The following is a 60,948-nucleotide window of genomic DNA, read 5'->3' on the forward strand; positions in this document are numbered from 1 at the left end:
GTACTTTTTTCCCTCCTCCTTCTGCTTTCCAATCCCCAGCTAGCACCCCCTGCTGGCAGAGCCTAATACCGTTCCGCTCGACAAGGAGATAGGGGTTTACCAGTCCCAGCCCAGCATGCCAAAGCCAAATATAAAAGCAGCACTGAGACACAACAGCATTGTAATAGTAACAGAAGGAAGAAGAGATACAAACTGATACTTAATCAAGTGACTGTTCCGCACATCAACAGTGTGAATGTCCAAGCATGTGTGAGTATATGGGTAGAAAAAGTAGCTCTGATTATGAACCTCATATTTGACAGCAGCTTCCCATTTCTAATAATAGTATCTAATATTTACTAAGAGGTTGCCAGGTACAAGGCAAGTGCTAAACTGTTCACATCAGTGATCTAATTTAGCACTCACAAAAACCTAAGGAGGTCGATACCAAAAGAATTCTAATTTTGCAGATGTGAAAATTAAGGTGTAGAGAGGTTAAGTCGCTTTCTCATGAAGATCAGAAAGTAGCAGTTTCAAGACCTTGTTCCACAAAGCTCATGTGGTTAGTCCCTGTATCCCCTCTTATCCAATGGGCACCAGCACCGCAAAATCTACCCTCTCCTCTCCCCTCCCCTGACATTGTCAGGAGCTCTGGCAGGAAAGCAGGTAACAGATTCCTCAGTTCTCTTCTCTTAGATGCACGTACAACTCCAACCCTCTGGTTCATGAAAACACAGGATTAAAGCCTGTGCAGCCTTGAAGCACACACACTGTCACAAAACCAGAGGAACAGCAGAAAAGAGTGCTCACATCCCAGTATAATAGCGCCAGCACGGACAGTATAATTATGAGGTCAACACACACGTATTGACATGGAAAGGTAATAATAGCTAATATTTAATGAGAGTTTCCCATGTTCTGGGCACTGCATCATGGGCTTTTTTGCATGGACATATTTAATTCTCACAACTAGATGTAGCAGATTCCATCATTAACATGTCATTTTACAGATGAGGAAATTGAGGTACTGGAGAGGTTATATAACTTACCCAAGGCCCGTACAGCTAGTAATTGATAGAGTCAGTATTTGAAACGAGGCAGTCGAGCTTCAGAGGACATGATGTTGACCCCACACTATTCTGACTCCAGTAGAGTGTAAAAATGACATGACAAGCTATTCAGCCAAAAAGAAAACAGATTACAGACTAGTGTGTCTAGTATTTTGCCATATCTGTTCCATGTCTGTTTTATGTATTTATGTGTGTATATATATATATATATGAATTTTATATATAATATATTTTAAAAATTTTAGTCCATACGGGAAAGTGTGGAAGGGTTTATAATAATATATGAACAGTGATTACCTTGGAATGGTAGTTTGACTTTTTTGCCTTCTTATTTTTAAATAACTGTATGTTCTGGTTTTCCTACAATAAACATATTCTCTGTTGGAATAAACTTGCAATTTTCTTTAGGAAACGAGCGTCATTTCAGGGAAAACAATCTGGCAGTGTGAACAGCTTCCTAATATTTTGGGTGGATAAGGAAAGGAAACTTGGGCTCCCACCAGACTTGTATAAAAGGGAAGATTCCAAAGCATCTGCTTCATCCTGGCAAGGCAATCATATGCCCCCTGACAATCATCCCATACCTTAATAAGCCCAGGAGTCACGTCCATGCATTGTTTCCAGCATGTTCCCTTCTCCACTGCACTATAGGGAGGGCTTGCAAATGTATGGAGCATGGGCACGATTATTCCGCTTTGAAACTCCAGCTTCCTAGATCCTAATCAAGATGACTTGGTCCCTCTGAACATCCGACATTTGCACGCAGGATAGCATTGTTGTGGTAGCTGTGATGTTATCCCTTTGCATCAAGAGTATTCTCTCCCATTTCCCCAAGCCATGTGTTGCCTTGGAAACATCATGATTCTTATAGAGATCTAAGCAAAGGGAAATAATAAAAATAATAAAATCTTACAGTTGAAGTCTATCTTTCATGCCACCAAGGCGCGTTGCTAAACCCATCCTCTAGATAAAAAGACAGACAGGCAGAATGGATCATACCATGTGTCATCCCGATAATTAACAATTAGAGAAAACACATTGATCTCTGTTCTCTGGATAATTCAGGTCAAAGTAGTTTTCCACCTGAATTAAGCAGATTGTCAAGGCCAGAAACTTTATGAATAGGAAGATTGAGTCCCATATCTAAAGATGCTGGCCTGAGAGAGGTCTCTGAGATGGGAGACAACAAAGCCTCTTGCCAGCCTGGCACCAGCTCACGTGGGAGAAAGGTCTGAAGCCATGCGGAGAATCTTTCCTTATAGAGCAGTGGTTGGCAAACTTTTCTGCGAAGGCCCAACTGGTAAAAACATTCCGTGTTTTAGGCCCTCTGGTGTGATTCACCAACTTAACTCTATTGTAGGGTGCAAATAGCCATAGAAAATATGGCAAGGAATGAGCACAGCCACGTTCAATAAAATGGATTTACAAAAACAGATGGTGGGTTAGATATGACCCAGGAGCCATAATTTTGCAGACCCTTGTTCTAGAATATAGACTGAGGATCTTCAAGGTGTGCCTGTAATAGTTAAGGATCTCAGAAGAAGTAGGAAGTTGGCAAAGTTATTCTCATTCATTTATTCAATGGATGTGTATTATATTCCTTTAGTGAGCCAGGCTCCAGATTAAGTACTGCAAGTCAGAAGTGGGAAAGCAAATAAAGTCCCTAGAGTTTGCAGTTGATGGAGGAAGACATACTAAGTCAGTAAATAAGCAAATGAGAAAATTCCTAGTATTGATGAGTTATATGGATATAATAAATAAAACAAATAGTGAGAGAGGGAAGAGCCCAATTTACCTAGAGTGGTCAGAGAAGGCCTCCTAAGGAAGGTGCTGTCTAGCTCACCTTTGTCTGCAGAGAAGGAGGTCACATGCAAAGACCTGGACAAAGAACAGGCCATCAATGTAATAAACAAGGAGAGTATTGTTTGGGATGAGGCTAACAGGTGGGCAAGGGTCATAGCAGACATAGTGTTCTGAGGCCTTCTGAGCCATAGGGCCTGAACTTGACCTCGCCTTGCCATTGTCCAGGAGTCCTGGCTCTTGCTGAAACCTCACCTGGACACTCACAGCTTCTGGGCCTCGCTCAGGTCCACTGCATTTGTAGTGGGCTCGGAGGTATTCTAAAACTAGTACGAGCAGGCTCTCCTGCCAAAGAAAACACACCTATTTTCATTGGCACCAGTAAAAGACTGATTAAAGCAACATAAATATCATGCAGTAGTAAGATTTTCGGCACCTGATCAAGTGACTTCTTAGCTTCCCCTTTTCTTAAAATCAGTGTTCAGACCAGGAAGAATAAGGCGGTGACTGCTGAGTGTGTCAGGGCACATTCACAGATGAGGAAAAAAAAAAAAAGCAAAATCTACTTACCTCCTTTAGCTCTATCAAGGACAAAAATCTTCACACTAGAAAGCATAGACTATATGCTTAGGAAGGCACTTGAACACAAAGTAAAGAGAGCTAGTAAGACAGGTCTTCGGCTGTTTTAAATGAGCGGGAGGCACCAAGCCCACACCAATGAACCCAGGGTAGAGAGGCATGTCCTGTCCCAGGGTTATAATATACTGGGATCTGTAAGACCAGGAGAAAAGCCAGAAAAGGCAGTGTTATTCTTTTGAGAAGGTGTAAAGAGGCATATTCCAAAAGCATAACCCATGACTTGAATATCCTTCCCTACAAAAATCCTATAAGGGATAATTAAATAATAACATTTCATGAGTGAGAGGAAAGTGGTGAGCATTACACCTAGAGAGGTTTCCTGGAAACAAATCTCACAGGATCACCCTCATTTCTTTTCTTTGATGTGATGGTTACATCCATCCAATGTTCATTATATAACAATTAAGTTCTCACGCATGGGCTGTAGCATGAACAAGACAGACACAGTGCCTAACCCATCAGTGGAGTCTTTAGGAATATGCCACTGGTCTTTCTTCTGGATCCTAGCTTATGCAACCTTTTTATCTATTAGTTGGATGAAGATCTGGGACACATGACACAGTAGAATCCAAAATGGGTTAAATCTAATGAAAAATGAATAAATATTCAACGTTGTACAAGTTCATTCTGAAAGTACAGAGTGTAGACTTCTGGTTAAAAATGATCCATTGATTATAAACATTTATCTGCTTTCCCTCCCAGGCAAAGAGAATGGGAAAGGGGGCTTCAGCAGACAAGAGATTTCATTAAATTTTTGAAAGGGGAGAAGTTATTGAAAGAGTATTGAATGATGGAGCAGAGCAGAGAAAGACACAAATTAATTTGCAGAGTAGGCTAAGGGCAAAGATCCCCAGTTCGCCTCACAGAACCCTAGAGAAGCTCTAGACTTGATTATAACTGCCTTGGAGGGGCGCCTGGGTGGCTCAGTCGGTTAAGCCTCTGCCTTCCACTCAGGTCATGATGCCAGGGTCCTGGGATGGAGCCTACCTGGGCTCCCTGCTCAGTGGGGAATCTGCTTCCCCTGTCTCCCCACCCACCAGCCCTGACCCTCCACTCCCCACTCCTGCACTCACTCATGCTCTCTTTCTCTCTCTCTCACAAAAATAAATAAATCTTTTTTAAAAATAAGAAGTGAAGCTGCCATGGAGAAGGCAGGGGCAGTGCAAAACTACAGACCTACTGTATCTGAACACTGAAATCCCTCATCCTTCTTTCCCACTGGATGTGTCTTCCCCCAAGAAAGACATCAGGAAATTCTTCTCTGGGAAATCCAAACAGTCCCAAGGAAAAAAATTTCCCAGTCCCAGCCTCCCACCCAATTGCCCACATGAGGTCTGTAAACTGACAAACCCCTATAACCATACTCATACACAGAGCTGTCCATCAGCTTTGTAATGTCTTACAATTAGATAGGAATGGACAGCCAACATCTTTGACAATGTGAAGAGAGGCTGAGGTCAATGAATAGAGAAAAGGAAACTGAAGGAAACAGATTTCATGCAGGAAACAAAGACGTAGCAAAAAAAAAAAAAAATCTGGTCAGTATCCTCAAAATAAGTGATTATTACATACCCCCCCCAAGAAAGCAAAACAACCAAGAAGAGAATATTATGAAAAAGAGGCAACCAAAAGGTAAGAGTGAGTTTTTGAAATTAAAACAATGATAGTATAGAAGTGCTGGCCAGTCAGTAGAGTGTGTGACTCTTGATCTCGGGGTTGGAGGGTTGATTCCCATGTTGGAGGTAGAGATTACTTAAAAATAAAATCTATAGTATACATAAACGATAAATTATAGCCTAAATAAATAAATGAAAGCATTGGAAAATAAAGTTGAAGATTCTTCTAGGAAGTAAAACAAAAAGAACAGACTGAAAATAGGGGGACAAATAAAAAATTCAACATACGAAGCAGGGGGACCAATATCCTAAAAAGAACTCCAGAAAAAGAAAACAGAGTAAAAGGAGGGGGAAAAAATTAATATGAATGAATGAATGAATCTCCAGGTTAAAGGACCCATAGCAGGCCCGGCGCAATAAGTGAAAAGAGGCCGTCACTAAGACTTCTCATAGTGAAATTCTGAACCTTAGAGATAAGGAGGAAACCCTAAAAGCTTCAGAGAGAAAAACTCACTGCTTAGAAAATACCAAGGTCATGGGACACCTTAATGGCTCAGTCCATTGAGCATCTGCCTTCCGCTCAGGTCATGATCCCAGGGTCTTGGGATTGCATCTTGCATTGGGCTCCTTGCTTGGCAGGGAGTGAGTTCCCCTCACTGCCTGCTGCTCCCCCTGCTTGTTCTCGCTCTCTCTCTCTCTCTCTCTCTCTCTCTCTCTCATAAATATTAAAGAAAAAAAGAAAAGACAAGACAAGACTGAGATCAGACTGACAAAGGACTTCTCAAGAACAATACAGTAACCTAGAACAATGCTTCTCAAAGTATTAGGTGGAGATTTTACTGTTTTCTCTGTCATTGATTGCTACTTTCATAAAACAGAGTAGAAATAACTTCTACTCAAAAAATTCCAAATTAAAAGCCAAATTAAAGCGTTATCATCAGAGATGCCTGGGTGGCTCAATTAGGTGTCTGCCTTTGACTCAGGTCATGATCCCGGGGTCCTGGGATGGAGCCCCGCATTCGGTTCCCTGCTCAGCGAGAAGCCTGCTTCTCCCTCTTGCTCTGACTCTCCCCTCTGCTCCTGCGTGCTCTCTCTCTCTCTCTCTCTCAAATAAATACAGTCTTGAAAAAATATTAAAAAATAAAACTGATCATCAACTTCAAAAGACATGAAATGCTGTGGTTAAATTTCTGTATTTAGCTCATCACAGATGAATGGCAAACAGTTTGCAGACTGACACCGGTCCGTGGCCACACTTTGAGTAGCAGTGTGGGACAAGAAATGCCTTCAAGATTGTAGCTCTCAACCCAGAATTATATACCCAAACTATAACTATGAGAAAGCAGAACAATGGAATGTTGAGGCTAGAAAAAAAATAAAGACAATTTATCCTCTTGGATCCTTCTGTATAAAGCTACTAAGAAGTGTTCAAGCAAAATGAAGGAGTAAATGCAGAAAGTGTAAGACAAGTCCAGGGGAGGGGGTCGAAGGATGGGGTCCTACCCATGCCCACCTGGACCGCTGGGATCAGTGACACCCACCCTGCACCCCACCCTGCACCCCCCCTTCCCAAGCCACTCTCTTCCCTGTCTCTTGGCAAGCATCTCCTTTAGCCTGCCGAGTTTAAGTCCTTGAACCTGTGAGGGGCTGAAGTATTCATACACATATCAGAGAGAAACTATGACAACCAAGCAAGAAAAGTGCCAGGAAAAGCAAGGACCTCGACTTCACCTGTGCCTTTTTGACCTGTGAGTGTCCACAGTGATTCCCACGGGCTGCCGCCCTCTCACTACCACCCAGACTCAAACCCAGAGGTGGCTTCTCCTGGAGACGGTCAGAGGGGCCGGTTCTTGGTGCCTGCTCTCTCCTAATGTCTGCTGGGGTTTATTTCACCCTCTTCCTTCCACTCTGGCGGTCCTGGGAAATAATTAAAAAAATCAAAAATATTTGCATTCCATCCGAGTTAACACCACATCTTCTGTAATTATCCCTGCTGCTGAAATCATTTTCTCATGTGCTTTTTGAGCAAAAAGGGAGGGGCAAGGGAAGCAAATTAATTCCTTGGCAACAAAAATCTAATTAATCAAAAACAGGTCTGAGAGAATCAGAGCTTCTTCCGCCCATGAAAGCAGCAGCCATAAGGGGAGCAGGAACACTTAGCTTAGTAGTAAGAAAAAAAAAAAGTAGGCAGATTTTGTGAATGTGCAAATGAGAGGCAAGGCAGCATGAGAGGTAAAGCAGGGAGTTGGAGTCAGTTTGAGTTGGGCTGGAATCCCAGCTCTGCTGTTTCGTGCTGCATCACCTTGAGCAAGTTACCTAGTCCCGTGGAGCCTCAGTTCTCCCATCTGTAAAGTGGGGATAACAACACTGTCTCATGAAGGCAGTGGGGAAACTGAGATGATGTCTATAAAACCCTCACACAAAGCTGTCATCATCAAGACAGCATGGTACTGGCACAAAAACAGACACATAGATCAATGGAACAGAAAAGAGAACCCAGAAATAGACCCTCAACTCCATGGTCAACTAAAGAATGTCCAATGAAAACAGACAGCCTCTTCAACAAATGGTGTTGGGAAAATTGGACAGCCACGTGCAGAAAAATGAAATTGGACCATTTCCTTATACTACACACAAAAATAGACTCAAAATGGATGAAGGACCTCAATGTGAGAAAGGAATCCATCAAAATCCTTGAGGAGAACACAGGCAGCAACCTCTTCGACCTCAGCCACAGCAACTTCTTCCTAGGAACATCGCCAAAAACAAGGGAAGCAAAGGCAAAAATGAACTATTGGGATTTCATCAAGATCAAAAGCTTTTGCACAGCAAAGGAAACAGTTAACAAAACTAAAAGACAACTGACAGAATGGGAGAAGATATTTGCAAACAACATATCAGATTAAGGGCTAGTATCCAAAATTTATAAAGAACTTATCAAACTCAACACTCAAAAAACAAATAATCCAATCAAGAAATGGGCAGAGGACATGAACAGACATTTCCGCAAAGAAGACATCCAGATGGCCAACAGACACGTGAAAAAAAAATCCTCCACATCACTCGGCATCAGGGAAATACAAATCAAAACCACAATGAGATATCACCTCACACTAGGCAGAATGGCTAAAATAAACAAGTCAGGAAATGACAGATGCTGGTGAGGATTCGGAGAAAAGGGAACCCTGCTACACTGTTGGTGGGAATGCAAGCTGGTGCAACCACTCTGGAAAACAGCATGGAGGTTCCTCAAAAAGTTGAAAATAGAGCTACCCTATGACCCAGCAATTGCACTACTGGGTATTTATCCTAAAGATACAAACGAAGTGATCCAAAGGAGCACATGCACCTGGATGTTTATAGCAGCAGTGTCCACAATAGCCAAACTATGGAAAGAACCTAGATATCCATCAACAGATGAATGAATAAAGAAGATGTGGTATATATACACAATGGAATACTATGCAGCCATCAAAAGAAATTAAATCCTGCCATTTGCGACAACATGGATGGAACTAGAGGGTATTATGCTTGGCAAAATAAGTCAATCAGAGAAAGACAACTATCATATGATCTCCCTGACATGAGAAAGTGGAGATGCAACGTGGGGGGTTGGGGGGTAACAAAAGAATAAATGAAACAAGATGGGATCAGGAGGGAAACAAACCGTAAGATACTCTTAATCTCACAAAACCAACTGAAGGTTGCTGAGGGGAGGGGGGTAGGGAGAGGGTGGTTGGGTTATGGACATTGGGGAGGGTATGTGCTATGGTGAGTGCTGTGAAGTGTGTAAACCTGGCGATTCACAGACCTGTACCCCTGGGGCTAATAATACATTATATGATTATAAAAAAATTAAAAATTTTTTTTACAAACCCTCGCAATGTTTGTCACACAGAAAACACTAAGTGTCAGTGATGAATTATTAGCAACCTCAAGCACCAACCCTGTTATATAAATTGCAAACTTTCAGGAGACATTTTTTTCAGCTTTTTCAAAAGCTGTTTTTAAAGAGCTTCAACTAAAGGTATTATATTTTCCAGAAGACATACTAAAGAAATAATAAGAGAAGTATGAAGACATTTAGTTGTAGGAATGCCCATCAAGCTGTTCATTCTAATAGAAAAAAGAAAACTGTCTAAATGCCCTGAGATGGGAGTTAGTAAAATAAATCATGGTACACCCATAAAATGAAAAATCAATCTTCAAAGTGGGTATCAAAAGAGAACGCTGATGGATGGAGATGTGGGGGTTAGGGTGTAGGAAGGTGTAGGAAGCCAGTTACCAGTTTGTAAAGTATAAACCACATTTATTTACTTCAACACATTTTCCACCTGTGTGTGTATATGTACAGAAAAGAATTTCTGAAAGGATGACCAAGGCTTTGTTGTTTTGTTTTTGTTTTGAGTATTTGCTCTCTTCTTTAAACCATCTGTATTTTTTAGGGGCGCCTGGATGGCTCAGTGGGTTAAGCCGCTGCCTTTGGCTCGGGTCATGGTCTCAGGGTCCTGGGATCGAGTCCCACATCGGGCTCTCTGCTCGGCGGGGAGCCTGCTTCCTCCTCTCTCTCTCTCTGCCTACTTGTGATCTCTCTCTCTGTTGAATAAATAATAATAAAAAAAAACCATCTGTATTTTTTAAAATTCTTTTATTGTGAGCATACTCTGTGATTTCAAAAAAATTTGAACTTTTACTTTTTATAGAGAACCATAGATTTCCTTATTCTACCCTCAACTGTAGAGCTCTCTGGACATGACCCTTGGATGAATTAAAGGCCGCCTGTACAAACTCAGTGTCACCAAGGACGACAACCTCCTTCTCCCCTCTGGTCCTCGCCAACCTGTGCCCTGTGCTCTGTTGAGGAACGAGCAGGCCTTTTCCTGCCCTCTTCCCATGAAAACACACACCCATTCTTGCCTGGGAGAAAAATAGCTGTGACATCCATCACTCAGAGCCACTACTGCAGTCTCGGGGGCAGCAACGGGAGAAACATAAGGCCATATATACCACCGGCCCTCAGATGTCCCAAGACAAGCCTCAAGACTTGGGTCTCAGGTTCCCTGTCATCTCCTTGTACAGTCTGTGGAAAGCTCAAGGGGGAAAAAAAAATCCCCAGGCTTTGAGCATGGCTGGGCAAGGCAGAAAGGCGATGTTGTCCTAAGAGTTGAAGGCTCTGCTGAAAGTTCCATGACATGCATCCAAGGCTTTCAAGAGCTTTCCCCCAGAAATCCCCGCAAGGTATGAAGCAGATGCCCGTGATGCAATGGCACCCTAGAACCTCTGACAGAAGAAACAAACCTTGAGGGAAAACAATGAAATAAAACATTTTGGCTGCAGACGTTAAAGAGAAAACAGTAAAAGGAAAATTGGAAGAATAAACCCTCAAAACAGCTTGACTTGGATTTTTTTATTTATTCACCCAATTCAACAAACATGATGTGGTGTCTCCATTTGTTGGGTCCAAGCATTACAAAGATTGGGACAAAGTCTCCCTGGTGAGCCCCCCATCTCCTGGATGCATTCCTTCAGGGTCCATTATGTGGCTGGTTGCATTGTCCAAAAGTAGCCAGCCAGAGCAGTGTGTCTGGTCATATGTTTCCTTTCCAAACCTTGATACCCCTCCATCCAAATGGGGAGCCGATTTTCCCTTGGCAGGGGTTCACACAGTCCCCTGTGACGGCCTTGACAAGTACGACCCAGCAGATGTGATACTGCTCCTTTTGGAGGAGAACTCATAAAAGCAGATATGATGTCTGCTTGGTTCTCTCTCTTCTTTCTGGACCCTCAAATGTGGGGGCCGCCATATTGGAAGGAAGCCCAAGTTCGTCCACGTAGAGAGCAAGAGAGCAAGAGCAAGAGAGAGGAGAGGATCAGAGAATTCAGAGCTCTTACAAAGGAAGAGCCCAGAAATAGACCCTGTCCACATGGAGAGGAACTAAGGCCCCCAGCTTCAAGGCAGCCTCAATGGGCAGAGTGGGGCAAGTGAGCCTTCCAAAGAGCACAGTCTCCAGGCTTCGAGTCCTCCAGCTGAAACTCTAGACACCGTAAATTGGAAGCAAGCCCTCCGTGCTGTGCCCTCTCTGCATTTATACATGAGCCCAAAAGACGGTTGTCTTATGCCACTAAATTTTGTGAAACGTGTTCCTCAGTCATAGGGACTGGAATACCTTGTTTTCTTGAACAGAGCTTGGGTTTCCAGAGCTGGGCTGGCCCATTTTTAAATCCCAGCCCTGCCATGTCCCAGTTAAGGGATGCAGGCAAAGTCACTTAAAGCCCCTCTGTAATATGGGAATAATACCAAGACCACTAGCGAGAGCAGAGACTGTGGAGAGAGACCCAAGGAGTAGAGGAAGGGGAGTTTGAAAGTCTCCAATCACAAAGGTTAGAAGTGGCATTGAAACAAATGAGGCCAAGAGTCTAGAAGGAAAGGAGAGGTTGCTCAGGGAATAGAGAGCAAGCAAGGAAGAGCTAGACGGTTGTCTGGGAGAGGAGCTCAAAACACCAGAGTGGGCCTGTGGCCACGAAAGGAATAGGAGCAGGGAGATAAAACCACAGGGCTGCCGATTTTCACTCAGCAGCAAATATTTTTCACACCCAAAGATGGGATAGAGTAATGGAGAAGATGGGCGTTTCCGTCAGCTGGGGTATTTGACCCAAGGCAGGATGCCCTTGGAACAGACCTGCAGAGTACGCTGAATCTTCACCAAGGGCACTGGATCCAAGGAATTTTAGAGTCCGGCTCACCCTGAGACACCAACTGTCACCACGCCAGCCTGTCACTCTTTAGTATGGGGCCCTTTATTCATGCTCAGCACCACCTTGTCACCAGTCGATATATTCTTTCCGCACTTATATCTATTCTTTTCTTTTCTATTCTATTCTATTCTACTATGTTAACAGTTTATCATCCTCTCTCTCTACTACATATCAAATTGTCCCAGAGTTCAGAGGCTTGCAAACAACGTTTACTATCTCACAGTTTCTGCAGGTCAGGAATCCGGGGAGGGCTGGAGCCTCCAGCTTTGAGATTCACAGGCTGCAGTCACGGTGTCGGGCAGGCCAGGTGACCCTCAAGGTCAAGCTTGGCGGGTCGGCAAACCGGCTCACTCGCAGAGTCGTTGGCAGCATCCAGTTCCTCCCGGCGGGGAACTGAGGCTCCAGTTTCTCAGAAGCCGTCAGTCAGAGGCCACCCTTGGTTCCCTGCCAGGTAGGTGTCTCCATAGAGCGTCTCACAGCCCAGCTGCTTGCTTCAGCTGAGGGAGGGAGGGGGAGAGAAAGAGCCAACAAGACCAAAGTCGCGGTCTTTGTAACAGAATCAGAAGTAACCCCCCTCCATCACTGTGGCTATATTCCCTGTCTTAGAAGTGACTCACTGGGTCCAGCCCACACTCAGGAGTGGGGATTTATACAGAGCTGTGACTTCCCAGAGTCACGGCTGCCATCCCCCTTCATCCAAACCCCGCAAAGGTCCATGACAGCGGGAACCTCGCCCGCCTTTTTCACCTCCATATGCTGGCACCTGAGACATAGATGTTCGATGCACATTTTTAACGGAGTGAACAAGGTGAACCATAAGCCCCAAGAGCTCCAGGTGCTGCCCTGTAGAATACATGCTCGTTGAATGGGTGAACAAATGCGTGGATGAATGAGCTAAATGTCCCTCAGCAAACATTTGACCCAGTCCCCAAATCACAATTAAAAAATAGATTTCGAAGACTGAGTGGCTTAGTAGGACCCATGAATAAAGAGGGGTTTTCAGGCGGAATTACGCATAGATCCGTTTCCAAACCGTGTGTCCACGAGGCCATCTTGAAGATGCGTAAATAACATAGGAATCCCTCCAGAAGACATGCGGCAAGAAGGCTACTGCCTCCAGGGAGGAGGATGGCAAGCAGACCTTTATCCTCTTGCCAGGTCATGGCAGGGGCTCTGGAGAATTTACATTTGCATAATTGTTTCCCCCTGACTGGCTCCCCTCCCTGCTAAGTCTGATGTCCTGGAGACGCCTTTCCAAGTGACAAGTGTATTGTCAACGCAGAGCAGATCCATGCACCAGGCTTCCTGACTGGCAGGCCCATCAAATCACAGAGGAGGCCCCAAATGGGGAACCTGGGGGACCAGACCTGCAAGAGGAGGCGGGTGAGAACATGTTCTCCCCGCCCCCCACCCTTACCCCTACTATGGCTGTTAATTGAGAAGGGGAGCCTCAATAAATTATATTGAAAACAGATAAACAACTCAAGCTGTGTTTATTAAAGAAATAGCAAATGGCACAGTGCCAGCATGAATGAGCTTTGCTGTAATCAGTGTATTTATTTCACCAAAAAGAAGCCTGTCTGGGCTTCTTTTAAGCCTGATAAATTCATTATGCTAAGTTTCAGCCTCCATAGAACTGAGGCTTTTCTATATGTTAATTCATTTTAGTAAATAATTATTCTGTTTGGCTGAGGGAATGCATGTCTCTATAATTTAATAATTGGGAGGGTTATTACATGTGATTAATAGGAATCATAAGCAAATACTGAGAGTATAATAAAGAAGGTCAGTGGGGAGGAAAGTGGGAAAGATGCTCCCTCCCCCACCCTTCTCCCCTGGCGGAGTTAGGGATTCAGTACTTGGAGGAGAGATTGCCTTCTTATCCATCCAAGAGCCATTTCCAATACATGCTACATTTCTCTTTGGAGCTTTGCAGTGTGTTTCCATGTGTCTGTATGTCAGAGGTGAGAAAGGAGGAGAGAGAAGACCTGGAGAGAGAAACAGGGCCGTAAGTGGCTGGAATCTCCAGACCAGAGCCTCCCAGATGCCCAAGGGAGCCCCACCCTGTCCCTTCAAGGCTAACCAGAGACGTTTTCAACAAACCTCAGTGAAATGAGAACAACCGACACTATGTGATGGCTTTTACAATTTTTTTCAAAATTCTGGAATCAGAATTTTTAAAATGTCCTTTTGTGAAATAAGAATGACCAGTAACCTCTTTCTCTTTCTTCTTACTTGGAAAAATGAAAATCTGGCAATTTTGGACCTCTTCCCGCCAATGGGTTTTGGCATTTTTAGTTCAGAAATGTACCAGTCTGGTGAAACCCCGAAGTCTTAGAACCTCTGCTTTAGGCCACTTTAGAGTCCTCTGGCCTCCAGAGTGAGACCATCCTGGGATGAGAGTCCCATATCTGATTTTCCTGGGCTATTTCCTCATTTATTAAATGGAGAAATTGATTCACCTACATAGAAGTCCAGCAATTGAAACATATTAATTGGGCATCTATGTGACAAGTGCTCTTCTTAGCACTGATGATAAAGCACCTGATGTCTTTTAGCAAATAAGGGTTTAGTTGAAGAACTGTTACCCCCATCAATGTAGAGATTTGTACATGACCAAGGTAACAAGTGCAATGTGCGGCTCTTAGTAAGGGATTAATAGTGCTTGTTGACCATACGAATGACTGAACTACATTCATAGTTGTTACAAGATCATAGATACCAAGGTTCTTTACATATTTCAATATTGTTGTGTTGTTCTTATTCTGCGGAAAAAAAAAAAAAAAGCAATGGATCTTCCGGGACCAGCCAGGCCAGTTGGGAAGTCCTAAGGAATCGATGGGTACTAGGAGACGCATGAGCAAGCTCCCCATGATCCTTCCAGACACAGCTACTGTGCTGCCCTGTCCGTTGTCTCCTCACAACTGCTTCTGCTGACCTACACACAAGACCTGCTCTCCAACCCCTGCTGTCCTGATCTTGACCCCAGCCTCTCTCAGTCCTGATCTTCCCCAGCCCTGCCCTCCTGTGCCTGCTCTGGCTGATGGGTCCACATCCAGCCTCAGGGAGCTTCCGCCCCTGCCCCCACTGCTGCTTCCCAGACTGAGACATGATGGTCCCGGCGGTTTCTGGGGCTGAGGCTGCCACTTGCCAAACATGTCTCCTCTCTCCAGGGGACCAGTGAACCTCATAAGGTACAAGTCCTACTGCCTCGTAGGTACCGGCGAGCTAGGCCCAGATCAGTGTTCCTGGAACGTGGCGCACCTGAAGCCATGGAGAGGCCAGAGCTTCAAAATGTATTAATTCCTTCAAGAAATAAGTTGAACTTGCACCTAGTGTATGCCAGTCATTGTACAAGATGCTGAGCAGACAGCAATGAACAAACAGGCAAAAGTCCCTGGCCCTGTGAGGCTTAATTTTTGGCAAACAGATGCAAATATATGTGATAAAATTCTAGAGAACGATCAATGTTACAAAGAAAAATAAAGCAGGACAATGGGATAAGGGGAAAGAAAGGGCCTCTTTGAGGAGGTGACATTTGAGGTGGATTGCATAACATCCAGGAGAAAGGCCTCTGGGGCAGAGAGAACAGCAAGTGCAAAGGCCCTGAGGCCTAATACTGGAATGTTTTAGAAATGGCCAAGAAGGTTAATATAATAAGAACTGGAAGGGTTATAGACTGAGAGAAGAGAAGATAATGGGCAGCCACGTCCTATGGCACTTAAAGACAATTGTGAGGACTCTGGATTTACTCTAAGCATTTAAGAAACTACTAAGAAACTTTCTGATAAATGGAAAGTAAGGGGAGGCCCAAGATGAGGTCTGGCCTGGCTAACTGCATAGTCATTAAAAAGGGTACCTGCCTTCAGAGAATTCCTTCAAGCCTTTTAGTCCTCCTATACCCTCCAGCCCTACCTGATACCCCTCATAATACTACCAGCCCCCATACCAGATCTTTTGTCATCTCTCATCCCCATTACTCATTTTGGTCCCTGGCTCATCAACAAACAATCCTGACGGTGGGGATGGCCACCATGTGCTGAGAATCAGGACATGCCCAGGGTTGGTGGCCCAGATGAACACTACAGGCTAGATGAACACTACCAGAAGATTAGCCTGCTCTGATAGACTGTACCAGACATGGGATCAGAGGTGTCGGGTCCAGTCCAGCTTTGCCATTTAGTAGCTGTGTGATCTTGCACAAGTTACCTAACCTCTCTGGTCTTTGTCTTTAAATGACAATTATAATAACTGCTCTGCTAACCTCCTGTGGTGGCAAGAACCCAGTGCTTCAAGTAAACTGTTGAGCAATGTACCCTTGTCAGCTGTGCCTGCAAGCCGATTATCAGCATTCAACCCTGAGCCTGCCTATAGGCTCGGGCCCTCATGGCTAAATGGCTTTCAAACACCATCCTCCCTGACTTCCCCGGGTCCCGGGCCCCAGAGCCATCTCATCTCCATTCCGTCCTTCAAATAAAACATTTCATTGTTCCTCGGCTCTCTAGGAAATAGTGACCCTTGAGATCGCGAAGGGCCCAGAAAACACATTTGGCACAGGCAGGGCATGGCTTCATGTCTGACACACACAGTGCTGGGCCAGGATCCCCTCCGGAGACCTCCCTCAACAGCCTCCCCTACAGACACTCACACACGCACAAGTCAAGAGAGCCGTGGATCACACTCCTGTCGGGGATGATGGGAGATCCTTGGTTTGCTCGTTCACTCAGTCTGGTGGTCAGGCAGGCAGTCACCAAGCATGTGTTCTGGGCCACACTCCATGCTAGGCCCCGAGGCCCCACAGTGAACTAGGCAGGCCTGGCCCTGGCCTGAGGGGAGCTTAGGCCAAGCTGTGGTCAGTCTACCAGCACCCAGGGAGCTACAAGGGACTGCATCCATCCAAGGGTTCAGGGTGGGGGGTTCCTCTGAGGAAATGCCTGTGTTACCTCTCTCAAAACCGTGCTGACCACTTTGTGGAGCGGTCCTCGGGGCAAACAGCCTTTATCCAGAGAAGTGGCTGCCATGCAGCCCGGCGGAGACCGTGGATTCTGTCCTGGCTCCAACATGCCAGGTCCGTTTATAACTTTGGACACATCCCTTCTGCTCTCTGGGCCACCGGGTGCCCCGTCTGTCATAGGAAGGGCTACAGCCACCAAAATTGCTCACAAACTTCAGTTGTCCTGCAACCCTCCTTGTCATTTCTGTCCCATACACCCCTGCCACCTCCAATCCACTCACGTTTATGAACGGTGACTTAGACCATGCTTAGTACGCACTGGGAAATGCTGTAAGAGCTTTATATGTATTCACTCATTTAACGGTCTAGATACCCTTCTGAGGTGGCTGCTGTTTTACAGATAAGGACACAGAGCATAGCAAAGTGTTTGCCTGTCTCATCATGGCTCCTAAAGGTGGGGCTGGGAATGCCACTTGGGCAATACGGCTTCGGAGCTCATTCTCTTCACGCTTGTAGTATGCTACTTACTGCTCTTAATATCTTTCTTTCAACTGATCCACTTTTTAATGTCAGTTTCTTTTTTTTTTAAAGACTTGCAATCATGTCCATCAAGTGAAGAAGTATGTGACTTGTCATAAATAGAAGAGACCCGTTAAAAATGCATGACTACTCCATTGCGAACTCTCCATGCAACTCATCAGATCAGCTCTCAGACCACCAGGGGACACTTGAGGACACCTGGAGAGGACATGCTGAGGGCTTTTCCAGTCCGGTTACACCGTGACTTTCTGTCACTTCCAGGCACCTGCAGGCTTCCAGGGGAGGAAAGCCTCACAGCTCTCTGACCCCACCCCACCCCACCCCAACCCCAGGATTGCCACTCCTTGCACACCTCAAGGACTTCCAGGGGATTCAGCTCCTGCCAGCCTGGGGCTCCCATGACTCACCCACCTCCTCCCTTGTGGGTAAAACTTCCACACTGGGGCTAATGATGCCCCCAGCTGAGGCTCCTTGGTCCTTTGCTTTTTCCAAAGACAACCCACTGGAGGCGTGTTCCACCTCCTGCCAGAGTAAATAGATGATTTTCCATTGCCCTGGGTCCAGCGGGACCTCCTGGGGAACATCAGCAACAATTGTGGGGGGCTGGGGGGGAGCCTAGATGCCCAGGCCCCTTCCTGAGGGGGATTTGCAGGGTAACAGGCGTTAATCACACCTCTGCTGCTCCAGCACTTTCCAGACCAGCATGTCTCCCACCGCTCATCCCCCTCCCCCCGCACCAGTTTCTTTATAAAACCACACGTTTTCCTACACTGACCATGGAAGGGAAAAGCAGAAAATTGACGGCCCAGGACAAAATGCCTCCCCTCACCTTGAATACTTTTCTTTAACTCAGAATACAACTTCACTTAGAGAAGATGGATCGCTTAGGAGAGCCCAGTCCTGCAAATACTCACAGGGCCCAGCTTGCCCATCACTCCAGGGCAGAGCTGAGTCACAGAGAGAAGAGAAATGAACTTGGAACCACTGCCACCCCCACTAAAGTTTGAGTCCTCTCTCTACCACCCTGGCAGGTGGGAGTGTGTACTTGGGCTAGTCATTTAACTACCCTCTTTTGGGCCCCACCTCGTCATCTTCAAAACAGGGATAATATCTGGGGGTCTGCCCAGCTCAAGGGGCCATGTGGGGACAGAATGAGAGGTGGCTCTGAATGTGTGGTACAAGCAAGGAAACCCAGTGTGGATGTGGGAGTATGACATGACGAGGTGTTAGCCACCGTCAGCTGCTGACAGGAAACCTAGTGCCAGGGCAGGGGGTGTTGGTTTGAGATGTGTCCTCTGAAAATGAAAGTACAGTCCTCCCCACCTCCGTGGCTATAGGAATTTGTCAAATGAGGCATCGTTTAACCCATAAGACAACCAGACTCGGAGAGCAGGATGCTAATGAAATGGAGTCTTAACCACTTTCAGGGTTGAAACCACTTTCAACCTCCTTCTTTTGTTCTAGAATGAAATGAAGATTTGATTCCCATTGAATCTAGTTTACCAAGTAATATTTGGCTTGGGCAAGAGGGAACAAATTTAGTTCAGTTGGAAATTCCAAGAGATGGCAGATACTTGGGTTAGGTTTAGGTTCCAAGCAGGAGGGCTGTTTGCCCTCATTTGAGTTTTGAGTCTGTTACAACGTGGGTTCCCCGGCCTTTCATAACAGGGTCTGGCTGGGCAAATGACATTCATCACCCTGTGCTTTTCTAGTATGTTTGTGAGTCAGAAGCCGTCTGATAGATGGCATCAGATTTGGCTATCCCCACTAAGAGAATAAGCTGTCCCAGCTGCTTACCCAGACAGAGGAATTCTGTCTTTATTCATTCATTCACTCATGCATTCATTCAACAAACATGTATTAAACTCCTCCTGTGCCATGCCCTCTCCAGAATGCTAGGGGAAAATAAAGATAGGACTTAGTCTCTGACCTCAAGAAGCCCATAGTCAGGTGAGAAACGAGCTTGCAGGGAAATACATTACAATGTTGCGTGTCAAGAGCTAGCATCCAGAACACAGAACACAGGAAGAAGACAAGAACGAATGATTAAAGCAGCAGTGCGGGCCAGGGCTCCTGGATAAGGTGGACCCTGAAAGATGAATAGAAATTCACCAGCTGCATGACATTACTGCATTCTGATTTGTATTTATTTTCATGGATGTGTTTATTTCTGCACAAGAGTACACACACACACACACACACACACACACACTCCACTACCTCGATCCTCAGCACCATGAAGGCAGGGAGCTGGTCTTGTTCATGGCTGCATCCCCAGCACCTAGACAATGAGTGGCACGTTTTAGTTAAGTGAATAATACGTAAGAGGTATTCTAATCAAAGAGCAGAGCATTTTCCAAAGGGACATTAAGAGGAACCAAGTTAAAAAGGAGAGAGAAGACAATTTTCCACTGATGGTGGAAAAGAAAACTGGGGTTGGCTCAGGATTATTCAGGATTACAGTTACTCAAACACTCCACCATGGGCAGCTATTTGCAAAGAAGGGAGTGAACCAACAAGGACTAGGTGGATATGACTGTGGCCTTCAAAGTGGCTGTATATTTTTCAGAAGGGTTCAGGGACCCCACACTACCCACCCACCCACAAACTCCATTTCTGCACGAAATTTGCCTGGAAATAGGCAGGTAGAGGAGGGTGACACCAGCGGGGGGCAAGAGCATTAACCAGTGAGCAAAAGAACGATTGCTGGTCCCTAATCATCCTTCCTCCCCTGACAAGCCAAAGCCCTGTGTGGGCCAAGGTGACAGCCACAGAGCTAAGGTGGTCTCTCTCGCCTAGGTACTGCTTGGAATGGCAGCAACATGAGCCCCAAGAAGTTCACTTCCAGTTCTGCAGGCTGAGGACTGGCGGCCTCCCAACAAAGGAACAGCTAGGACTTGGAGGGAAAGCAGAGTCTAGACTTGAATGCCCCGTTTATTTATCATTTACAACCGAGCCAGAAAGGTCTTCAGGGCGTTTTGTCCACAAGTGCCAACAGCAAACTAACGCCTGACCTTGCCCAAAAGTGCAGATCAAGACAGGAGGACGTGTTACCGCCCCCCCCCCACCCCCACACACGAGTTTGGCTTGCAGGGATCAGAGGGGAGGGAAAGGAAGGAACTTCATTCTTCAAGAGGAGAGGCGCGCAGAGGCCCCCACGTCGGCTGTCGGGTGGCCCGATTGCTCAGTACAAAGCCCAAGTCCCCAGGAAGCCTCCCTTCCCGCGGCGCCCTCAGGAGAAGGAAAAATGCTGGCGAAAAGGAGCACATTGCAAGGGAGAAGGAAGCCCCCGGCGCTATTCACAAAGGCAGGCAAGAGCCTCCAGCCAGAAGACAAGCCTGTGCGGCAAGGACAGAGGGCTGAAAGTCACCTGCGCTGCGGACGTTAAAGGAGGGGTGATGCTCGGAGGAGGTGAAGCCTCGGGCGGCAGCATTGGGATGGAGTTATCTCACCCACCGCCAAGATATGCCTACTGAGGGAATGAGGTCACCCACCCCACCCCACCCCGCACACGCCGCTTCCTTTCACGGGGTCGCACACCTCCACCTGGCAGGGGCTGGATGGCCCTGGAAACCACCTGCTCACCTTATCCCAGGGACCTTGGTGATGCAGGAGGAGGAGCCCCGCGCTGGGAGTCCTGAGCTCTTCTGGAAGCTGCAGTTTCCACCTCCATAAAGCCTGTCCCATGAGTGTTGTGAACTCACATGGCAGGGGTGAGGTCGCCCAGAGACGGCAGGCCTTTGCCTGTATTTTCAGCAGGTGAAGGCACCGGGCTTCCCCAGGGTGAAGAGATTTAAGCCCAAGAAATCAGCAAGTGGAAAGCCAAGCTAAAATTCCTGTGTGAAAGAACAAAAATTCAACTGGGTAAATCTGAAGATTTAATTGGCTTTATTAAGCCATTTGCAAAGCAGGTAGCATCTTCCCATCTAGCAAGAGGGAGCTCCAGAAGAGCTGAATACAAAGGGAGACTTTTTTTTTTTTTTTAATAGGAATAAGGGTAGAACAAGGAGTTACAAAAAAAAAAAAAAAGCAAGGATCTTTTCAGGCAAGTTCAGCTTCCCTTGGGGTTCTTATTAGGAGGATGACCTCATCTTCTTTTGGAGGATGGAGAGGGCCCATTGGGACAGATTACCTCATTGAGGCTCATCAGAAAATTCCTGACTGACCAGCTAAAACTACGTTCCAGGGGGGAGATTGTGAACTATGATTAGGTTAGGTATTAAGTCATGGGTTTGTGACTTGGCCTAAGTGACCCCATTTCAGGCCTGAGATTTTAACACCAAACTGCTCGTTCAGTGCTCTTTCTCCAAAGCCACGCCTACCCACAGGTAAAGAGTTTTAATTATTTTGTGGGTCCACATCTTGTCTCCTCAGTAAGTTTCCCTGGGATGAGGATTATGTACTCTACATAGTTCCTGATACTTCACAACAGCAGCCAACATCTATGGCGTCATTACAGGCACTGGGCTTTATTCTAAGTGATTTTCCTGTCTGAACTGCTTTTATCCACACATGAGATCTACAGGGTTAATTATTATGATCTCTGTCATTACAGAGGAGGAGGCAGCAGTGCGCAGGTTAAGAAATCAGCCCACGGTCATCCAACCAGTGGGTTGGTGATATTTCCTGACGAATCAAGGCAGTCTGACTGGAAGGCTCGGCTCAACCACCAAAAGCAGAAACACGGGTGTCACAAAGAGTTGGCAGTTACCCAGGGACGTGTGTGAGTGCCAGGGACTGGGACAATGGTGGTTTCCCTTGACCTGAAGAAAATCTTGTGATAAAATGATTTGCCATGTGCAGGCCTGGTGCTGGCTTCCTGCCATCAGGAGGACCAGGAGGCACCTCCATCTTTCCTTCCTCTCACAAAGGACACGAGGAGATTTGTACTGAAATGTGACCATGACCAAGAGATGTCAACAAGTAAGGAGAAAACTTCAGCCTCACCAGGAGTAAAAACAAAAACAAACAAACAAACCAAATTAGAATTAGGTACTCTTTCATCCATCAAATTAGAAAGTATTTTTCTATTTTTTTCTTTTTTTTTTAGACTTTATTTCTTTGTAGAGAGAGAGAGTGAGCACAAGACTGTGGGGTGAGGATGGGGTGGGCAGAGGCAGAGGGAGAAGCAGGCACTCCCCATGCAGCAGGGACCCTGATGCGGGACTCGATCCCAGGACCCCAGATCACGACCTGGCCGAAGGCAGCTGCTTTACCAATGGAGCCACCCAGGTGCCCCAGAAAATATTTTTTTAAGTGATCAAACCTAATGCTGCCAGATGTGGAGTAACACATGCTTTCTCATACTCTGCTAGTAACAGTGCACATAGGTTGTACTTCTCTGGGAAATTACATTTCATAAAGTCACTACAAACGCTGCATTAGCAAATACTGAACCCTTGTTCCTGGGGGAAGGACAAGGTTAGACTACTGTGAGCCTCTCATCCAAGCAGTTTGGTCCACCAATCAATACCTGCCTCGTTTTACATGTTTCTATTTAAAGACACCTTACTCAATATACTGTATGCCGACCAACTAACTCCTGAACTCATAGCCAACAGCACTGTAGCCCAGGCCTGAGCAAAGCTTATTGAACACAAGAATTTTCTCCATAAGGCACATCACAGACTTCTTGTGCTTAGAAACACCAGCCAGCACTTTTGCACTGTGGTTGGAAGACATGTTGTGTTGTTGTTGTGTTGCTTGCTTCTCCTCTGCTCACCAGAAGACACATTTTCAGGACTACTCACTTCGATTGAGATCAGTGGAAGATTGGGGGGTGGGGGGGAGCTTCTCCTTTTTCTCTAAAACTTTAAACAAAATTTCATTGAAGTATAATTGGCAAATAACATTGTATTAGTTTCAGGTGTACCCATTTCAAAATTTATATACATTGCAAAATGATCACCATTGTATACACTGCATGCTAAGTCAAAGTAACCTCCATCACCACGCAGAGTTACAATTTTTTTTTCTCATGATGAGAACTTTTTAGATCTACCCTCTTAGCCCCTCTCAAATATAAGATATGGTATTCCTCACTATATTCACTGTGAAGGTAGTTTTAAAATAGAAACTATTGTGCTTTCTATTTGAAAACTATTTCTCTTGTTAACTCTAATTTTAAAAATTTTAGAAAAAAAAATAACAAAAAACCATTAGGAAAATGGCAGAGAAATGCTTCAACTTTTTGATTAGTCATGTAGCTACTCTTGTTCCCACCTAATGCTAGGCATTCTTAAGGCCTATCCTCCAAGAGCTTTTGTATAAAGGGGATAAACTATGGGCACTGTCCAGGTGTTGCCCCCTCCAAGAGTTCCGGGTTTTGGGGAAGCACAAGGTGAGGGGAGTAAGGGGGAATGAAGCTGCTGAGGTTAGTCCATCAGATTCACTGGTGCCACTGAACCCCTCATCTTTAAAACTACTGGAAATAAATGAAGGATTTTAAACTGAGTCAATTACGTGATCATATTCATCCCTTAGAAATATCATTCAGAAATCACAAAGGAAGATTAGTGAGAGAAGACTGATGGTTGAGAAATCAATTTTTAATATTTGCATCCTTTTGAAGAAGTGCTATTTCAATAGAAGATATTCTCTGTTCTCTAATTATAGTGTGTAAAACGAATATAAGGTTTTTTTCTTTCAACCTTTGACACCCTTTGCCCATTTCTCCCACCCCCAGACTCTAGCAACCACCACTCTGTTCTGAGGCTGTGAGCTTGGTTTGGGGTTGTTTGTTTGTTTGTTTGTTTTTTGGTTTTTGGGGTTTTTCTCCTGATTCCATATCTAAGGGATCATATAGCATTTGTCTCCCTCTGTCTGACTTATTCACATGGTGTAGTACCCTTGAGCTCCATCCACATTGTAGCCCATGGCAGGATTTCATTCTTTTTATGGCTGGATAATATTCCATTTATATATACACAATTTCTTTATCCATTTGTCTATCAATAGACAGTTTGTTTCCATATCTTGGCTATTGTAAATACTGTTGCAATAAACATTGGGGTACACATATCTTTTTGAGTTGTTTTCATTTTTCTTTGAATAAATACCTAGAAGGGGAATTTCTGCATCAAGGGTACTTCTATTTTTATCTTGAGGAACTTCCATACTCTTTTCCATGGCAGTTGCTACAGTTTGCATTCCCAACAGCGCAGGAGGGTTGCCCTTCCTCCACACCCTCACCAACACTTGTTATTTCTTGTCTTTTTGGTTCTACCCATTATGGCAGGTGTACGGTAGTATCTGATTTTAGTTTTGATTTGCATTTTCCTGATGATGGGTGGTGTTGATCATCTTTTTCTGTACCTGTTGTCCATCTGTAGGTCTTTTTTGGAAAGATGCCTATTCAGATCCTCCAAGAGGATCTGAATATTTAAGGAGATCGTTCAGTGGTTTTTTTGTTTGTTTGTTTTTTGCTTTTGAGTTGGAATTCTTTTTATTTTGGATATTACCCCTTTATCAGATATATGATTTGCAAATACCTTCTCCCATTCAGGAGGTTGCTTTCCCATTTCATTGATGCTTTCCTTTGCTGTGTAGAAGCAAAGCAACATTTGTTAGATTCAAAAAACCTTCACCAAGACCAATGTCAATGAGCTTACCACCTGTGTTTTCTTCTAAGAGTTTTATGGGTTCAGGTCTTACATTCAGGTCTTTATCCATTTTGAGTTCATTATCGTGTATGGTGTAAGAAAGTGGTCTAGTTTCATTCTTCTGCATGTGGTTGTCCAGTTTTCCCAACACCACTTACTGAAGACACAGTTTAAGCAGGAAAATCACCAAAAAAGCACAAAAATGCAAAATGCAAAACATGGAGTCCTGAGTAGACTATAACAGGATACTTGCTCATGGTGTAACTGAAACAACAAGGCAGGGCATTACCTTGTTCCACCTCACTGGGAATAGGCATGATGGCCAACTGCACCACACAGGCACCCCATTTTTTAAAAAATTTTCATTGAAACTCAATTTAATTAACATTATCGTGTATTACTAATTTTAGGGGTAGGATTTAGTGATCCATCAGTTGCATAAAAGACCCAGTGCTCATTATATCAAGTGCCCTCCTTAATGCCCATCACCCAGTTACCCCATCCCCCTCTTAGCTCCCCTCCAGCAACCCTCAGTTTGTTTCCTAGAGTTAACAGTCTCTTGTGATTTGCCTCTGTTTTTGTCTTATTTTTCCTTCCCTTCCACTATGTTCATCTGTTTTGTTTCTTAAATTCCACATGAGTGAAATCATGTGGTATTTGTCTTTCTCTGAATGACTTATTTCACTTAACATAATACCCTCTAGTTCCATCCACATCATAGCAAATGGCAAGGTTTCACTCTTTTTGATGGCTGAGTAAGGCAACCTCTCTGACCTCGGCTGCAGCAACTTCTTGCTAGACATGTCTGCAAAGACAAGGGAAACAAAAGCAAAAATGAGCTATTGGGACTTTATCAGGATAAAAAGCTTTTGCACAGCAAACAATCAACACAACTAAAAGGCAACCTACAGAATGGGAGAAGATATTCACAAATGACGTATCAGATAAAGGGTTAGTACCCAAAATCTATGAAGAACTTACCAAACTCAACACCCAAAATACAAAAAATCCAGACAAGAAATGGGCAGAAGACATGAACAGACATTTCTGCAAAGACGACATCCAGATGGCTAACAGACACATGAAAAAGTGCTCAACCTCACTCAGCATCAGGGAAATACAAATGAAATCCGCAATGAGATACCACCTCACACTAGGCAGAATGGCTAAAATTAGAAAGTCAGGAAATAACAGATGCTGGCGAGGATGAGGAGAAAGGGGAACCCCCCTATACTGTTGGTGGGAATGCAAGCTGGTGCAACCACTCTGGAAAACAGCATGGAGGTTCCTCAAAGAGTTGAAAATAGAGCTACCCTATGACCCAGAAATTACACTACTAGGTCTTTATCCAAAGGATACAAACATAGTGATTGGAAGGGGCACATGCACACCAGTGTTTATAGCAGCAATGTCCACAAGAGCTAAACTATGGAAAGAACCTAGATGTCCTCGACAGATGAATGGATAAAGAAGATGGGTTATGCCCATTTCATTGATGAAGGCACCAAGACATAGGGAAATTTTACAATGTAATTAAGGTCAACCAGGTAGAAAGAGATTGAGCCTCATTAAATCCCAGATTTTTCTGATTCTATAGCTCCTATGCCAATGCTTCTCAATCTACCTGGTGGGGAAAGGCCAGTGGGTGATAACAGAAAAACAAAATGGGAAAAAAATTATAAAATACCATATGTGCTTAGATGTCATGCCAATATCAGAATTTTCAAACACTTGCAGCATTTGTACTTGTCTCACACAGCCTGGCAGAAACACTTCTGTCTAGACCGGACTCTAGAATAGCTCTGCATTATCCCCCAAAAAGAGTTGGGTATTCCTGACTTTCTAGGTGGTCTGGGGACTGGCGTTGAGGCTCCATGAGAAAAGTTCATAATCTCTTTCACCCGCAGGGAACTTGATAATTTCACAAATCAACTTTCCATTGATTTGACCCCTTAAAGTTCTGGGAGGTGGGGGTTCGTTTTCTAACCCCCTCCTCCACCCCCACCTTGTCTTCAGATAAGAAAACCTACTTTTCCCTATGGCCAGGACACCCCTTCCCTGGGGTCCTCACTAGGCTGACTCCTCATCAGCCTTGGGGTCTCTACTCAGCATCACTTCCTCAGAATGGCCCTTCCTGACCACCTCATCTCGATAGCACCTCTGACCCTTCTGCTCACCATGCCGTTTCACTCCATCACCATCAAAAATTGTCTCTTTGTCTGTTTACCAGTTTTTCTCTTCCCTTTTTATAAGACCAAGTCCAGAAGGGCACAAACCTCTCAGTTCATCGGCTTTCTCCCCAGTACCTGGCAGAGTCAGGCTCCCTGAAGGATTTGTTGAATGAATGCAGTAAGAGCACAGAACCACAGAGTGGTAAAAGATAGCTTACCTCGGGTCAAAATCAAGTACATGCAGGAGCTGGAAATCAAATCCAGTCAGCGATTCCCCAGATAATGTTTATGTGTCTCCTTCTCTGAGTCAGGCATCAAGCTGGGCCCTAGGGGGCTGGTGGTGGGAGAGAGAGGTCAGCTCCCATCCTGCTGGGGGCTTACAGATCCAGTGCCAAACCGAGGGGCTCCTCTCTGCCTTTCTGCCTCTTTCTGGTCTCTTCCATTTGTATGTAATCTTCTGCCTACGATGAACAGTTTCTCACAAACAACTGTGTTATCTTGTAAGTAGGGATTATTATTACAACTCTTTCTAGGGTTGCCAGTTAAAACACAGTTCTATTTGAATTGCAAATGAACAATGAGCAATTCTTCAGGATCTGTGTGTCCCATGCAAATACCCAGGACATATTTATATTGAGAAATTATTCGTCGTTATCTGAAATTTAAATTTAACTAGATGCTCTGAGTTTTTTCTTTCTTTTTTTCTTTTTAGTCTGGTAATGCTACACATTTATAGACAAGGAGACTGGGGCTCAGTGAGAGCACGCTGACTTAAAAAGTTTGTCCCTGGGGCACACCACCAGTAGGAGAGTCACCACCAGCCTGTCCGAAATTGGCTGACTCCTCATTCTCTCTCAAATACCCTGTGCTTCTGTGGCCAAGCCAGCTCCTGCTGTCCAAATCCACGTACTCTGAAGATCAGCTTGAAGTTGAAATACCTCCTTCACCTCCAGTAAAAAAAGCAGTTTTCATGTCTATATTTTATTATTTTTAGTGAATCTTTTCTGATTATAGAAACATACCTGTAATACATTCACACGATGGAATACTACACCTCAGTGAAAAAGAATGGGTTTCTGCTACACACAACCACCCAATCAGTGAGTTTGGGGGTATTTATACATATCGACTTAAACAAATGATATTGAACAGGAGTCCAGATAGGGAGGAGATCCTGTCTAACTCCATAAAAATGAAGTCCCAAAATAGGCAAAACCAACCTGTGGGGACAGAATAATGATTCCTGGGGGGGATCGAGGGTGAATAAGAAGAGACATGAGGGACTTTTTGGGCTTTTGGTAATGCAGATCTTAATCTTAGTGAAGGTTACACACATGTATAAATATATGAATCCAAACTATTTGGTTGAGATTTGCACACTTTCCCATTTGTATGTTATGTGTCCATGAAAAACTTAAAAAGTAATAATATTACATGCTCACTGTTAAAAATGAATTAAGCATGGACAAATCTAAAAGAAAAAAAGAAGTCTGTATGTACCACTGGGAGACTGCACAAGCAACATCTTAAAGTGTATCCGTCCAGATATTTTCCCAGAAGCATTAAATTTTGACGAGCATTTCTTACAAAAGGATTTCAGGATCTACTACCAATCACCAGAGATGCTAATTTATTTAGGAGTCTAAATTTCTGGACAAGTCTTTCACTTACCCAGAAAGCCCTGACACAACTAGATTTAATTTGAACATTTTTAAAAGAGCATGGAACAATTAACATCAAATAAATGGAATTAAAATCAAATTGAACACAGTCTTTCAATGATATGACTTAGAATTTGATTTTAAGTACAGTAATGAATATAAAATGAAAGCGTGAAGGCAGAAAAGAGCTCAGGGGGCCTCCTGGGACCCAGAGTGCCACCTGCCGGTCATGGTCTGCAATGACATCCCACCATCCTCAGGTGAAAGCATGGTCTCCCTATTTATAAGCCCCAAATTTTATTCCCCCTTTTCTTGTATAATTTGTACCTGTCCCAAGAGTTTCCCAGAAATCTTTGCTTCCCTGATGTATTTCACATCTCCTAAAACAGAGGAGTAAGTTAATAAATATTTGTTAAAGAATAAATGAAAGGATGGATGAATGGACGGATGGACAGACAAAATAGACGGGCGTTCTTGAGCGTCATTGTGAAACAAGGGAGCAACCTCTGCCTTACCCATTCTCTTTGTTTTTCTTTTTAATAAAAATGAAGATCTGATATCCCAAAATACAGTAAAATGATTAGTAGCCAAACTAATACACATCTTCACATAGTTACCTTTTAGTGATGAGAGCACCTGCATTCCACTCTCTTAGCGTATTTCCATCTGCATATTAGGGATTTGGAGACGGTCATCCTTCATTACTGCAACTTTGCGCTCTTTGACCAACATTTCCCCCATTCCCCAGCACCCGTGAACCATGGTTCTCCAGCGTGGCTTCTATACGTTTGACTTCTTTAGATTCCATATTTAAGCGAGAGCATGTGGGGTTTTTCGTTCTTTTTCTTCATGGGCTTTTTTGGGAAAGAAGATAACCACTGGGTGAGACCAGATGAATGTGAAGGATTATTATGACACCCAAAGCAGGGGGTGGAGGAGTCAAATGGTGACCAGGGTAAGTGGCGAGGCTGTAGAAACAGGCACCGTGTAAATAACAGGAAACAAATATATGTGAAAAGTCTTGAGCCCGAACTTAATAGGCATCTGACAGGTGTCACCTCTTTCCCTTTTCCTCTTCCTCCTTTGCAGGCTGGCTCATAAATCCTTTCTGCAAGGACCCACTGAACTAAGGATGGAAATTTGTCCTCTCCTGGGCTCACTCACAGGTGAGGTGATGTTCGAGGTCTGTCTGGTACCAGTTCTGAAACAGGCCAGGGTCCCCACGCCTGCAGGTGTGAGCTGGCCTGTCAAAGCCCTCCTGAATTAGGAAATGTGGTTCCTATGACATTGCTGTCGGGCCATCTGATAGCGAGGTGCCCATGAGTGTGTCCACTGTTGACAGCCCCTGACAAGCACCACACTGGTCCTGCTTTTAGATGCCGCACAGTGGGTCTCTGGCCTGCAGCGGAAAGAGTGTGGACAAGGTGTCAGAAGGCTGGGCTCTGCCACTCGCTAGCTAAGTGACCGTGAGCACATTGGGTTGCCTTTGCCAGGATATAAGGATATAAGCCTCATCAGGACAGTGTAATGAGATGATGCCTGGGAAAACACTATGTAGAAGGGTGTGGCTGTTAATAAAACCCCAAATGAACATTATACCCCAGATGTGACCTGAGTGAGCTCAGAAACTACGGGAACCGTCGCCTGCTTTGGTCCGGATCCAGCTTCCCTTTATGGAATTGCTTCCGTTTTAGCAGTTACATCACCATCTTAATCACGTGGAGCTTCTGGCCCACCAAGACCTGCTGGCTTCTTAAAATCTGGGTTGTGCCCCCATAGACCACCCTTCATTGGGGCAACCGAACTTTCCGAAACTAAATGGGAGACTTTGTGCTCCATTTGCACTGGGTAACCTTGATCTTGCTGCTCTGGACCATCTATACAGGCTGTTAAAATGTTTTTCATAGAACTTTGGCAATTCCATACGTTCTGTCTCCCTGCCATCTTGATGATAGCCGCACATTTCAACAGTGTACAATCCGGGCATTCGTTCATTCAATATACATTCACTGAGCACCCACTGTTGCCTAGACACTGTGGCAGGAGCTGGCAGACACAAGGGGTCTATCTGACAAAGGGTGGCAGGCACCAGGGTAGTAATCGCAGTGCTGTGGCCGCTGGGGGCTCAGAGAGTGGGGCATTCCCAGGGCTACCAGTAGCAGGGGGAAGGTTTCCCAGTTCAGAAGATGGGGCAGTGGTCAGTGGCCGTTCTCCTTTCTTTCTTTCTTTTTTTTTTTTCTTTTAAGATTTTACTTATTTATTTGAGAAAGAGGGCATGAGCAGAGGGGGAGAGATAGAGGGAGAGAGAGAAGCAGACTCCCTGCAGAGCAAGGAGCCGAATGCAAGACTCGATCCCAGTACCCTGGGATAACGACTTGAGCCCAAGGCAGACACCCACCTGGTGGAGCCACCCAGGCACCCTTTCCTCTTCTTTCTGAGCACACCCCTGGACTCTGCTTTCCAGCCCTGATAGTTCTTGGTGCTCCCACAGGAATGACCAGATCTTTCTTCCTGGGCAGGTGAGGACAGGCAGTCCACTGTGATGCATCCCTCATGATTTCCTCTACCTTCCCAGCAAAGAAACTGCAGGTAGCAATGGCCTCCTCTTAGCTTTCTAACCTCCCCACCCCAACCCCCCGCCAGTGCACACGCTCATTCTGCAAATATTGGCAGATTGCCCCCTTTGGACCAGAACCGTGTTGGGTTCCATGGCGTTCTCTTAAATCCTCTCTGAGTTCAGAATCTCCACGATGGGGAGCAGGGTGACCCTTCTCCACAGGGAGAACCGTTTCCCTAGCCCTTTCATCCCAGCCAGGATGAAGATCTGAGTCTCTGCATCCCTACCCCCCTGGCTTAGCGCTCCCAGGCAGTGTGTAAAGGTGCCAAGGGAGGGAGGTGTGAGGTGTCACTGCACACCTTATGCTCTTGGTCCCTTCCTTAGCAGACTGCTGTGATGAGAAAAACCTGAACTCTGAGTAAGGCGACATAGACTTGTATCCCACCCCTGCCACCAATCGATGCTGTGACTTTAGGTACAGCCCATAGAGCCAGCTTCGTAGACCAGACCTTTGGGTCCCCATTCATCTCGAGTATTTTGATTCTTTCTATGCTAATCCCTAATTCCTGGCTGGATCTTTCACTCTCTTCTTGTCTAGCTTTATAGAGGAATAAAAAAAAGTCTTACAAAAAAGAGGCAGAAGGAAGGGAAAAGAGGTTAGCCAGCCTTCCTTACAACGGAACCCGTGCTGGCAATAAGCAGTCCAGGAGTGAAAAACAATCGCAAAAGGCTATAACCTCAGAATATCCCCAGTCTTCCTTGCCAGAAACTTGATTTCTTTTAGGCCTGGCCTCATCTTGGCCAGACTCATGTTCCATGCTAATTGTCAAGACGGCTCAAATTATTCATGGAATTTCTCCGCTGGAATGGTTTGGGGGGGCTCTCCTTTGCAGATGCATTCCTCCTTCCCTGCCTTCAAGCCTTCCTAGGACTGAGCTAGCTGGACAGGAATCCCTTCACTTTCTCGGGTCTTGTTTCCTCAACTGTAAGCCAGGAAGCTGGTTCCTCCCAGCTCTCGAAGGTCTTGGTGCTGATGACAGGTGCCTCAGCCGGCGTTTTCACACGCAGTTCCCCACCAGCAGCAAACCGCGGAGACGCACACATACATATGCAGAAAGGATGCCATCCGCCGATTAAATGCAAAAGGAATTATGCGATTAGCAAAGGACGTGGATCACACACATGAGTCTAACTGCAGCACCTGTGAACGTTCCCTAAATTAGATAAATATGGGCTTCCAGTCACTCCGGTACACAGACTGAATGGTAAAGTTGAGCCAAGTATAGAAGTTGATTATGAGATAGGAGTGATAAACACGGGATGTGCACGAAGCCAATCAAGATTATTAGCCATTAGTAATCATCTCACGCCTAAGGTGGCGTGTTCTAGGAGGCCCGGGCCCTAGAGTTGACAACTGTGTAATGAAGTTACCATGTGTCCCAAAACACGAAACACATTCCTTCATTTTTACATCGCACCTGTCACCTGGGGAACTCCAGCACCTGGGACTGGTGACACTGGCTCGTCGACTGGCCCGGTGCACGTTGCTGAAGTGGGCAAGACGTCACGTACTGACCTAGAAAAGGAAGCCTGGGTCCTACCATTCTCAGACTCTCCTGAACCTGTCACCCACGATAAATCTTTAAGTCTGTGAGGTAGCTCCTGCATCAGGACCATCCACGGAGAGTGACACGGTGAGAATCTAGGTGCTGGAGACAAACTCTGTGAATTTGAATCCTGTTCTATCATTAATTCTTTGACAAATCAGTTGAATTCATTGGGCCCTGGTTTCCTCATCTCTGTCACGGGGACAATAGTATCACCTATCTTCTGGGGTACATGCAAGGAGTAAAGGAATCATTATCTGTAAAAGTACTCAGAACACTGTCTGGTACAGAGTACACACCCAAAAAGTGGCTTATTTCCTCCCATTTAGTTTCCCCTCTTCATTAATTCATTTATTCAGCCAAGTAAGGGCCCACCATGTACAACGCACCACGCTCATGACCATGTCTATAGCAGGGAACGCACGCACGCATGCACGCACGCGTCCCACCATTACACTGGGATTAAAGAGGAAGTGTTACGTATTTACAGAATGCTCCAGGGTGCGTTATTCCATCAAGGCAACCGGAGAAGTCTTCATTGAAGACAGGCCAGGACGAGATTTTAGCAGAGGGGAAACGGAGTAGAAAAATGTGCAACAGGGACGCCTGGGTGGCTCAGTGGGTTAAGCCTCTGCCTTCGGCTCAGGTAATGATCTACAGGGTCCTGGGATCAAGCCCTGCTTCGGGCTCCTTGCTCAGCAGGGAGCCTGCTTCTCCCTCTGCCTGCTCTGCCTTTTCTGCCTACAGTTCTCCATACTTCTGCTATCTCTCTGACAAATAAACAAATAAATAAAATCTTAAAAAAAAAAAATATGTGTAACATTCTAGGCAGAAGGTGCAAAGATGCTTAGTCAGAAGATCCAAGGCAGGGGCACCTGGGTGGCACAGTCAATAGGGCCTCCGACTCTCGGTTTCAGCTCAGGTCATGATCTCAGGGTGGTAGGATGGAGCCTTGCCTCAGCTCCACACACAGTGTGGAGTCTGCTTGGGATTTCCCTCTGCCTCAACGCCTCTTGCTCTTGCTGTCTGGGTGGGAGGGATGGGGTGGCTGAGTGATAGACATTGGGGAGGATGTGTGTTGTGGTGAACGCTGCGTATTGTGTAAGACTGATGACTCACAGACCTCTATCCCTGAAACAAATAATACATTATATGTTAATTTAAAGAAAAAAAGGAAAGCATGTTTATGGAGAGGATAAATGACAAGTAGGTATTATATTATAAAAACCAAAGTTTAAAAAAAAACTGTGAATATGAATCGAAAAAACATTGAAAGAAAATGTGTCGTGACATTCATAGGTGATATTTTATATCTGTATCAATATATCTATATTTGTGTATTTATATAAAATACATAAATAAATCTTTAAAAAAAGATAACACTAAAAAAATAAATATCCAAGGCAACAAACATCAAGTTATTGCCGGAAGTGATGGGTGAAGTTGGAAATCCGCTTTTTGGTCATTTGTGGCTGGGGGTGGGAAGTAGAGGGGTGGGTCTCAATTTCAAGCCCTGAGTATTAATTTTATCCTGTAAGTCACAGAAATCCCTGGAACATTTCAAATGACACACTTTAGGACAAAGAGGTTAAAGGAAGATGACTGTGGCAGGTGAGCAAAAAGGATGGACAAGGAAAAGACTAGTAACAATGTGAGCTACGATGCTACTGCAACAGTCCAAGCATGCTGTAATGGGGGTGAGAATGAAAAGAAAGGCAAGGGACATTGGGAAAGACAAATGACAGGACTCCGTGACTTATGAGCTCACTCAGTGAGGATATACAGAGCAAGGATAAAGAGGAGGAGGAGATGACGTTATGGTTTTGAATGTGAGTAGCATGGACAGAATAGGAAGCTTGCTGGTCAGCAAGATTCTGATTCCCAGTTGCACAGAGCAGAAGTTCAGAACATGGGCTTAAGAGCAGAACAGTTAAGGATACCTGCTATGCTATCTGCTAGCTGCGTTATTCCAGCCAGTTTTAACCTCCCAGAGCTTTTCTCATTTGCAAAATAGGGATTAAAACAACATACTTCTCACGGACGGACGTGAAGATTAAGAAAGAGAATAATGTGATGAAAACGTCAAGCACCTGCAAAGTACCCGCCCGAAGAGAGCACAAAGTCAATGCCAAACGGAAGAATGCCAGGGCCCCCAGAGGATACAAAAGTATTTAATGATACCCTGCACTCGTATACTACTGCACAAATATTCATGTTTCGATGATTTGGAAGCTCTTTCCAGATCTGGCAGAACCTCCAATATCATAACATACTGTCAACGTACTGTCGGTTAAAGCCCCGAAAGCACCAGTTGGCACATGCTTGGGTCAGGTTAAAAACAAACCAGCTCACTGTACGGCTTGAGCCACAGGGAGACAGAGGAAGGAGCAGAGGGGAAGAATCCTTGCTAATGGAACTGGACCATGAATTTGGGTAAATTCCTCCCATATTCTCATCAAGGACCCTATCGTTTTCCTTCTCACGCCTCTCGGGCAACACCAGCTTCCACAAACCTTTCCTGATTTCCTGTGACAGACGTAGTGGTGAAGATCCCAGGGGCTGCTGACCAGTCAGCTGTGGTGTGTGAACTTCAAAGGCCCTATTGACACAGCTGCAGGCCCCTGGGCCAGGGGCCGGCGGGGGCGGGGGCAGGCCTGTCTGAAATGCTTGAGCCATACCTCGAGAGCAGCAAAACAGCAAAGGGACCCATAAACTATCCCCAGTTCTCAGAGGGAGCTCTGTTATTTAGGCAACAAAAAGTCACTGGGCCAAAGCAACCTGGTTCTGTCAAACGGCCCCCTGGAGTTTGGAAATTACAGGCCTAAATCTAGATCTAATCCATTTTCTCTCACTGCAGAGCTCTGCTCACAGCTAATGTCTTATTACAAGCAAAACTGCCCTTCAGCCAAAGCTGTGAAGTTTTCAAAAGTACCGGGACCCTCTGTTTAAAAATAAAACAAAAAGAGAGCAAGCCGTGAAGCAGTCTGTTGGTCTGCCTGTCATATCTCAAAGCCTGTGCCTCTTCCAGTCTCCAAGGGGGACTCAGCGTCAGCATTGAATCATACTATGTTGGAAGATTCAAGGAAGCAAGTCTGCCACCACCACCACCACCCCACACCTGCAAATCACAAGGGAGATGCCTGCAGCCCAGGAATTGTGTGGCATGTCTACGATCACGCAGCACGTGACAGTTCCTATGGTGGAAATCCATAAGTTAGCATTATTAAAAAGACGATTTCCTTATAATCAATAAAAATTAATGTTTTCAAACATTTTTTTATTTTACATTTGTTGACTCCGTTGGTCCCACACCATCAATGAAGTCTTTATGTCACTGGCATTTCCAGCCCCTTTCACAGAAAAGGAATCTGAGGTTCAGAGAGGTACATGGCTTGCCCTAGGTCACAGAGCTGGCAGGTACCACAGCCAGGCTTAGAACCAGAGTCCCCAGGTTCTAAGCCAGTCAGCCAGTATTAACCAAATCCAGTTTTATGCCCCAAGCCATGCTTAGAGATAACCATGGGAGAAGAGATACAGACAGCAGAGAACAGGAGAGGACATATGTACTAATAGAGCGAAAAACTAGACAAGAAACCTTAAATTATGATGCACTTATTAATTCTACTAAGAGATAAGAGTATGTTATCTTAGAAAATTTTTTCTTGTTCAATGTATTTTTCTCAAGCATTCTATAAATTAAGTCCAAAAAAGAGCTAAGGCAGACCGCAGGTTCCAAAGACCTGCCCCCACAGCTAAGCACTGAGCACAGCTGCCCTGTAGCAGGGGGTGGAGGGAGGCAGCTGAAGGGGACAGAGGATACAGACCCAGGCAGTCAGGAGGTATGATTTCCTGCCCCAACGGTCTGCCTCCTGGGAATCTCTTTCCCCAGAGCGATTACAACCAGAAAAAATAAAAACAAAAATGAATATTGATTTGTCTGGGTTATAACAATGTATAGTAAATAGTACCTACCCAAATGTGTAAATGTCATGCTCAGTCCTTTGTGTCCATTATTCCATCTCACCCCCACGGCAACCCTTCAAGCTGGGTATTTCAGTGAGGAGGAGAATGTAGGGCTCAGAGAGGTTAAGTAACTTACCTATGGTCACACAGATATCATGATGAGGTGACTTTGAACCAAGGCCTATTTCTCTACACAGGCCTGACTTGTATCCACATCCTATCCTTGTTCCAAGAAGATAACAGACTAGAAGATGACTCTCCTTCTCCCTTCTCCAAACCCTAAGTTTCCCTCAGAGGCGACCATCTAGGATATGACACAGACAGGACATTTTCACAATGACATCAAGATAACGAATACCTAAAAATTTTGGTTAACCAGTATCTTTCCCTTTTCCTTAAAAAAAAGATCATTTTGCATTATTCAAACCAATTTAAAAATAATTCTCATTTCAGAGATTGAGTTAGGAATGAAGCTTAGCGCTATTTAAAAAGCACATGTAAAACTATCCATTTTGTGGGCGGATTCTAAAGCAATTACTGCAACTGATTTCCGCACTGAAAAACACTGTGTGTTTTTATTGAGCATTTGCAGTTAAAGCTGAGAAGGAAGCTATCTCTTTCTTTTCAGAAGATCCTAAGTATTTTGTCAGCAAAATGAATTACGTATGTCTTAAATAATCTCTGTACTGTATGATAAAGCTACACAGTGGGATTCTACCACAGTAGAATAGTGGTAGTGGAATTCTACCACAGTATCATGGGCTACATAAGGTCAGACCAGATCCTGGAAACCAGGAGCTTACGGGGAACTCACAAGTGACAAGGAGGCAGAAGACACCTGCTGGGGAAGAAGTGGGATGCTGGAGGGCTCAGTGACTACTTGTAACCCTGTTGGGGGTGCCGCCGACCCTGGCCTGCCTTGGCTCATCAGGAACCTTCTGTCTTCCGGGCTCCCTGCTCCCGAACACAACAGCGAGCCAGCCAAGGTTTAACTGACTTACTGAAGCGGACCTCAGTGATCATTCCAGGAGAAAGCAGGCCTCCTCCTGGGATTCTGCAGCAGCAGTTAGACAGGATCAGAAAAGCAAGCAACTTCTTCAAATGAAGGCCATGTCCCTGGAAAAGAGAAAGAGAGAAAGAAGAGTGGTAAGTGAAACGCGGGCCTTGCTGCTGTGATCTGAGGGGAGCTACTGTGCCCCGTGGCTGGTGCCAGCGCTCCCTGGGCTCAGAGGAAGTGACCCATACATGTGGCTGAAAGGAAGAAAAAAAAGAATGTGCGTTCTTAGGGAAGAAAGATGCCTACCTAAAACTAACTAAATAAGTACAATAGAAGAAGAACATAGAAAAAAGTCATGTTTGCTAAATTGAGGAGTAGCAGAGAGGTCTCATATATAGGAGAAAAATAAAATAGTAACAACAACAACAACAATGTGTAGTAGTAGTAGCTAACACTTTGTGCCAGACACTGTCCTACTGCATGACTGTAAATTCCAAAAGGGCAAGGACCTTGCCTCTTTTGCTCACCTGTACACACAAAGCACCTCATTTGGGGCTTGAGAGTATAGTAGGCATTCAGGATACTGTGCTTTAGTAAATGAATAGAGCAAACAGAGTTATGAGTATGGGAGGGGGGTAGAAATACTATTTAGCTAAAGTAAAAAAAAAAATTTTTTTTAATTTTATTTATTTATTTGACAGAGATCACAAGTAGGCAGAGAGGCAGGTGGGGCAGGGGGGTAAAGGAAGCAGGCTCCCCGCTGAGCAGAGAGCCCGATGCAGGGCTCCATTCCAGGACCCTGCGATCATGACCTGAGCCGAAGGCAGAGGCTTTAACCCACTGAGCCACCCAGGTGCCCCTAAAGTAAAAAAAATGTTAAAGCGTGATAATTATGAGTTCATTTTTTCCAACACTAAGAACCAACTAGGTGTCAGGCATTGAACTTGGCCCTGATGATAAAGAGGTTAAAGGTAAGGTATCTTCTGGGCTTGGTGAGATGGCACTCAAAACTAGGGCCTTATTCAATGAACCAACATTTATCAAGCCCCTGCTCTGGGCCAGGCACCCAGCTGGGCACCTGGGGGAGAGAGAGATAAGGAAGTCCCCTTCACTGCCCTCCAGGAACTCACAGAGGTAGAGGAGGAGTGTCTGTAACAGGGATAGATGTACAGGGCTGCGATCAAGACAGGACTTGAGAAATCTGCCCTCTGAAGGGGATCAGAACAGTTACCCTTGATTACCAGACTTCAAACAAAGGGTAATAATTGCTGATCAGGGAGGTTATGGGATTCCTCCACTGACTGGGACTTTTTCATGTAATAAATTCCTGCCCCCAACTCCCAGGAATCTGTATATATACTTTGTTTTGGTGCATATATATATATATATATATATATATATATATATATATATTTTTTTTTTTTTTTTAATGTTCTAGAACCTGGAGGAAAAGGGGTTTTTCCAATCTACAAATAAGCACTGAGACTACATGATCCTTAGCTCTATGTCAACTTTAAGATCAGATGATACAGTAATAGAATGAGGACAGAACAACTCAGACTTGAATTCTATAAAAGGGTATTTGGTGTTCAGTTATCCCCAAAGCATTTAAAAAATTTAGATGCCGTAACTGCTCGATACATGGCAGCAACTGTTGCTGCTGCAGCTGAGTCCAGGGCTACAAATATCCATCCAGGGCTCATTGAGTGAGGTTTCCCAAAGGAAGTCAAGGAGAGCTGAAGGGGACTTCTTACCCAGCCGCCTACCACTGCCAGCAGGCTCTGACCAAATCTAGCTCCACAGTGGGCACAAGCCAGCTCCAGGCTGTCCCACCTCCTGCATCCCTTCCACTCACCTGCCTTAAACCCTGCCCAGATCCAACCCAGCACAATTCATTTGGGGGCAGAGTAAATAACTAGTTAAAAGAACCTGGGAGGACTGAGATCTGGTAGTGAGCAGCTGTGACCTAAGCCAGCACATGGGGACTTGTGACGATTTAAGCTCTAGACAGCTGTTTTGCGGTGGCTATGCCAACTCATTTTGCCGAAAAAGCCCAATGCTGCATTGCCCCACCTGGTCGAACTTGGGAGGTGGAGGAGCAAGACAAAAAAAAGGTCTAAGAGCCCAAGAGATAGAGCACCTCCCTTTCTAGCCCTGGGCCCGCCTGGTTGGGGGCGGGGAGCTGCTCTTTTCACACCCCTCCCCCCAACACCCCCTGGGAGGCTCTGGTGATGATGAAAAAACAGGTCTAACTTCAGTGAGACACAGATTATACAACATGGTGAACCTGAAAAAAAATGAATGAATGAATATTCCCTTGGATTTTATAACTAGTAAATGGGAAACATGTTGGATGGGAAAGTAACAAAAAAGGTTTCAAACCTGTCCCCTCCTCCTTCCTTCTGAGCTATGCAGTAAACATTAAAGTTTTCAGTGGTCTTATAGCTTCCCTTTATATTTGTGCCGAATTTCACATCAACATGAGACAGCGCCGAGTGGAAATGCCTTAGCTTGCTTTTATTAGGTTTACATAAACGACCTGTTACAACTTTTAAAGTAGTTCATTTCACTCTTAGTAGAGCTACTTTTTTTCTTTTCTTTTTTTTTTTTAGTAGAGCTACTTTTCATCAGTGACTTGGATTTTTATTTTACATGCTTCAATAAGATATGACAATTGTCATTCAAACTAGAATTACTATACCCCACTTTTCCTACTGTTTGCTTATGCTGGGATACCAGGAGGGGTGGAAGCTTACAGACCTGAAGAACATAGCTTTCAGTGGAAAGCCCTTAGGAGTAAACAGATTGGCTTCCAATCTGAGCCCTGCCACTTAGGGACTGTTCTGTTAAAATGCTCTTCTTCACTTTCGTGACACCTGGTGAACACCTTTGCTGAGTATTAATGAGATGCCTTCTGTGCAGGGTCACCAGAGGTGGCTGCTCCTTGTACTGTTTGCCTTACAGGTCCTTGGCACTCAGACACCTGGGGCATCAGTGGCCATATAGAGATGCGAACTCGTGAGTCAACGCCTCTGAACACAGGAGAGCGGGAGCACTCCTATAAGCGCTGGGGATGGGGAGTGGAGAGAGGGGGCAATAATCTGAAACAGATAGTGGCAAAAGCAGAAACACCATCGGCCCCCTTCTGCTGATGCATGTGTAAGCACACCTTTATCCAGAAAAGAAGAACCTCAAGAAGAACCAGTTGTTTAGTGCTGTCGGTGGTGACTTCTGCCCAATGACCTTCGCTTTAGTTTAAATCTGAGACTTTCTGCACAGAACCCCGAAAGGCGGGCTTTCAGGTGGAAGTGCCCTCCTGAGCAACACCTGCCTGAAGTAAATGCGGCCCGTGCCCCCCCCCCTACGCTGGCGGCAAGGGGAGGACAGGGGCACCACAGCCCCTGCGCACCCCAGGATCGCAATCCACTGTTCACAACGCGGGCCCCCGGCCCTACGGTCGGTCGCTGCAGCACTGCGACCCCAGCCTCTGGATGACAACATCCCCGCCTTTAAACAGCGTTCTCGGGACTATGGGAATGTCCCGCGCTGTAAGTCAGCCCTGGTGATTCACTGACACATGCGTGAGCCTAGGAGATCATGGACAAGGGCCTTGCTGGAACTTAGAGACGCGAGAATACAAAAGAGAGGGAAGAACTCACACCAAACCGTCGGGAGATGGGCGCCCTGATCTAGGCGCGGTTGGGCAATACACGCTGTACCGCAACTCCCGCGCAGGTCCCCAGAAAAGGGGAAACGCTTTAAGGCAGAGAACCGCGGGGCGAGCCAACACCGGCGCACACAATCCAGGCACAGGCAAGGCAGCTCTGCCGCCCTGGGCCTCGGTTTCCCTGTCTACAAAACGAGAGCTTTGGACTAGAGCGTCTCCCAATCCTGCTATTAATCTAGAACTCTACAATATTCCATTCTGAAGCTGTCCGAGGCTCGGAAACCGGAAAAAAGAGGGGAAAGTGAGGGAACACGACAAGGGAGGGGAAAGGGAGGAGCGGGTGGGAGATCACGAGAGGGAAGACGACAGTCGCCCGGAAAACGCTTGGCGGGTTTTCAACCTTCCTACACCTCCTCCCACACCTGAGTTCTCACGTCTCGGCCGAGGCCCCACGCCCGTCGAGTTTGGGCACCAGTTAGCCAGGCTTCTCCCTCTGCACACCAGTTCCTAGAAGCCACGGGGCAGGTGGTGGGCAGCACAATGATGCACGCCAGAAATGCAAGGGGGAATGGTCCCGGCTGGGGTCCGGAGGGCAGGTGAGCGGATCCAGAGCTGGGCAGGGAGTGGGACCGCCAGCCTGGGAATCGCAGAGCGCCCGCATCTCAGCCCCCATGCTCCGGGAGGGCCAAACTTCATTCCCCAACTTTAACAAGGGGAGGGGGGGTGTTCGGGGGGGAAAAAAAGGAAAAAAAAAAAGTTGCTGAACTTTTCCCCCAACTCTGTCGTGGAGGCGGGACCGGAGGGCGGTCCCTACACCCTGATTCGCCGCCGCCTCCTGTCTGGAGGCTCCGATTGGCGCGCGGGGTCCGGGGCCGGGAAGAGCGGGCGTGGGGGAGGGGAGCGGCCCTCCTAGTCCGCGGGATCGGCTCGCGCCGGGAGCGGGTTAATTTCAAATCGGGGGCTTGGCTGCTCCTGGACGGTCACGCTCCCTCTGCCCGCCCGCCGGCCCGCCAGTCCCGGTCCCGGCGTTTCCCTCCGCGGCACCCACCTCGGCGCGGCGTGAGGACCGACTGACGGCCCGACACGCGGGCTCCCGGACCTGAGCGGGGAAGGGGCGCTGAAGAGTCCCCGCTCAGCCCCCGCCGGCTCCAACCGTGAGGTGAACTGACAGGTCAGCGGGACGCAGAGGGATGCGGCGCCCGGCCCGCCCGGCACCGGGAGAGGGCTCGGGAGGGCAGCGGCGGAGACGGCCGTTTCCCGCCTCTCGCTCCGCCGGGGGCCGTAGAGGGAGGAGCTGAGCTCCCGCGCAGAGGGGAGGGGGCGAGCGAGGGGGAGGGGCGGGGATACCGCGGTTCCGGGCGCGGGTTTGCCCGCGCTCAAGCCCCGCGCAGCTAAGGGGCGGTGCCGGCCACGGTCCGACTTTCCGCGCCAAATTTTTAAATCGAAGGCGGAAGGTCCGGACCCGCCCCTGGAGCCGCCAACCAATCGCAGGCCCGCACCCAGCTCCCTGATTGGTTAGGAATCGTTGCCCTGGGAACCGCGGAGATGCTGTCCGGGAACCGCGGGGCTGGTGGCGCGCGGACAGGGCCCTGGGGGAGGGGTAGTAAGCCGGGCGGAGGGGGAAGTGCGCCGGGCGCGGAGCGGGTGGCGGCAGGGGTACGCTACCTGGTTGCTATACTGAACAAATGCAGACTCTTCGGTAAGATCCAACATCGTGGCGTGAACTGGCCACACGAACTCAGAGTACACAGAGCTCTGCATCTATAAGAATGCCTTAAAAGAAAAAGTCTTAATCATAAGGCGCTCTTTAAATACCCAGAGTACTTTTGGAGCTTAAGGACTGAATTTGGGAGTTTCCTATCAAGCTATTTCCCGAGACTTTCCTGCTGACCCCGTGCACGTGTGTATCAGGGGAAAAATACAGGCATCTAGATGCAGACTTTTGTCGAGATGCTTGGGGTCGTGTCTGCTCTGCCGGAACCAGGGCTGGGGCGCTGAGTCCCGAGCCCTGACCTGTGAACAGGTGGGTGCTTGTGCTTACGACGGTCCTTTTGGTGGGGTCCGGAGAATGGCGCGCCTTCTCTCAAGGTGGGAGCGGACTGTCACTGGAAGTTCTGTCGTTTGTTTAAGTCTCCTGACAGCAGATCGGTTTGCTGAAGGAATTTATTGGCATTTGATGAAGTTCTCTGTCCAGTAGGGCTATCTCTGGTCGGGAATAAAATGTAAATGTAATTTGTCATTTTTCGTTAGTCTTTGTTTAAGTGGCCTGTGGTGTCCATGAGGGAATATTCAACGAATCTCCTGGTTTTGTTTTTTTTAACTTTTTCTATTTCCTTTTCTTTTTAAGGAAAATAAACTTTTTAATAGAATTGATTGGACTACTTAAACCATCAGGGTGTTGGGAGAAACTCCAGATTTTTCATTTTTAAAGAAACTCTAAATGTATGAAAAATTTACAGAATGGAGAATGAAAAGGTACCTTTTTAACTTTAGTATTCATCCTCTCAGTTTTAAATGCAATATCCTGATTTAACCCCATAATTTTCCATATCCAATATCTTATTAATGCCACCTCCCATTTTAGTTAGCTTCTGTAAAAACCTAGAAGGAAGGCAAATTTAATTTTTAAAGAGGTGAAGAGTTTGGCCAGAGGTAAAGTAATCTAAAGTTTTTGATGCTTTGATTTCAAATGGAAGTCTCAAAGAGATAAGCAGAGAGAAAGGTAATAATAAAATTTGAGAATAATAAAATTTGTTAGCTCCTTTATGATATTTCTAAGAATTCTTGAAGGATTAGAATTCTGAGAAGGTATTTGACATGATTTGAATTTAAGATGATTTTCTACCAAATCGGGAGCTTCTTAAACTTGGGGGCCACAACACTGGATTTGTGAGCTAGACATTTTGTAAAATAACCAAAGAATTGTCAGTAGGGGTGTCTTGACTGATGTCCAACAGTAGTTGGTTAAAAAATGAAAAATGCAAAGTTCCTCAAAGGTTTCGATATCAGTCAAGTAAGAGAACTGCTATCTTTTCTGATAATCTGAGGCAAAGGACAGCAGCCTTTAGAGAGATGGCAATCTTGGGTAGCCACCGTGGCATATACTTAAGAGGGTCCCCCTCGTATCCATCATACTGATTTCCATGTAAGAACACCATAGTTGGACTGAGGATGTTTGGGGTCAAGTCCTGTGCAACCTCTCTCAGCCGGGGTCTCATCTTCTGCAGAGGAGGACTACAAGATTTGGTAAAAATTACAAATAATAAATCCCAAGGAGTCAAAGACATGTTAAACAGTCCCATTAATCAAAGTCACCGAGGAATTAGTAAGTCTCTGTGTTCTTTCACTTTATGGCCATTCCAAGATCTTCTCTAAAATAGCTATAGGTGGTAAGAATGTGTGAAGTCCCCCAGTGGCTAGAAGTAGAACAAACATAGTATCCATTCATATTTGTGCTGCTATTAACTTACCCTCATGTCTCAGTGGCAGTCCTGCCTCTGCCAGGAACTAGCTTTATGACTTTGAATAACTAATTTTCTTTTTCTGGGCCCCATTTTTCCTTCTATAAAGTGAAAGGGGTAGGGGCGCCTGGGTGGCTCAGTCAATTAGGCATCTGCCTCCGGCTCAGGTCATCATTTAGGGGTCCTGGGATAGAGCCCTGTATTGGGCTCCCTGCTCAGCGGGAAGCCTGCCTCTCCCTCTCCCTCAGCTCTTCACCCTGCTTGTGCTCTCTCCCTCTCTCTCTCAAATACATAAAATCTTAGAAAAAATAGTAAAGCAGCAGAGGTAAATATTGAAAGAGCAGACTTTCCTTTGCTCTTAGGCACTCTGGATTTTGCTTCCTACTACGTTTTGCCTCTAAGTATGACCATAGGCTAGCTCTCACCCTTATCTTCTTGGCTTTCTGACTTCTACATCAATGGTGTTTTACTGAGCATTCAGTGCATGCTGCCATTGGGCCAGGTGGACACACACAGAGGAATGGGACGTGGTTTCTGCCATATAGGCTTTTACTTACTGCAGTGTCATGTGTAAAAGTCATTTCTAGGAGTTTTGGATCACTTAAGTCATCAGTCCCGTTAGGAGAAGATGAGTGAAAGGTATATGAAAACTCTCTATACTGCCTCCAACACTTCTTTACATCAAAAATTATGTCAAGTGGTGCCTGGGTGGCTCAGTGGGTTAAAGTCTCTGTCTTCAGCTTGGGTCATGATCCCAGGGTCCTGGGATGGAGCCCCGCAGTAGGCTCTCTGCTCAGCAGGGAGCCTGCTTCCTCCTCTCTGCCTCTCTGCCTCTCTGCCTCTCTGCCTCTCTGCCTCCTTGTAGATCTCTGTCTGTCAAATAAATAAATAAAATCTTTAAAAAAAAAATTATGTCAAAAATGTTTTAAAATTAGGTCTTCAAAGTCTTTGTTTTTTTTTTTAATTCTTGGAACATAAAAATAAAAATGTAAGTCTGTGCTTTACTGCAAGATTTAAATGGAATTTAGCTAGTAAAAAGATAGTAAGTGTCACGTGATCATTAGAAGACAGTTACTAATTTAATCAACTCTCCAACCTCATTAGGCATGTTTTCCTTAGCAATATTCTATTTATTGTACAATTTCTGAAGTCTAAAGCTGTCTGATAAGTCCTGTTTTATAGTGGGTTTCATTGTTTACTTGTTTTAAACCAGGAAAATCTCTTTTTTGAGCCACATAAAAGAGGACTCATGAAAACACCTCTGAAGGAATCCACGGCAGCAAATACAGTGTTGACAGAGATCCAGCCTGACTTTGGCCCTTTGACCACACCCACCAAGCCCAAGGAAATCTCCCAGGGAGAACCGTGGACACCAACAGCAAACCTGAAAATGCTCATCAGTGCCGTGAGCCCCGAGATCCGAAACAGAGATCAGAAGAGGGGGTTGTTTGACAGCAGGAATGGATTACCTGAGACCAAAGATTGTTTACATGTAGGTTTGCAGAAGACTGGGTGGACACTGGTGGGCGTGTGTGTGTGTGTATGTGAGAGAGAGAAAGCATTGCCACCTACAGATTGTTATTCGCCTGCTTCCAAGCATGGGAAAGGTTGGACTCCATCAAATATATAACACCAGGAATTCTGAAGCCTTTGACTTATTTTCAGTTTAATCTTCCTTTTTAGATCTGCCAAGCAGTTTCATACTGGTTCCCACCTGTTTCCCCCCAATTCTGCCGCTGTCGAAGTTAAGCGTGTTAGCCCTCGAGTGCAGAGGACCCTAATAAACCTGTCAACTTGATTTCCGGCTCAGACGTTATTTACCTCTTCTTTTGCAGGAACACTTATCCGGAGATGAATATGAGAAATCCCAGCCCAGTCGAAAAGAGAAAAGTTTAGGATTGCTGTGTCATAAGTTCTTAGCACGCTATCCTAACTATCCCAACCCCGCTGTGAATAACGACATCTGTCTTGATGAAGTTGCCGAGGAACTGAGTAAGTACACAGAGGGTTCAGGGAGAGGGTTAGTAAATAAAGTGACTCCGTGGACTTGCTCCCTCGGACCCACGCTCATCTAGCCAGTGTGTGTAATGACACAGTCGTGCCATGTGGAGATGATAAATCCCCAAAGCCCTATTAATTTAAGAAGGAACGCAGAGAGTTTCCAATTTCAGCTTGTCTTCAAACAGAAGGACAAAATGACAATGGAGATTTGCTTCTGATTGCATTTCAAAAGCTCAGAAGCTGTAAAGGAAGGCAACATTGTTTTAGGAGTTGTTTCATAAACAGCTACAACTTTGAACCTCTGTGTCTGTTCTCTCCTCAAAGAGCTGGGCTGAGGAATGGGATTTTCATGGTTTCAGATGGGCACGCGCTTCTGTGAACAGAAGCTGGGCTTTAGCGCGCCCTGCCACTCAGCTATGTGTTCGTGTCTGGCAAAAGTTAACTGTGTTTCTCCTGCTCCTTGACTCCTTTCTTCAGATACTTGAATCTAGTGACAGCTACAAAGGGGTCTGTGGCCAACTGGGGATATCTCTGGAGTCATGAAAATATCACAATCTGAACCTGAAGAGAGGATGCAGGATATTTTAACGTAGCACCATCACTTCCTCAAAGGAATTTTATTCTTCAGATACATGTTTATAAATATCAACTTGATTTCCCATTTTAAGAATATGCCTTTCAGATTCATCTATTCGCATATCCTTAATTAGAGCTACGTAGGCTGTACCTTTAATCTAGCGGGTAGCTGTTGACCCCCTACTGTGTGCCAGGCAACGGTTGTTAAAGCTTGGGATGCCATCCATGAATGGCAGGAATAAAGTCTTCCCTCCTGTGGAACCTACTTCCCAGTGGGGCCTAATAGATAAGTATGCAAGGGACAGACAATAAGGAGAGACGATGACAGGTATTATACAAGGCACATAGTAAGCAAGTAAGAATGATGCCTGTTGGAAGGTAATACATGCTGTGGAAAAAATAAAAGGTAGAACAGGGCAAAGGGGAACCAGGAGTGCTGGGAGAGTGCTTTGCAACATTAAGTGAGGTGGTCAGGTCAGACCTCCTTGAGAAGACGACATCTAAGCAAGAACTTGAAAGAATGGGGAGGGGTCTGGGGTGGGGAGTGGGGAGGGCTTCAGGAATGGCAGTTCCAGGCAGAAGGAATAGCTCATTCCAAAGGCCTTCAGACAAGGGCATATCTGGCTGTTTCCAGGAACAGCAAGAAATCTCGGTGCTTTGTGCCTATCATATGACAGCTGTGTGTGTGTATGTGTCTGCGCGCGCACGCGTGCACACGTGTGCACATTCACATACTTTGACAAATAATATAAAAAAAACAGGTAATGTGTGGAATTTCGATCTTAAAGATTTATTTTTGCCACTTACTGGCTCTATATCTTGGGGTGAGCTACTTAGCCAGCCTGAGCTACTGTTTCCTCCTCCGGAAACTGAATAATAATACCGGCCTCACCAGTTGACCATAGACATTTCCTCTGGCTGCATGGCCCATAGTGGGCCCTCAATGAATGCTTCCTCTCTAAGTCATATTCTTGGTACCCTGTGAGATCAGAAACATGTCTTCCTCGTCCTCACAGTCTTTGTCAAGTGTAATTAAATTCCCTCATCCAGACCCACTGATCAACAGACAGTGGGAGAAAAAGTTATTCTGTTCTATCCACATTACAAAGTCTGATCCTAGGGGCGCCTGGGTGGCTCAGTGGGTTAAAGCCTCTGCCTTCGGCTCAGGTCATGATCTCAGGGTCCTGAGATCAAGCCCCGAATTGGGCTCTCTGCTCGGCAGGGAGCCTGCCTCCCCCTCTCGCTCTGCCTGCTTCTCTGCCTACTTGTGATTTCTGTCTGTCAAATAAATAAATTTTAAAAAAGAAAAAAAAAAACAAAGTCTGATCCTAGTACGTATAATTGCTCATTCTTTGCAGATGTCGAGCGGCGACGCATTTACGATATTGTGAATGTCCTAGAGAGTTTACACATGGTGAGCCGCCTGGCCAAAAACAGGTACACTTGGCACGGGCGACATAATCTCAACAAAACCCTTGGGACTCTGAAAAGTGTCGGGGAGGAGAACAAGTACGCCGAGCAGATCATGATGATCAAAAAGAAAGAATATGAACAAGAGTTCGATTTTAGTAAGACTTACAGTATAGAGGATCATATCATCAAATCAAACACGGGCCAGAACGGACACCCAGACATGTGTTTCGTCGAACTCCCTGGAGTGGAGTTTCGGGCAGGTAAGGGATGGTTGGAGACGCCGGGCTGCACTTCTCAAAGGCCTAGAGGCAAACGTTTCTTCTAGAATACTGTTCTAACACTGCTGTGGTGGCTATGGCTGCATTTTTTTTTTTTCTCAGTGTTCCAAGATCCATTGTTTATGCACCACACCCAGTGCTCCATGCAATTCGTGCCCTCCTTAATACCCACCACCAGGCTCACCCATCCCCTCACCCCCTCCCAAACCCTCAGTTTGTTTCTCAGAGTCCACAGTCTCTCATGGTTCGTCTCCCCCACTCCGATGTCCCCCAATTCATAAGATGTTAAAATGCAGCAGTTGTCAACTGTCTGATCAGGTTGTGGTATTTTTAGCCTTGTTACTTGAGAAATTACTTGTCCCTTCATGAATTTTAATTCTCTAATCCTCCTCCTCCTTCTCCAAAGCTTCTGTAAACAGCCGCAAAGACAAGTCTTTAAGAGTGATGAGCCAGAAATTTGTGATGCTGTTTTTGGTGTCAACGCCTCAGATAGTCAGCCTAGAAATTGCTGCCAAGATTTTAATTGGGGAAGACCACGTGGAGGACCTGGATAGAAGCAAGTTTAAAAGTAAGTGTCATGAGCGCCGTGGACTTTTGGGCCACTTCGTAAACCATAAAATCTTACCTATGAACCGACTGCCAAATACATTTGCTATACTGACATCATCTCTAATTACACTTTTGTGCCTTCACTTCATCTCAGAAACCATGATTATACTGTCTTTCGCTAACTTGTAGGCTTCAAAGATATGTATATAAGTACTCTTTATATGTCTGGCACTCTAGCTTATAAACAGTTCCTTAAAAGTTAACTCCTTGGGTGCTGTAACTTTGTCCCCACTTTGCACATGCGGACTCTGTGTTGCCCAAAGTCTAAACGAGCCAGTAAAATGTAAAGTGGGTCCAGACCCAGGTCTCTGCTCTCGGATGTAAGCGTGTAAATAACTCTCCTAAAATCGTTCCCTAGAAGTGACCTATCTGCAGAGCCCTTGGTTTGCCATTTTGAAAGAATGGTTTTAGTTAGATCCGCTCAGAGCAGGAAAAAGGCTTGGACAGGTTTCTGATGCTGAGCTCTGCCCACCCGGCAGGGACAGGCTTTGCAGGAGCCTCTAGGAAGAGAAGCATGTGGAAAGTGGGGCTCAGCAGAGGGCGCCTGGGTGGCTCAGTGGAAGAAGGCCTCTGCCTTTGGCTCAGGTCATGACCCCAGGGTCCTGGGATCGAGCCTCTCCCTGCTGAGCAGAGAGCCTGCTTCCCTTCCCCTTTCTCTGCCTGCCTCTCTGCCTATTTGTGAACTGTCTGTCAAATAAATAAAATCTTAAAAGAAAAAAAAAAGAGAGAAGACCTTTCTTTTAAAAAAGGCTCAGCAGATGGGAAGAGCCTGTTGCGTGCCCACCTTTCCTGGGACCACATCCAGGCAGGACATGAGGCTAGCCTAAACGGGGCGCATAGTGAGGAGTGCCCAAGAGCTCAGACTCCTTTCCCATCCCTGTAAAGCTGCACTAGTCCCGCGAGATTATAGTCAGACATTCCCAGCTTGATAGTGTCTCTATAAAGACAAAATTAAATCAAGGGTAAAGGCAATAATACCAGCAATTGGCTTGGGAGATGTGCAATTTCAGAAAACAGTCCCCGTATTACTGATGGGCCGCCTGCTTTTTCTGACTCACCAGGCTGCTTTCAGCTCTCCATTTCACTGGTTAGTCACGGCATCAGAAACCATTCTGGGAACTGCAAATGTGTCATTTGCCAAATCGCCAGGGAATTCAGAACCTTCTGGCCTGGCTTTGAAGAAGGAGCCCAATTTGTGATTTTGTACTATCAAGCCAGAAGTAGAGACAGAATTCTCATAACAAAACTTTTTAAGATGCATTATGTAAGATTTGTAGATTTCACAAATCTCTGCTTTGCATATAATATAAAGACAGTATAAAAATTTACAAATTTTATGGGTATAGAATCTCCCATGCTTATGATCCTAAATAAATCTCATTGTTATAAACTGTCACAAGCATAAAAACAGTACATTTATCATCGGTGCTTTATCTATTCATAAAACTCTTCTGAATCCTCATTAGAAGATGACCAGCAATGGAAAATTTTTATTAAAAAATTTGTAACGTAGCTCCCAATAGAAGGATCTCATGAAGGTTTTTTGCAACTGTTGTCATTTCAAAATTCAGTACCTACAGCAGCTGAAGTCTTTTCCATATTTAAAACTATTTTTTGTTTGAATTAAAGCAGTAGCACCAGAATAACTTAAAAGAGTTACATTTTCCTCTGTCTGTCGTTGATGGCTAGGATAGCTCTCTGAATATACATGAAGTCCTTATGAAGCAAAGTCCTTTGATCTTTCATTATTCCATTAAGTGGTATATATACCTTTTATTTTCCAGCAAAAATTAGGAGGTTGTATGATATAGCTAATGTTCTCAGTAGCCTGAATCTTATCAAGAAAGTTCATGTTACAGAAGAAAGAGGCCGAAAACCAGCTTTTAAATGGACAGGCCCAGAAATCAGTCCGAGTCCCAGTGGTACGTATTTGCTTCCCTTTACTCCTTGCTTCGTTGTTCTGAATTAAGGCACATTGGGAGATATTCTCTCTTCCCCTCCCTGCCTACCTTCCCACATGGAAAGAACGTATATAAGTTGTTGGAAAGACAAAGATGGTGCCACTAGGGAAAGTTTGGCTATGGGCTCCATCAGCAACCTGCAGTATAAAACACCACCTGCCAAGAGGCAGAATCTGTGTGTCTAAAAGAGCCTGCACACACTGAGAATATGAAATGAATTCATTCCAGTATTAATATTCTAGTCTCCATCTTGACTCCGGGGCTCTGACATTTTACATTCCACCAAGGATCCCACGCCGAAATGTTTAAAGTGACAAGAACACAGGCCATGGAGGCAGAGGGGAGCTTAGCCACTTATTAGTTCTGTGGCCTTGAGCAAGTTGTATCTCCAAGGCTGTTCCCTCGCCTGCAAAATGGGAAGAGTAGTGGTACCTTTGCAGTGTTACCACAATTCTGAATATGCATTGACTCTTGAACAGAACAGTGTTTAGGAGCGCCGTCAAAATATGCATATGACTTTGACTCCCCCCAAACGTAACTACTAATAACCTATCACTGACCAGAAGACTTAGCAATAACATAAAGTCGCTTAGCAAATACTTTGTATGTTATATGTATCATGTACCATATTCTTACAATGAAGTAAGGTAGAAGACAGAAAATGTTACTAAGAAAATCATAAGGAAAAGAAAACACATTTATAATACCTCACTATAAAAAATCCACGTAGTCATTGCCGTTCAAGAGTCTACTGTAATCTCAGAGAGAGGTCCCTTGGTGCAGGGATTCAGAGTGTCGGTTCAGGGGCCAGACTGATGGGTTCATATCCCAGGTCCATGTTCACCTGAGAGACCAAGGTCACAGTGTGTTAATATCTCTGAGATGGGGATGCATTTCCTAAGAAGTTGTTGAGAATGTCTTACTCCATTTAGGCTGCTATAATCAAATGCCATAGACGATGGGGGCTTATAAACAACAGAAGTTTATTTCTCAAGTTCTGGAGTTTGGCAAGTCCGAGATCATGGCACCAACAAATTCATTGTCTTGCCAGAGCCTGCTTTCTAGACTGCTTTTTGTCATAACCTCACAAAGGTAGAAGGGACTAGAGAGCACTGTGGGGCCTCTTTCATAAGAGCCCTAATTCTATTCAAGAGGGCTCCACCCTCCTGACCCAAGCACCTCCCAAAGGCCCCACCTCCTAACAGCATCCCATGGAGGGTTGGGATTTCAGCCTGTGAACTTGAGGGGCCCAAATAGTCCATCCATCACCGTGAGGGTTGCCATATTTTATCGGGTTAGGACTCCACAGATTAGAAGATGCCCAGTTTGGAGTGTGTATCTGTAAGAAAGAGAAACCATAGTGCTTACACTAGCACATCACTGGTTGGCTATAAGACGCAAGGGATTTCAGCGATGTTAACGTGTGAAATCTTACCTCAGAATTCGGTTAAAATTAGATTAACAGGGTTTTGTGCCCAAAGACTTTCAGATAGCATCTGCTCCAGGCCCAGTGCTCTGTTACTGTTGACACTTACATTCCTAAAATCGATCTTGACTACACTTGGGCTTCAGCACCCACAAGGAACCCAAGCCGGCTGGGTTTTGACCCCCTGCCTTCTCTCTTTCAGGCCGTGGCCCCGTATTTCCTCTCCCCTGCTCCGATCTGGAAGCAAAGCGTCCTTCGAAAGACAACTGTGCTAAAAACCTCTTCTCCACACGTGGGAAACCGAACTTCACTCGACACCCATCTCTTATCAAACTGGTAAAGAGCATAGAAAGTGACCGGAGGAAGATAAATTCTGCTCCCAGCAGCCCCATCAAGACCAACAAAGGTATATTTTCAGGCGCTGCTCAGAAGAATTCCTTTTTATCGCTTCTTCAGCTGACTTGATCCCTACGGTACTTGTTAGAGAACCGTTTCAATACCCTTAGACCCGGACCCACTTGAAGCCTAACCCATGTCTGAATGAAAGGGTAAAAAGTAATTGGTGGGTTTTATTGTTGCATTGCTATGTGATTTGTGGGGGAGGTGCGTGTGCTCTGTTCCTTTGGCTTCAGTCATGTTTCATCTGTGTGAGCATTCATTGTTTTTCCTTGACCAGTGTCCCCCCCAACCCCCTTTCTGTTTCACCAGCTGAGAGTTCTCGGGACCTGGCGCCCTTCCCAAGTAAAATGGCTCAGCTCGCGGCTATTTGCAAAATGCAGTTAGAAGAGCAGTCAAGGTAGGTTAGTAATACTTTTTAGTGGCAGGATGAATTATTTCTACATTGCATCATTAGGATTACTTATTTTATGTACGGATACGCGCCAGCCTTGGAAACCGGGAAGATAATCTTTTCCATGACTCTTAGGCAGTCATTACAGACACTATCTGCTGGTTTCATAAGCGCACGGTTTCAATGTGGGCCAGTCTAAAGCGATAGAACATTTTAGAGAAAATGTGTTTCCATTGTCTCATGCCTTGAAATCTTGTCCCTTAGTGAACCCAGAAAGAAAGTGAAGGTACAGCTGGCAAGATCCGGGCAGTGCAAACCCGTGGCCCCCCTGGACACCCCAGCAAGTGCTGAGCTGGACCTGACGGCACCGTCCCTCATCCAGCCCCTGGGGGTGGTCCCCCTCCTCCCCAGCCCGCTGTCGCCGGCGGTGCCAGTGATCCTACCTCAGGCCCCTTCGGGCCCATCCTATGCCATCTACCTGCAGCCTGCCCACGCCCAGACTGTGACACCACCCCAAGGCCTGAGCCCCACCCCATCTTGTAAAGCCACAAAATCAAAAGACGCCGCAGATGCCACCACTGAGAAGGCATCCAGTGACGCCACCAAGTCCGGGGCCTCCACGAGGCCTGGAAGCTTGCTGCCAGTGCCGGAGAGACCAGGTGCCAAGAACCGAGACAAGGAGCCTGCTGGAGAAAGAGGCTCCAAGAGGGCAAGCCTGCTCGAGGACAGTGGTTCCAAAAAGAAATTTAAAGAGGACCTAAAAGGACTTGAAAATGTCTCCGCAGTAAGTACAGCCTTGACCTGTATGAAGCTTTGGGAAGTCCACAGTTGATCAGAGGATAATGCAGCAGCTCGTGAAATTTACCAGAGCAAAGGGCAGTTTCTCAGAAGACAAGAAACCGTTCCTTAGCATCCCATAATCCAAACAAAGCCCCAGACAGCTAATCCCCTGACTGGGATGACGGCAGGGACATTTTTAACCTTTGGAGGAAGGGATTATTTGCTCTCTTTTTAAAGCACCACGGGTGGTTGTCCTTAAGTCCATTTCTCTGTCACATACGGGAATGCAGACACCTGTCATGAAAGTCTTAAGTAATTTACAAGCAGACGTAACCCCAAATGAATGGATGGATGCATAGGGTTCTTGTAACTCCTGCTCTCTGAGTCACTACCTAATGTTCGCTTGATGTCGTGTACCTGGCATCAGTCGCCTGGATGAGAAATTGTTCCCTCTGTTTTTACTTTCCCCCTAAAATTTAACCCTAGATTTCTGTTTTGTATAATAGAAAGGTCAGGCTTATCCTGGCAGATTATTGGTATATTGGCTGCATTGGCTTGTAGGGATTGTGATGTTCCAGATCATTTTTCTTCCTAGGTGGAGTTAAGTTCAGGAAGAAATTAACATTTATCAGTTGCCTACCAGAAGTATTAGGCAGTTTTATATACATTATCTCATTTTTCTCCATCAGGACAATTATATATGGAGGACATTATCACCAAACAAACACCACTAACCATGGAGGCTGAAGTTAGTCTCCCATTTTGTCCCTGCTATTAACAAGCTATTTTACTTCTCTGCATCTTGTTTTTCCACATCTATCAAGAATTTATTCCCCCAGTTCTTCCTGATCATCTCCTGGGTATAAAGCTCTGTGCTCTGGATCCGCTCAAACCCAGCACCTGCCCTTGATGACTGTTGCTTTTGAATTCTTGCCCCAGGGCCCCATTACAGTTTTTGTGAGGTTAAGTGCATTTATTACATGATAATATACAAAAAGGGGCTTGTGATCCCTTTAAGGCACCGTATAAGCTGAAGTGTATTATCTGTAACTGTTGTTATTAAAGTGGCTTTAGAGTTTATAAAATCTTCCCGGAGGATGGCCTCCTGGTAACCGTTCAAAACATCTTTCAAAACATTCAAAACGTTATCTTAGCATAGCATCATTTTGCATTTAATATACATGCTAAGGGGGAAATCACCAGCCTTTGGCTTGATTCTATTTTCTGGGAGGTCCATAATCTCTTTGGGCCAATGGATATGATTTAATAATGGTCTCCTGTTGCTTACATCGTGATTTAGGATTAGGATTTTCAGGAGATAGATTTTTCCATGTCCCTCTGCTTCTTTTCTCGTCTCTATGACTTCGTTTGGACCACTTCTCTTTAGTATGGACTGAGCTGAACAGAGAAGAAGAGAGATTCATGTGCCAATTCATTCATCAAACATTACTTAGAACCTACACTTCCCACGGGTAATAGACAAATGAGAGAAGGCAGTCCACAACGTGTACACTTCCCACGGGTAGTACATAAATGAGAGAAGGCGGTATACAACGTGTACACAAATGAACACAGATACATAAGGTAGTGCTTTTTTACTGCTTTTTTAGTGCTTTTTTACTGCTTTACATAAGCAGTAAAAATGAAACAGGCTGACGGAACAGGAAGGATGGGATAAGTCCTAATGTAGGACTAGATGAGAAACATGCAAGCGGAAACATACCAAATTCATTCATCCGGCTAATTAGTACTTATGATTAAAACAAAAAACAAAAACAGAAAGGAATCGGCATTTTAGGTTAAAAGATTTTGTGAAGAATGTAGTTTGTAGGAAATGGAAAAATAATTATTATCAGGGTACTATAGGTTTTGCCGAAGATTTGAAACAATTAAACCAGCAACCAGAGTAACTTGTACCATGAGAGAGTATGATTAATGGTTAGCAAAGAGCAGCTCTTTGTAAAATGCCTAAATCCATCCATTAAGTTTCTGTTCCTGTAGCTTTCAAGGAACCCAACCAGCAAAGCTAGGGAAGCAGCACCAAACCTTTAAGAAACGAAATAAAGAAAGAAATAACCGTGTCATGGAACAGTGTGAGCATTAAGGATTCTGAATTCACTGGTTCCCAAGGAAAAGATGGGACCTACTAACAGCTAAATCAAAGCTTAGACTGTTGTTTGGACAATGGTGAGAAGAAAGATCTGGAGGAAGATAAAAGGAGGGCCCCCAGGTTACAAGAGCTGCTTTTAGCTTTTGCCAGGCCTGCTCGTGGTAAGGCGGAAACGGACTTTTCAGGCAGCTCAGCCACCCGTGCAGGCTCTCTGGTGAAACGCAGAGACCAAGCAGGCTTGGTGAGCGATTCACCCACCCAACGCTGGCCATTTCTGTTGCAAATAGAACTTTACTGCTTGAAGCATTTGCTCCATGGCATTGGGTCCACGATATGAATCAATCAGTTCTCTTTCTGATCTCCAGTTTTTGAACTCTGGTGCCCTGACCTTTAGTTTGTATGTTAAGAACATTACCACTGGAAGCTAAAGCACTAGGGGGGAAAAAATGCATAGTTGTATAATTACTTAGTTCTCAATGAGGGGTCAGCAAACTTTCTGGAAAGGACCAGATAATAAGTATTTTTGGCTTTGCGGGCCGTATGGTCTCTGTGCTGACTATTAACTCTGCCATTGTCAGAATAGAAGCAAGCAGCTATAGACAGAACATAAATGAATGGGCATGGCTGGGTTCCAATGCAATTTCATTCACCCAGCTAGCCTGGAGGCCGCATTTTGGCCTGTGATTTGGCAACCCCTTTCTTTTTTTTTTTTTTAAAGATTTTATTTATTTATTTGACAGAAAGAAATCACAAGTAGATGGAGAGGCAGGCAGAGAGAGAGAGAGAGAGGAAAGCAGGCTCCCTGCCGAGCAGAGAGCCCGATGCGGGACTCGATCCCAGGACCCTGAGATCATGACCCGAGCCGAAGGCAGTGGCTTAACCCACTGAGCCACCCAGGCGCCCTGGCAACCCCTTTCTTAAAGGGGTTTTCACCATTTCTTAAAATGTTTCCCTTGAATACCAATACTACCAAAAATTTAGCTGCCAAATCGCCCAGGAAATGCTACATGCTGGATGCCCCCTGGAGATTTACAATGCGTGCCATCATCAAAGCCCCTGAGAAATTCTCTAATAAAGACAGCATTTTCCTTTGTTTGATTCAGCATTCCCAAGACCTGTTCCACCAGGACTCGGGCCAACTTGCATCCCATGGAACCAGAGTTCCTCAGAACACTCGGAACACTTTGGGAAATGACCATCCTAACATGATTTAAGAACAATCCTATAATAATATGACAGGGCCTTTATGGTGTCCAACTGCATTAAACATGGTTCTGACAGCACCACATCATACCAAAAATTCTCCTGGGGGGACTTGGGATGTCCATGTGAGGGGGGTGTGTTGGGCAAATTCTACCCTTAAGCAGGCTCACTTCTGGCTTTAGGACACTTCCTAAGACCACCACATCTAGGAAACCAATAGCTTATGATATTCAGGACAAGTGTTAGATGAGGAGAGAGGGCTATTGTCTTCTGCTAGCCCTATGGCTGGCCCACCCATAGCCCATACTGTTGGATGCACTGATAAACCACCACAGAGGGATACAGCACAGGCACATAGCCATTGTCCTTCCACATTTGTGTGTAAAATAAATCCTTCCTTGTTTTCTAGACCCTGTTCCCATCGGGATACCTAATCCCTCTCACCCAGTGCTCATCCCTGGGGGCAGAGTCCATTCTATCCAGTAAAGAAAACTCAAGTACACTGTCCCCAAACCACAGGATCTACAGCTCCCCAATCACAGGTGAGTGTACCTAAAACACTATTCAAATGTGGGTCAGGCTGAAGTTCACGTAAGCCTTGTAAGCTTCCAGGACAAATGCCTGTGCTTTTAAGATATCTTCCCCCACTTTTCTTTCCAGGTGTTATTCCAGTGACATCATCCGAACTCACTGCTGTTAATTTTCCCTCTTTCCATGTAACACCTCTGAAGCTAATGGTCTCACCAACTTCTGTGGCAGCCGTCCCTGTTGGGAACAGCCCGGCTCTCACTTCGAGCCACCCCGTTCCCGTCCAGAACCCAAGCTCAGCCATTGTAAACTTCACCTTGCAGCACCTGGGACTCCTCTCCCCCAGTGTGCAGGTGTCTGCCAGCCCAGGAGCTGTTCCCGTGTCTCCAAGAATAGAGGCTGTTAGTGTCATATCAGATAATGCAGGCACTCAGCAAGGAAGGGCCTCCAGGTACGACTCTCCTGTCCCAGGCCAGAACCAACCAAATGGACAATCAGTTGCTGTGATGGGGACACAACAGGTGAGAGCATTTCCATTTAATGGACTTTTTTCCCTCCTTGGGTTATTAAGGCCCAAATATCAGTATCATGGAAGACTCGCGTTTGCTTCTCTTCCCTGGAGAGGGAAAGGATAGGAGGAGGAGGAGGAGGGGGAAACTGAAGGCCTAACTGCCTTCCAAACCCTGGAGAAGTACCAAGGAGTCCACAGTCCTCCCGGCCAATTGCAGAAGATGCCAGCTTCCTTTTCTGTGCCCTGCCCTTCCAGTTCCGGCCTCCGAGGCTAGTAGGCTGTACCTATCTGTGCAGACTTGACATCTTTTTCCTATTCTCTCTTTCTGATCAGCCTGTTCCCGTCACACCCAAAGGGTCACAGTCAGTGGCCGAAAGTTTCTTCCGGACCCCAGGTGGACCAGGGAAGCCGACCGGCCCATCCTGTGTGGATTTCGATGGTGCTAATAAAACCTCCGTAGGAACTCTGTTTGTCCCACAGCGAAAACTGGAAGTCTCCACGGAGGATGTCCACTAATTTACAGACTGGACTCCATTTAATTTTCTTAAAGAGTTGTTCAATAGAGAAGATGTGATCAGACTTATTTGGAGAATATATTCTCTGAAAATACTGTAAATATGTTGGGGGTTTACTTAATTTCAAAGCAGACACTTGTTTTCCTACTTATATACATACACACACACACACACACACACACACACATATTTGTACTAAGTTAATTTCAGCCGTCATTCCGACCGGATAAAAGCAAAATGTTTTTAGTATATGTGCTGCCGAAGCGAGCACTAAAAGCAAAATGTTGAACTAAGGTGTATTAACTTCCAGAGGAAAGGATTTATCGTCTCAGTTGTGCCTATACTATTATGCAATTAACCTTATTCAAGTTTACTTTCCTTTGAGTGACTACGTGACCTGCGCAATGCACCATTCTCCTCACCTTTGCACAATGAAAACGCTGTGATGTATAATGTTGTATTTTTAAATGGGAGGCTATAGCTATATTTTTTGTAATTCCTTTAAACTGTTTCTTGTTGCCATGTGACCTTTTGTAAAGTTTGCAAGAATCCTCAATCAAGTCTATGGAAAAATTATTTATAAACATATTTTTAATCATAAGTTGTTCAAATTAAAACTTCTCTAAAATGTATTTCACATTTTCATGTGGCTGGTTCGGGCATTGTTGGGAGGAAATGAAAGCCTCACTAGCCGGGGAGGCGGGTCCTTGGTAAAGGGCAGTACCTCCGAGGTTCCCGTAGATGCCCCACGTTTATAAAATGGCCCTACATTCCTTCCCCCCTTTTGATCCTCCCTATGGCTCTACTTTTCAGCAGTGAAAATGGCTTTGGCTGTTGCTTGGCCATGGACACCCAGCTGAGTCTCCTGTACTTTCCACCATGCCTGGGGAGATTAGAAATGAAAGACAGGAACAGGGGTGCTCCCTCTGTGGGCCTGACCCGACCGGCATCCAGCCCCGTCTCTGGGTCTCCAGCCACATACAGAGGACGGACTGCAGTTCTGGTCCTCCCACCACACTTTCCAAACAGCTGGGCTTTGGGGATGGAAAAGCAGCAGTGGGGATTCTCATTTACTCAAGGAACTACCACACTAAAGCCTCAGGAGCTCCAGACTAAAGCTGGGAGGGGTTAAGAGTGCATCTCCTTGGCCCCCTTGTTGTGGGATGAACTAACTGCACCTTCACAGTTGACGTGGGCCTTCACTGATC

At 45.4% G+C, this 60,948-nt stretch overlaps 1 protein-coding gene and 1 long non-coding RNA gene across 4 annotated transcripts; one reads left to right on the forward strand and one right to left on the reverse strand.

The window, feature by feature from the left end:
- Nucleotides 1-25,703: 25,703 nt before the first annotated feature.
- On the reverse strand, nucleotides 25,704-42,762 carry LOC106005733. The gene is made up of 6 exons (XR_001179312.2): nucleotides 42,627-42,762; nucleotides 37,916-38,030; nucleotides 37,051-37,218; nucleotides 29,405-29,641; nucleotides 27,345-27,460; nucleotides 25,704-25,760 (listed from the first exon to the last, which is right to left on the reverse strand). It is a non-coding gene; the product is annotated as an uncharacterized LOC106005733 (long non-coding RNA).
- Nucleotides 42,603-60,372, forward strand: E2F8 (E2F transcription factor 8). 3 transcript variants are annotated; one of them, XM_004752121.3, is made up of 13 exons: nucleotides 42,603-42,737; nucleotides 43,926-44,053; nucleotides 46,253-46,531; nucleotides 46,875-47,031; nucleotides 48,975-49,289; nucleotides 49,714-49,875; nucleotides 51,701-51,838; nucleotides 53,506-53,709; nucleotides 54,012-54,099; nucleotides 54,358-54,877; nucleotides 58,596-58,728; nucleotides 58,847-59,235; nucleotides 59,559-60,372. In XM_004752121.3, exons 2-13 carry the CDS (start codon nucleotides 44,039-44,041, stop codon nucleotides 59,739-59,741), a joined length of 2,583 nt encoding a protein of 860 aa, XP_004752178.1. In that variant the 5' UTR covers nucleotides 42,603-42,737; nucleotides 43,926-44,038; the 3' UTR covers nucleotides 59,742-60,372. The 3 variants fall into 3 exon arrangements, with proteins under 3 accessions (XP_004752178.1, XP_004752177.1, XP_004752176.1); XM_004752120.3 differs by having other exon boundaries at nucleotides 42,616-42,749; XM_004752119.3 differs by lacking the exon at nucleotides 42,603-42,737 and adding an exon at nucleotides 43,114-43,601.
- Nucleotides 60,373-60,948: the final 576 nt, after the last annotated feature.

Source organism: Mustela putorius, unplaced genomic scaffold, assembly GCF_011764305.1.
Source record: "Mustela putorius furo isolate JIRA1106 unplaced genomic scaffold, ASM1176430v1.1 tig00003859_pilon_pilon_pilon, whole genome shotgun sequence".
Classification (NCBI taxonomy): domain Eukaryota; kingdom Metazoa; phylum Chordata; class Mammalia; order Carnivora; family Mustelidae; genus Mustela; species Mustela putorius.

Excerpts from the sequence above, each read along its gene's own strand:
- E2F8 (XM_004752121.3), top strand. Across the intron at positions 53,710-54,011 it reads CCCCATCAAGACCAACAAAG|CTGAGAGTTCTCGGGACCTG; the intron begins GTATATTTTCAG and ends CTGTTTCACCAG. Across the intron at positions 54,878-58,595 it reads GACTTGAAAATGTCTCCGCA|ACCCTGTTCCCATCGGGATA; the intron begins GTAAGTACAGCC and ends CTTGTTTTCTAG.